General features: G+C 43.0%; 3 protein-coding genes across 3 annotated transcripts; all 3 read left to right on the top strand.

Moving 5' to 3' along the window:
- The first annotated feature begins 7,818 nt into the window (after positions 1–7,818).
- LOC106822533 (olfactory receptor 5P55-like) lies at positions 7,819–8,766 on the top strand. Its single transcript, XM_070487381.1, has 2 exons — positions 7,819–8,386; positions 8,459–8,766. Exons 1-2 carry the CDS (start codon positions 7,819–7,821, stop codon positions 8,764–8,766), a joined length of 876 nt encoding a protein of 291 aa, XP_070343482.1.
- A 15,806-nt stretch (positions 8,767–24,572) lies between these two features.
- Positions 24,573–37,923, top strand: LOC106822532 (olfactory receptor 5J3-like). The gene is made up of 5 exons (XM_070487379.1): positions 24,573–24,601; positions 29,973–30,545; positions 30,627–30,922; positions 36,810–36,920; positions 37,802–37,923. The coding sequence occupies exons 1-5, from the start codon at positions 24,573–24,575 to the stop codon at positions 37,921–37,923; spliced, it is 1,131 nt and encodes a 376-aa protein (XP_070343480.1).
- Positions 37,924–61,383: 23,460 nt separating this feature from the next.
- Positions 61,384–62,616, top strand: LOC106822531 (olfactory receptor 5J3-like). The gene has a single exon (XM_044750454.2). The coding sequence runs from the start codon at positions 61,522–61,524 to the stop codon at positions 62,479–62,481; it is 960 nt and encodes a 319-aa protein (XP_044606389.2). The 5' UTR covers positions 61,384–61,521; the 3' UTR covers positions 62,482–62,616.
- The last annotated feature ends 9,473 nt before the right edge of the window (positions 62,617–72,089 follow it).

Genomic DNA, 72,089 nt, shown 5'->3' with positions numbered 1-72,089 from the left:
ATTAGTGAGCCTTAGTGAGTCTCAGGTTTGTCTTATGAAAAAGAGGAAAAAGATCACCAACAACCCCTTACTGTTAAAGAGGGGGAAAGCTAATTGCCTCAAGCCCCTAGGAAGATGACATTGTGTGAGCACTGCATGATGGGTTTCTGTGCAATTCTCCCTCTCTGGAGTCTCACGCACATTAAACTTAAGTTAGAAGCCCTCAGGGGAGAGACTTGTTAAATGAAGAGCATCAGCCCTGGACCAGCAGCCCCAGAGGTTCCCAGACCTCACACACCAACAGGAGCTCCATCTCCAGGTGTCACTCCCTGTGTATCCTGGACCGCTAATCACTGGCTTCCTGCTCAGCCCCTGGGACCATCTAAACTGAGGCAATTCTCACAGGTCCAGATGGAAGGATAAGAGATCAGCCAGAAGGTTTCCCAGGGAGGAGAGATCCAAAGATCTGCCAAGACTATTTGAGAGCACCCACCCCTAGAGTGGTCCCAGGTAGCCAACATCACAGAGGGGAAAGTCACTCCCAGGGGTCTCTACGAGCTGGCCTCAGAAGGAGATGGTCCCTGCTTCTCCACAGGTCAGTGCACTCACAGATGATCCTCACCTCTTTTCCTTTGCTTCCCTTTTTTCCCCTGTACCCTCAAGCCCCTATTTAGAAATAATAACAAGCATTGAATATTTACTCTCTGCCAAAGACTATGACAAGTACTTCAAATGCATCACCTCATTTAATCCTTACAGCAACACTAAGGATGGGTACTATTATTTCCACTTTGCAGAAGATAAGATGGAGTGAGGTTAAAAAACTTGCCCAAGGTCGCAAAATTGTAAGGGCTGGCACTGGCATTCAGATCCAGATCTGGCCAATAGCAAGGCCCATGCTCTTGACTGCTAGGAAATAATGCTTCCCAGAAACAAGCCACCAGCCCCAGGAGCCAGCAGTAGATGCAAGAAACCCTTCTAAAAGGCAATGAAAGGTTCACCTATTTGGTGGCACATTTGCAATGGCTGGGGGTGGGTGCGGGAAGAGTAGTGTAGAATCTCTCTGTCTCCCAGCTGTTCTAGGCCACTTAGATTGTCGCCATTACTCCATGGAGCTGGATTCTTGATGCCAGACATTCAAAGTCTGCATGTCCTCCTGGGCTCTGGGACTGCGGATCAGTAAGTTGTCCCCTGAAATCCCATCAGTGAGGCTACCCCCAGGCCTGGTTATTTAGTTCAGTACCTCTCTTCCATTCATTTATATAAAAATGCATTTTTCTTTAAAGCTAGTTAGATCAACTACTAATTGCTGTTCTCTGGGTGCACATATGAGCTAGAAAATCCTGTAAAGAAGACCATGAGTTCTTCTCCCATGGCCAGGATTCTCTCTGACGTCCTTGCATCCAGGCTGGAAGAAGAGTGTCTGGTTCTTGGGGGCCTTCCCCTTCAGCAAATCTCCTGCCTTCATGACACTCTCCTCATCCACCCTCCCAAGTCACACTCAGATTCACACGAAATGTGCAGTCACTTTCAGGATCAGCCCGGACACAGAGGTCCCTGTTAGGGACCTTTACAAATAGGGACCGAAAGCCTCCTCCTCTCTGTCCCTCTCCACAGGCATCCAACTGGCACTTGAGCTAAATCCACTCAGGCTGCTAGTCAGCCTGGCTCAGACTCTAAGAGGAATCAGCTGCGGATCTTGTTAAAATGCAAATCCGATTCAGTAGGAGGTCTAGGGTGGAACCAGATTCCACATTTCTAAGGAGCACCCAGTGATGTCTGTGCTGCAGGTATGCAGGTCACACTTTGGTAACCAGGTGCTAAAGATTAGTGACCACAGCTTGTGAGTATCTGTCCCATCCGGCCTGGAGAGAAAAAGAAAAAGAAACAAGAGAAAGCTAGAAAGGGTTCCCCTGTGAACTGCCAATTTTCATCCCCCAAAAAAGGAATATGCTGAAAAGTCCAGCGTGAAAGCCAAGTCAGAGGCTGCTTGTTAATATTCGTTCTGAGGACCTCCACGCTCTAGATTCCAAACTACTTCAACCCGAAGGTGCTTTAAGAAAGGGGCTGTTCTGTTGCTAGGTGCTGTTTTGTTGGTAATGGTAAAAGAGCTGCAACAATTTAAACGTCTCTGCTTACCAGACTGCTAAAATGTAACGTTAGGTGGGCAGCACTTTACTGACGTGGAAAGAGCTCCAAGATATGTTGTTAAATAAAAAAGAAAAACAAGGTGTAGAACAATGTGTATAGTTTGCTACCATTTGTATCTTTTAAAAGAGAGAGGAGAATACATATGTACACGTCTTATTTATAGAAGCAATGACTAACTGGAAAAACACACAAGAAACTGGCAGCTTCTGAGCAAGAGAGCTGAGTGTCTGGGGAATCAGAAGGGGGAAGATGGAGAGGACTTATTTTTGCTGTAGTCCCTTCTGAATTTTGTACCTTAGAAACATATTTCCCATTCAAAAAAACAAAAACTGGAATTGAAAGATAATCCACTTGTTCTTCTTTCTATACCTCCATCCACCCAAAAATTCAATGAAATTGATTCATTCAACAAACATATTCAAGTACCCTCCTGGCTAGTCCCCAGCAGAGTTAGTTCTTGGAGCAAGTATCAGAATAGCATTTTGTGTTGTTGCTGGGGAAACCCCAAAAGGTATGTGCTCAGAGTATGGAGGCTCCGGGGTCCCGATTTCCCTTGGGAGATCCAAGAGACCTGCCTTCGAGGGTAAGAACTGCCAATCTGAGTTCTCTGCAGGAGGAAAAGATTCTGCACACCCGGGTCACCCTCAGAAGATGGGTGAATGGTTAGAGTCTAGGATCCTTCTACAGTTGGATGGCCAAACTAGAATCTGTGACCAGGAACTTCAGATGGGAGAACGACTACTTCCCTTAAAAACTCTTCTTGTAAGGACCTCATGCTGTCCTTGGAACATGTTCCCTTCTCCTGAGTTATTTCTGGTCTAGACATCTGACTTTGGCTAGCTGAATTATGGAGTTTTACTGTTTTCTCTGGTCACCCTATTTCATCTCTTGGTTCTCACTAAGTAATTTCTCTAGCTTGTGTCATGTATTTTCTTTTCTGAGGCAATGATCCCTACCCAGTGAAGAGGGGATTATGCCAACTGCTCTTCATATGGTCATCTAGGTTTAAGTAGCAGTTCACCCGTTTGTGATCTCAAGCAGGTTACTCAGTTCTCAATGAGGTCAGGATGGGGACAGCACCTCACCCAGGGAATAGCACAAAGAAGAGATTCAACAAATATTTGTTTCCTCCATCATAATATTTCTTCCTCACTCCACAACTACCCAGGATTATTATAAATACTTCATTCTTTTCACAGCACCTCTGTTTTTACTGTCTCAGTCCTTCCCTGAGTCCCAGAACCCCAGACAAGAGTCGTCCTCCACAATACACAGATGAGTACGTAGGGCTCAGCTTCCTACAGTGAGTTGCCCAGTGTCACATCCCAAAGCACAGAAGAACCCAGAACCATACCCAGACCTGGCAGCTCTCAGGAGAGTTCCCTGCACCACACCCCACTCCTCAGAAAGTTAAAGTTCTCAGTCCTGTGGCTCCTCCATATTTCTCCACTCTGTACATTCAAATCCACAGCAAGCTCCCACAACATGCCCTGTTACAAGCAACTTTTTTTTAATGTCCAGATCTTTTGTGCATGGAAAGGATTAAATAAAGCCATTTGCTAGTTGATTATAATATTTTAACTTGTAAATTTAGAACTTAGTTTTCCTTAGGCCATTAAATGCAATTTCCAAATATAATATTTAATTATCTATGTAGTAATGTTTGTGTTAACATTTAAAATAATCACATTTGATCTTTGAGTAATGTTCTCTTAGTCCAAAATCTAATGGATTAAATTCCCCCAAATAATTTAAGCACTGTTCACAATCAAATTCTCTAAACAATTCAAAGTCAAGTCACACACAAAAAAAACCATGGAATCAAATTCTCCTAAACATTTAAACTCTATTTATAAACTTGATTAATTAAATGCTCTTAAAATTTTCAAGCTACAGTCACGAATTTAATGTACCTGATTTCCCAAGCCTTTCAAAGAGCTTCATAAGCATTTAAACAATTTCTGAAAATTACTGAATAAAAATGTGTACATTTAATAAATCCAATGTTGTTCAGTATTCTAGCAAAGTCAATCAAACATACATTTAGTTAATTCAGTTTAGCTAATCATCCTCAATCCTGATCATCCTCAAATTAAGCAGATACTCTTAAATGTTTCAAACACCTTAAATAGAATACATACTCAGTATGTGTATATTCAAAGATGTATTGAAATTCATATTGAATAATTGTTACACAAACTTATTGTCTTGTAAATAGATCTTACAGAAAATTATCAATATAGGTAATGGTACATTCATCTGAAAAGAATCATCCTAAGACTTCCACAGAAACTGGAATTACATATTTATGGTTGTCAGAGATTTAAGATGAGTGTTATGGATTCAGGAGTTTGGGTCAAAACCTCAAGATTGGAAGAAGGGAAGTGGGTGCTGTTCCCCAGAGGGTTCAACCCACCTTGCATGTTACCAGCCGAGCCCTCTCCTACAGTCAGGTTCTGCTGCTATGACAACAAGGCCCTACAGGCCCCAGCTTTCAGCTGGGATTGAGTTTCACAACATAGTGAATCATCCTTCAATTCTTGTTATTAGTGCTGTTGAGTCGATTCCAACTCCTAGCAACCCTCTGCACAGCAAAGCAGAATCCTGCCCAGTCTTTCTGTGCCATTCTCTACTTTCTAACTCTATATCAGACAATTTTCCACTGCTATTCATAGGGTTTTTATAGCCAATTTTTTCAGAATTGTGTGGCCAGGTCCTCCTTCCTAGTCTGTCTGGTCTAGAAGCTCCCCTGAAACCATGGGTGACACTGCTGGCATTAGAAATACCAGTGGCATAGCTTTCAGCCTCCCGGCAACATGCAGCCACAACAGTATGACAACCAACAGACAGGTGGTGTTGTTTTCTGACCAGGAAATGACCCTGGGCTGCAGCGGTGAGAGTACTGAATCTTCACCATTAGACCACCAGCTTTCAATCCTACCCTTACCCCATTCTTATCATAATCCTTCTCCAATTTTTATCACCTGATTTGGGTAACCGGAATTCTGCACTCACTCATCTGGGTAGTCACTATCCTCTTGGCAGCCTGATTTGTCCTGAAGCATCTGTATCTTCCTTGTAGCTTTCATTTACCCATTCAACAACTGTTTACTGAGCGCTTACTATGTGCCAGGCACTGGAGATACAGCAATGAACAAAACTGACAAAAATGGCTAGTTTCACGGCTCTTGCATCCTAATATCAAGACAAAGATCATAAACACAATTAATAAGGCATGTGGATATAGCATGTTAGAGAAGAATAAATACTATGAGGAAAAAATTAAATAGAGAAAAGGGTAGTGAGTGCTAGAGTAAGAGAGGGTTTAGTTTTCCTTTTGCTGTTCCTCCCCAAAGTCCCCAGTACATGGTTGTATATTCTAGTTGTAAGTCGTTCTAGTTCTATGTGAGCAGCCACCACAGCACGGCAACTGACAAGCGGTGTGGTTCCGTGACCAAGAAACAAACCCCAGGTCACCAAGGCGGTGAGAGTGCCAAACTTTAACCACAAGACCATCAGGGTTGGCTCAGGATTTAGTTTTAAATAGCACGCTTAGGGAAAGCTTCACGAGAAGGCAACATTTGAGCCTGAATGTAAAGGAGGAGAGGGAAGAGCCATGTGGCTAACTGGATGGAGCAGGAGTGTTCTGAACAGAGAGGACAGTTAGCACACAGGTCCTGAATCACACGTGGCGTGTCCTAAGAGGGTCAAGGAGGCATACTTAGCTAGAGCAGAGTAGACAAGTGTGAGAGGAGGAGAAAAAGAGGACAGAGAGGGAAAGGGAGTTACAGAGAAGTGACCAACCTCGCAGAGGGAGGCTTCGAGGGCCATGGTGGGTTCTGACTTTCTCTTGTGTGTTAACAGAATCATCCGGCTGCTCTTCATGAAGGGAAGCAGGACACCAGTTAAGAAGAATTGCAATAATCCAAGCAAGATATGATGGTATTGTGGGACACTGGAATTGGCCACCCCAAGATATATCTCTTTGGCATGAGGATTATTTTGGGCTGGTTACTTTAAAAATTGCAGACAGGAAAGAAACTCTGAAAAGTAGAATTTACTTACCCTTTGTAAAAGATACTTACATTTGTAAAGGAAATCTCTGTCTGTAAAGGTGTCTCCCTGTCTGTACCAGGAAGAAGGGGGGATGACCTTATCTCTAGAAACTCTTATCAATGCAGGCAAGGACTTAAATCTGCATAATAACCTTACTCTTGTTTACTGTACTTTTCTCGTAATCTCCCATAACTGACTCCCCTGGACCCCCAACATCCTCCTTTGTCTTTAGCACAAAGATGATATTTAAGGTGGTGGCTTCAGCCATTTTGGTGAGTTGCTCAGTTTGCCTGAGCCTCTCCCATGTACACGTGTTATAAATCTTTTTTAATTTTCTCCTGTTATTCTGTCTCATGTGAATTTAATTTGTTTTCCTCCCAGAAGGACCCAGAGCAGGTAGAGGAAATGTCTTCCTCCCCTACAGTGTCTTGCAAAGAAAGGGTAGGAAGTTGGCGTATATTTTGAAGGTAGAGCCAATATGACTTGCTGAGGGATTCAATCAGGGGTGGGAGAAAAAAGGGTCAAAAATGGCTAAAAGGTTTAGGCCAAAACAACTGAAAGGATCAAGTTATCATTACCTGATGAGGAAGATTTTCTTGTCTAACTGATAATTAATATTCATTCATTGACAGCAGGCATGGTAATAGGTAGCCAGCCCTGGTGGTCTGGTGGTTAAGATTTTGTGCTCTCACCACTGTGGCCTGGGTTCATTTCCCAGTCAGGGAATCACACCACCTGTCATCAGCTGTCATACTGTGGCAGCTGCATGTTGCTGTGATGCTGAAAGCTACGCCACGGGTATTTCAAATGCCAGCAGGGTCACCCGTGTGAACAGGTTTCAGCAGAGCTTCCAGACTAAGACAGACCAGGAAGAAGGACCTGGCCACCCACTTGCAAAAATACTGGCCATGAAAACCCTGTGAATAGCAGCAGAGCATTGTCTGATATAACATAGGAAGCTGAGAGGATGGTGCACAAAGATCGGTCAGGGTTTTTTGCTCTGCTGTACACAGGGGCACCAGAAGCTAGAATCAACTTGACAGCACTAATGACAAACTGTGATAGATATCAGAGAACAGATTGTTTGAGATATTGAGCAACTCTCCTCCTATCAGGAGTAAGAAAACCCAATAGGAAAGATGCATGGACATTTTTTATCATTAAATAGTGCCATTGATTCAACTACAGGAACATCTATGAAATTCAAGGGAGAGAGGAAGGGGACAGACCTCTAAGCTGGGTTTGGAGAGACCAAAGGACATTCCAAGATGAAAATACAGAATATGGAAAGGCAACGACATTTGCAACAACGTGATGTGTTTGCAGAAATAAATTGTTCAGAATTGCTGAGGGTAAAGTGAGAGCAGGGTAGCCTGGAGGTGTTTCATAGAGGACATCTGGCAGGCTAAAGAACTTAGACATTATCTTGGGGAGACAGGGGTAAACTTTAACATTTTAGCATGAGTGTGACATGATGGGATTGATGTGGGATTTGGAGAGCAGTCTGCCACTCAGAGACAGATGCAGGTTTTCAGCTTTAGAAGATGAGAAAGGCTAGCTCTTTGATGAGAATGTTAACGTTCTTGTTTCTCCTCCTCTTGTTCACTGTCATGTGGGAAACACACCAGTGAGATGGCATTGGGGCAGAATCACACCACAGTGACGAGATTCATCCTGCTGGGCCTCACAGACCAGGCAGACGAAAAACAACTCCTCTTTGCCATCTTCTTGCTGATCTACTCCATGACTCTGGTGGGCAACCTCGGCATGATAGACGTGATCCGTGCCAGCTCCACACTGCACACCCCCATGTACTTCCTCCTCAGTGTGCTTTCCTTCCTTGACATCTGTAATTCCTCTGTGTTTACTCCCAGGTTGCTGATCAGCTTCCTCACCACTGACCAGTCCATCTCCTTTGCAGGCTGTGTGGCCCAGATGGCCCTCATGATCCTCCACGGCACAGGGGAGTGTCTGCTCCTGGCCATCATGGCATATGACCGATTTGTGGCCATCTGCCACCCTCTCCTCTACCACACCATCATGTCCAAGCGCTTGTGTGTCCAGCTAGTGGTGGTCACCTATGCTATGGGGGTGTTTATTTCAGCTCTGCAGACAGGGAATGCCTTCATCTTGCCCTATTGTGGTCCCAATGTCATTGATCACTACTTCTGTGACATCCCCCCCGTGCTCCAACTGGCCTGCTCAGACACCACGGTGGCCAATATCATCCTGCTCTTCTTTTCTGCCTTGGTCACTGTCCCCACAGTCTCAGTGATCTTGGTCTCTTATGCCTACATCCTGGTCACAATCTATAAGATGAGGTCCTTGGAGGCCCAGCGCAAGGCCTTCTCCACCTGTGCCTCCCACCTCACTGCCCTCTCCCTCTTCTATGGGTCTGTGTTCCTTGTATATGTCCAACCCAACCCTGAAAGTGCTTCAGCCTATAACAAGATCTTGTCTGTGTTCTACACCATTGTGATTCCCATGCTGAACCCCCTGGTCTACAGTCTAAGGAATAAAGATGTCAAGGCTGCTGTTCAAATTAGGGTTCTTAACCTGAGCAGAAAAAGAATTTGTTAGAAAGGTGTCTGGCAGCCAATAAAATACAAGACTAGAGAACCAGCCAGGACAGGAACCAAGAGAGGCAAGCCACAGCTAAGAGCCTGCCACAACAATGGTCTGTACAGGCTGCCACCATAGGGGGCATCACCTGTGGGCATTTTCCATTGCTATGGCTGGCGCTGCTGCCCCTGAGCATTCACCACTGCTCAGCTTTTGGACAAAGCCACCTACATTAGCTACTACACCACCCTCTATTGTATCCAACCACGTATCATCTCTAACAGATCCTAAACCTTTTCATCATTCCCTGAAGTTCAAGTCCCAGGCAGGAGCATCCATCTGTTTGGTAGCACAAATATTCTACGTCCGTTAGCATACTACATCCAGCATGGATATCCTACAAACACTGATATCCTACATCCACACTTCTTTCAGAGCCCTGGGAGGTGGAAATGGGACCTCCTTTCACTTCAGAAATGGGAGCTAGATTCTACCTTCCTTCTATCTTGAGAATTCCAAGATATAGAAAGGACCATTGAGCCAACAGACACATGAAAAGATGTTCAGTATCACTAAGTATTAGGGAAATGCAAATCAAAACTACAACGAGATATCACCTCACACCCATCAGCATGGCTATTATTAAAAAGGCAAGAAATAACGAGTGTTGGAGAGGATGTGGAGAAAAAGGAACATCATACACTGCTGGTGGGAATGCAAACTGGTGCAGCCCCTATGGAAAACAGTACGGAGATGTCGCAGAAAATTAAAAATAGAAATACCATATGATCCAGCTATTCCATTTCTGGGTATTTATCCAAAGAATATGAAAACACTAATTCAAAAATACATATAAACCTGTATATTCATCACAGCTTTATTCACAATAGCCAAGTCTTGGAAGCAACCTAAGTGCCAGTCACTGGGTGAAATGATAAAGATGTGGCATATATATACAATGGAATCCTACTGAGCCATAAAAAAGATGAAATCATACCATTTGCAACAACATGGATGGACCATGAGGGTATTATGCTAAGCAAAATAAGTCAGAGAAAAACAAATACTGTATGATTTCACTCATATGTGAAAGATAAACAAACAAAAAAATACATAGATAAGGAGTACAGATGGGTGGTTACCAGAGGGGAAGGGTGTGGGGGAGGGTAAAAGGGGTGAAGGGGCACATACATATGGTGACAGATGGAAGCTAGACTTTTGGTGGTGAACACAATGCAGTCTACATAGAAGGCAAAATATAATGATGTACACGTGAAATTTACATAATGTCATAAACCAATGTGACCTCAATAAAATAATAAAAGAAAGAGTTATTGAATACCAAACAGTGAAAATGATACATTTCAACCAGAGCAACCTTCCCTGAAAGGTTCCATAGGGAATGTTGCCCTTCTGAATACATGATTTTGGAGAAACGGTCCATATGGTGTTTGAGTATAGGAGAGAAATAGTAGCCACTTGACAGTGGGAGAGAATGCAGCCCCAGTACAGAGACCTCCACTGTAATCAGCTGGGGACCAGAATGTGCTCTACAGCAATAGTGAGCTATCATTTCTATAAAAATGGCCAATTTAAACAAAATTAAAAGCTGACAGACCATACAATTTTTTTGAGTCAAAATCAAATTACCTTTATGTCTTTAGACAAAATGCTCCCTTATTGTAACAGAAATCATCCTTACTAATTTAAGAGGGGAAAAAGGAGGTGGAATTTATTACGAAGCCCAGATGTCAATTACTTTCTATATCTTTTTTTTAATATTTTTTTATTTTAAGATTTTATTTTTTTTCCTTTTTCTCCCCAAAGCCCCCCAGTATATAGTTATATATTCTTAGTTGTGGGTCCTTCTAGTTGTGGCGTGTGGGACACTGCCTCAGCGTGGCTTGATGAGCAGTGCCATGTCCGTGCCCAGGATTCAAACCAACAAAACACTGGGCCGCCTGCAGCGGAGCACGCGAGCTTAACCACTCGGCCACAGGGGCAGCCCCTCTTTTTTTTTTTTTTTTTTAAGATTTTTTTTTTTTCCTATATCTTTTTGAGATTCAAATAAAATTGGCTTGAGCCCTGTTCCATGTGTGGTAGAATCCTCACATCCCTACCAAATTGTCTGGGGAATCTGAGGTACAGGGTGTGGAGCTAAATGGCTTCTCTTTTACCTGATCACTTCTAGCTTTGAGTTCCTAAATCCACTGAATTACTCCAGCTTACAAATTGCCAGGGGAGGGGAGAAAGCACAGGGCTAGGAATGCGGGTTGTATAAATGGGGAAGAGAGAAAAATAAAACCTATCATAGGTCCTGTTGGGGAGGAAAAAAGAAAAAGTTTAGGCAGACTGGGTTGAGCCATCACAACTGGACTTGAGCCCAGTGAAGAAGAGAAGAAGACAATTGCATCTCTACCAGATAAAACCTCCGTGTTCACCTGGAACTCCACAGATGTCAGAGTAATAACACTTTCTCAGAAAATTAAATAATCCATGGTGAACCTGTTGATCAACACTTAATGATGATATCAGAATCACTCCTGGTTTTGTTTATGGTTTGGGGGTAGTTTATCTTAACATACTGTATTGTCAGTATTCGCCAGAGAAACAGAAGCAATGGGATATAGAGAGAGAGATAATACATGAGGAGATTCACTATAGGAATTGGCCCATGCATTTATGGAGGCCAACAAGCCCCACAATCTGCCATCTGCAAGCTAGAGAACCAGCAAAGTCAGTGATGTAATTCAGCCTGAATCCAAAGGTCTGAAAACTGGAGGGCCAATCGTGTAAATCTTGGTCGGGATCTGAAGGCCTGAGAACCAGAAGCACTGATGTCCAAAGGCAGGAGACAATGGATGCCTCAGCCAAAGCAAAATGAGCAAATTTACCCTTCCTCTGCCTTTTTTGTCCTATTCAGGCCCTCAGTAGATTGGATGGTGCCTGCCCACACTGGTGAAGATGATCTCCTTTACTCAGTCTACTGATTCAAACACTAATATCTCTGGAAACGTCTCATAGGCTCACCCACAAATAAGGTTTTACTAGCTATCTGGGCATCCTTTAGCTCAGTCTAACTGACACATAAAATTCACCAATACACACTAAGAATATAGCAGGCTCCAGCCAGTGCCCTACCACCATCACTACCCCCACACCCTATTCTAGATTCAGAAGTTTAGGGACTGCAATCTTTTCATGAAAATAAGCCATATGCAAAACAGAAAGCTTTCCTTTGAAAAATAATTTCCTTTAGGACCAACAAGACACAGAGAACCGGGGAACAGAGAAAGGAATGCCAACTCCTCCTTCATCGCCCTGGTAAACTCAGTCTCTGCTTCCTAACTTCACCAATTCCTGAGCACGTGTTGCCCCAGAACCCCAGGCAACCTAGTCACAGACTAAGAAGTAAATAAGCCTCCCACAAATTGACTAGTGAGTGACCTAAGAGGAATGGAGGGAAGACAAGGCAGATGAGTGAGTGCAGAAGCAGCTGACGACATGGCAAAGTTTGCCCAAAGAGACAAGGCATTCAGCTCTGTTGGCCACCCCACAACACTGCCCTCTTCAGATGGAGCCCAGTCCTTTCCTTCTGTCTCCCTTCATCTAAAACCACATGGCATAGAATCTGATAGAAGTCCTTGGGATGTTGGTTGGAAATTAACTCAAAGTGTTACCTCTCTCAAGAGCACTTGAATTAAATTTTTATTTGCGCTATATCTTAAGACCACTCAGATCCCACCCAATGCCTGAAGATCTGGAACTTTCTATTGAGTGAAAGTGAAGCCGAAGGTAAGGTAGAGGGGCAGATCCAGGCACAGGCGGGGTCCACAACTTTGTGGTCCTTGTCAGGCCACCAAAGCACTGGGCTACAACAGACCGCCATCCTAGTGAACAGTCAATGTTGAATGAACGAATATTGTTACCAGTGACAGGCTCCATCATCTGAGAAAAGTTAGTTAGCCTTGCTGGGCCTCAATTCTGTCCTATGTGGAATAAAGATGTGGTCCTTAAAATCTCCTGTTTACAAATGGAAAGGAGGGTAAATCACTTTGAATCTCCTGGATGTGAGCCTTGTTTTCAAGAGTCTCAAACTCATTTAAATTAATCCTAAAGGTCCTCTGCGGAGGGACATTGTAATGAAGTGGGGAGTCAGCCCTTGGCATTGGGATCTTTAGTGGAAAACTCAAGCTCTCCAGCAGCTGACAGCTTCACTCACCAAGCAGGATGTCTTTTCAGGCAGCATTTCAACAGACAGTTTGGGCCAGATGGAAGAAGCAAAATGTAGGTCAAATTGGGGCCTTCCATTGGAAAAAGAATACAAGACAGTCTACACACATTTCTAGCTAGAGCTGGTCAAAGGCAAGAGTATCACAGGGAGGGGCAGATGGGCAGATACCCTCCAGAATAGGATCCTGGATCCTGCTTGGGAGTAATCCTGCCTTCTCCACAGGTCAGGATACCAAACACTGTTTCCCCTCTCCACAGTGTCATAGGCCCAGTTTCATCCCTACCCTCTCCAGGACCTCAGAGACACTGGCCACCAGCCCCAAGAAGCTGAGTTAGACAGCAAGCAAGCCTGGCTCACAGGCATTATGTGGATAGGCTGTGGACAGATGGATTTGCTCAATGGAGGGGTACCAGTTGATCTCAGAGCCCCGTTCTTCTACTCTAAGATGTTTATAAAGATGATCTTTGTCATCATTCTGAGAAACTGGAGTTTCAAGGCCAGCCCTCCAGAGTCATTATCACCTGGAAAACTCTATGCCCACAAATCTGTGAAGTGCTGCCTGATGAACAAGGTGTCTGAAGTAGCCCTTCAGGGTCTGAGGAGTGTGGCTTCCCTTGGGTGTTATTATTGCATTCAACAGTGCAGCTTGTTGTTCTATTCATTTGTGCTTTTAAGGTCAAAACTGCAATTCTTTATATAAATGACCCAATCACTCAATTTACAAAGTACCAGTAAACGAGTGATGTGAGCAAGACTAGAGGGCTCTCAAATTGTGCCCTAGGAAGACCAAAGCAGGAAGCAAGACCAGAGAAGAACTCTAGGATCTGTGGGCAGGATGAGATCCTTCCAATTTTCTTAGGGGTTCCCATATGACATCTCTGCCTTCATGACTCTCCCTCTTCTGACTTCCCCAGTCACAAGAGCTCTGCTCAGACATTCTTCCCACATGTGGGTCCCTGCCCTGGCAGCCCCGGCAGCCCCAGCAGTGAAGTCCCCATGGGGACCGGCTCCTTGGAGAAGCCATCTCCCAGCGCCTATTTCTGGCAACCAGAGTTTTCAATCTGTGTGACCATTACAACCCATGATTAAATACATCTCACCTACTAGCTAAATGCTCTCAATCTACCAGAGATCAGTGTCTCCAGCTCCCAGATTGCCCATCCGCCATGGGGCTGACAGCTGCTCACACATGTGGAGAAAGCAAAAGAAGCCATTTCAGGGATGCAGTCGAGCTGCTTTCTCATTCTTTCTCACTGCTTTCTCATTCTTTCTCACTGCTCAAGCTGTTTCTGCATTTCAAGAAGCCTGACAGTGTCTTCATTTTACAAGAGGCACAGGCTGGAAGGATCTGGCTAGCATTTTTCCTAAAAGCCCTTATTTCTCCACTGTAACTTCTTCAACCCAATATGGGCTTCATGGTAAACTCTACAATTTCTCCTTTGTGTTTCTTCCTGAGGGCCCATCCTCTGTGTTCCACAAAGCTCAGATTATAGGGTCCCAGCATGATTAAAACCCCGGAGGGCCGGCCCTGTGGCTGGGTGGTTAGGTTCGTGCACTCCGCTGCGGTGGCCCAGGGTTTCGCCGGTTTGAATCCTGGGCACGGACATGGCACTGCTCATCAGGCCATGCTGAGGCGGCGTCCCACATGCCACAACTAGAAGGACCCACAACTAAAAATACACAACTATGTACTGGGGGGCTTTAGGAGAAAAAGGAAAAATAAAATCTTAAAAAAAAAAATACCTTGGGAGAGTAATAAAGCTGCAATATTCTGTTATTTGAGGGGATTTTCTAACGTGTCCATGTCAAACATGTGTGTGTTGGCTTGTTTCCAGAGAAAGCTTCAGGAAAGTACCAGGTACAACTGGCCTTTCTGCCAATACAAAGGGAGTGTTAGACATGGTGCTCACCTTAGATGTGATCCTCTGAGGGACCCCAAAGACTGGAAGTAGTGGGCTCTTTGCCCTTTACTCTCTGATGAGGTAGGACTGGAACGTTGGCCAAATCTTCACTTGAAATCCTGCCTTAACATTAGCTAACATTTATCAAACACCTACTAGATCTCAGACACTTTATTTTCATCTCCCAAAAAATCCTCCTAACTACCCCCATGAAGCACAAACTACTAATAGTCCCCTTTTTAAGATAAGGAACTGAGTCACAGAGAGTCAAGTAACTTGCCTGAGATTACATAATTAACAAGCGGCAGAACCAGGATTGAAACCCAGACTCTGGAGTGCACAGGCTAACCACCATGCTATATTGTCTCCACTATTTAGGAAGTATTTCACGGACCCCTGAGATAGTCTCCAAGGATGGCCACCATTAAATCCTTCCTTTTCTGAATGCACATGCCACTCTTCCCATCAAGGTGGTAAGGGAGGGAGTCTGTTTCCCCTTCCTGCGAATCTAGACTGGTCTTGTGACTAGGGTTGCCAGATTTAGCAGATAAAAACACAGGATGCCCAGTTAAAATTGAATTTCAGATAAACAATGGATAATTTTTAGCATAAGTATGTCCCAATAGTACACGTGATGTACTTATACCAAAAACTATTCATTGTTTATCTGAAATTCAAATTTAACTGGGCACCACAAGTTTTATCTGGCAACTCTACTTGTGACTTGCTTTGACCAATAGCATACAACAGAAGTGACAATGTGCCAGTTCCAGGCCTAGCCTTGAACAGGACTGTTGGCTTCCACTTCCTCCGTCTTGGAACCATCATGAGACCACCATACTGGGAGGAAGCACAGCCTGCCATGTGGAAAGGCCGCATAGAAAAGCACTAAGCACCAGCTATCGAGTAAAGCCTTGTTTGCCTTCCAGGACAGCCCAATTGTGAGCTGCATGCAGCTGACTGAATGACCCTTGTCTACACCATGTAGAGGAGAAGAAAAATTTACCTCCAGCTCTGCCCAAACTCCTAACCTACAGAATTGTGAGAAACAACAAATGGTTGTAGTTTTAACACACTTCATGTTAGGGAGTTTTCTTATGTAGCAACGGATAACTGAAATAACCCCTAATGGATCGTCCCTGAATTATTCTGAATTTAGTCCCCAAACCTTGTGGGCTCCTCTGTGATGGCCCCATCAAGCCTGGTTTCTGTGCCTGTGCAGTCCTATCCAGTCTCACTATTATTTTTCCTTAGTGAGGCAGTACTTCCTTGAAGTTCAGAGCATGGGCTTTGGATCCAGTCAGACCTAGGACTGGATTCCAGATCTGTCACACAAAGCTGTATGACCTTGCTCTCTTTCTCTGAAAAATGAGTATGTCAATATTAATGACCTCATAAGGTGGTTTGTGAGGATTAGAAGAGATTTAATGTCTGTAAAGCTCTCAGAACAGCTCCACGTTCTTAATTAGCGTTCAGCACATATTAGCTGTAGTTATTAGTTGTCCTTATACTGACTAATTTCTCTAACCTATATCAGTCTATTATTTTATCTCTCTTGTTATTTCTACCCAGCAGAGAAAGTGTAGTAAGCCACAAACCATATACCAATGAGGGTGGCAGGGTCTACCATCAAAGAACCATAGTTCTCCATGAGGAGAGACTCCCAGGCCTGGAGAAACATGGTGAGATGTGTGGCCTTTCTAAGTCCCTCATTATTCTGTGCTAGTCCCTCATTTCCTTTTCCCCAGGCCTAGTAGTCACTGAGAAATCACATGCCCCTATATGCAGCCAAGACTTGTTAGGTAATGAAGCTACCTCCTGGACCACCCAACCATGCCCCCAAATTTCCTTATTTTTCTTTCTCCATGAACCAGAAATGCCGGGGCAGAAAGATGTAGAGTCATGAGAACATATGAGGAAACAGAAGTTACATGGGTTATGGAATCAGACAGGACTGACTTTTAAATCTGGTTTTGCAACATATAGTCTGGCGTAATTTATAAACAAGAAAATTGTGTGAAGATTATATACCTTTATGGCAAAAAGCCTAGCATATAGCATGGCTCAGAGTAGATGCTCATTTGATACCAGTTTCCCCACCTCCTCTATTATGATCCATCTGGGCATTGGCTGCTGGTATCAGTGATGCAGTCACGCAGAATGACATCATTTTGCCCTTCTGTGGCCCCAGCATCATTAATCACTACTTCTGCGACCTCTGACCCTCTGCCCAAGCTCCAACTCACCTGTGCTGACATTGCCAAGGCTGAGGCCATCCTCTCCCTTTATTCTAATTACCTTCTTCCCCATCACTGTCATCCTGGTCACCTTTTGAAGGATGCATTCCCTGAAAGCCCAAAGCAAAGCTTTCTCCATCTATGCCTTTCATCCGCCAATCATCTCCCTCTTCTGCGGCACCATCATGTTCATATATGCTCAGCCAAGCACTCACAGTGTCAAGGTGATGGGCTAAACTCTGCAGTCCTATAGGAGGGCAGAGCTAGGACAAGTTATCAGATCCTGGAGAGCAGACTGATGACTCTAAACCAAGGATGAGCCAAGGGCCAAAGACTAGAAGAAGAAGGATAAGCTTTCGAAACCCAGGTCAAGATAAGGAAAGCATTATATTTTGACTTCTGTATAGACTGCACCATGTTCACCGCCAAAAGTCTAGTTTCCATCCATCACCATACATATAATGATGTATACCTAAAATGTACACAGTGTTATAAACAAACGTAACCTCAATAAAATTTTAAAATGTAAATAAATAAGAAAAGCAGCATCACAAAGAAGTCAGGGTCAGACATGAAGCTAGACCACAGGTGGTGCCCTTAGGGGCAAGACAAATATTGGATTCTTGTCCTTGAGGCCATTGGAAGTCAAAACTGGCTCATGAAGAGCCAGACTCAGAGTAAAGGGGTATTTCCGGATCCCTCCAGACTCCTGCTTATACGCAAGCTTGTTTGGAGTTAAGCTTCTATGAAGACTCCTCCTCTCATATCCTGGTACCTGACATTGACCTCTCTTTGACATTTCTTTTGCCCCAGATAAGAGCCAATGGCCAAACACAGCACTTTGGACGCTGCTGTGAAGTAATCTCTTTTCCACCACCTGTTTCCTCACCAGTGCTTGTTTTTTCATGAGCTCTCTACTACCGAACAGCATACAGACACAAGCACATTTGTCGCTGGGACAGTTCTGAATTATTCCTACAGAGTTACATTCCTGCAGACTCTGCTCACCATTGTATCTGGCTGTGTATCTTGCCTCTCCAAATAAACTGTAGGCTGGAGGCGGGAACCAAACCTCATTCATTTCATTCCCCACTGAATCTAGCACAGAGCTGGGTACTTAATCAGAGGATAAGCCATATTTATTTTTACATATTTCACCTCTTCCTCTTAGGATTTTAGCCAGCACATGATAAAAAGAACATCAGTTGTCATTACTCTACAAGTCTCAGGACTTTAATCAAACACTACTGCTCCCTGAAGAAGGTGTTTTCCCAGTTATGATAATTAGCAACTAATATTATTCAACATATATTATGTGCTGGGCATTCTGGGAAGCATGTTGTATACACTATTTCATTTAACTCTCACAACAATTCTATGAGTAGGTTATGCCTATTCCGCATATGAGGAAACTGAGAGTCCAAGGCCATCTACAGTGCATAACTGATAGAGCCAGGTCCAGCTCATTCCAAAGCCTATGCTCTACTCTAGTGCCTAAAACCACTTGGGTTTTTGCACAAAATTATGCAACGAGTTTATATTTCTACTATTTCCCAAAAATCTGAAGAGCTGTTCCCATAATTTCCACCAGGGCCCACCTTTCTATTAATCCCATAGAGTCTTGAACCCAACCAGGAGTTTTCAGTTTCTTCAGAGCACCTGAAGAGCAGCTTGGAACAGGAAAAATAAAATGGGATAGACGGGGCAGAAAGAATTAGGAAATGAAAAGCTCCTGGTGCCCCTGCCTTGGTACCTCCCCCCTCCCCGATCTTGCCACAAGAGAAAGACCCCAATTCCCTAAGCCAATTACCTCTTCCTCTATCCCTTCCTGCATTGCATGTTAATGCTAACATGGAGTTTTCTTTGTGAGTCACAACAAATAATTAAGCCACTTTTTCTTCTAAGGCAAGTCCAGGCTGGTTTCGAGAGTGGACAAGCAGTGATTCATTGATTGAATCAAAAATTGGGGACTTGGAAAAGAAGTGATGTTGCTTAAAGTAGCCAACTTTATTTATTTATTTATTTATTTTTGAGGAAGATTAGCCCTGAGCTAACTACTGCCAATCCTCCTCTTTTAGCTGAGGAAGTCTGGCCCTGAGCTAACATCCATACCCACCTTCCTCTACTTTATACATGGGACGCCTACCACAGCATGGCTTTTGCCAAGCAGTGCCCATGTCCACACCCTGAATCCAAACCAGTGAACGCCTGGCGGAGAAGTGGAACGTGTGAAGTTAACCGCTGCGCCACTGGGCCAGCCCCTAAAGTAGCCAACTTTAGCATCTCTCCCTAAAGTCAAAGAAGGGTCGATTGTCCCAGAACCTCAATTTTTCCTTGTGAAAAAGGAAGTATTTAGAAAAGATGGCCTATGTAAGATGTCTTCCAGTCCTGACATTCACATGAAATCTGAACCCTCTTGGCAGCACCATTGAGCTTATATACTGATAGAAGATATACTGATGAGGCAAACTCCATTAGAGTTACAATACAGGCAATATAACTCCGCTTTTCTTTTTGATGATCATCATTAGAGAAATAAAAATGGCCAAAACAAAAAGCAAAATGTCCTTAAAAAAAACAGGAAGCAAAATGCCCTCAAATAACCCTGGGTATAGAATAGATTGTCAACTGATAACTCTTCAAAAGACTACCAGAAAACCTGTTCATCAACCCAAGCTAAGTTTACTAGACCTACTGTAGTAGCGCAATAAGAGAAAATACAGAATCTTAGTACTGTCTAAAAAGGAGGAAACCAGTGGAAGATATTTACAGGGTTTGGGAGTCTGGACTCAAGTAGTTTTAGGTGGATCTTTCAAGCCAGGGAGCAGATCAGGATTGGACAAAGTTTGGGTCATTATGGTTTGGGATTGGCAGATGCAGAGAGAGAAGGGCCTGAAAATAAATCTTGATAAATAACCTATTGCTTGTTGAGAAAATTGTTTGCCCAGGTGAATAATCTATTGTCTTGATAGGACAGCTGTTTGCCTAAAGGAGCAAACTATTTGTTCCGATAAATTGGCTTGCAGGAATTTCATGAAGCAAACAGTGAAGTTATTTATTGATTTAGAGTCATATCTTCCTAGGCCTGAATTTCCTGGAACAATTAGTGAAGTCATGTTGCCACAGGAAGTCTCAGTTCTCGGTCCCAATGGTTAAGCTATGTGGCTATAGATGCTTGCCATTGTCAAGTTCAACTTATTATTTTAAAGTACCACTATGAGATGCTATTCTGTTCCCATGTAAACAGAACTTCACCTCACTTCCTCCCTCTGATGACGTTATGTTACCGCCCAAGGGGGGTTGCCTGCTCACCACAAGACATGCCAATAGTCAGGAGGCAAGGTGGTAGGAGAGAAAGGACTTTATTACAGCTTGCTAGCAAGAGGGAAGATGGCCAACTCATGTCAGAAAGAACTATCTCACAGAACAAAGACTACAGGCCAGTTATATACAGAGCTGGTCTCCAGGTGTCGGAGGTGGCTGGTTTCTGGGGGGCGGGGGCGGGGGGAAGATATCTGGTCCCAGTTCCTGGTAGTCTTTTGTTTTATGGATATGCATCAGAGAATGGAGCAATGGCTTATACCCAGATCTTTCAGTTGTCACTGATGACGGCTATCACCATAGGCTCTCTGCCCGGGGGTCATCACATTCCTAGAGAATTCAAAAGAACAAATTTATCACCTTAAAGCAGCTGGGAGGGGCCACAAAGTCTACAGAGCATATCTGGACTCAGAGGTCAATTCAAGTAACAGTATGGTTTCTTTTCTACAATATGGCTTCTCTTATGTCAACCTTGTGTTGAGGGGGTATCAATTATACTTGGGCTATGATGCTGTGCATTTCTCCCACCCTGCCACAGAGTGGGCAGAGACAGTTAACAGGAAAATAATTTCAGCTGGAGAGGAGCTCATTGCCATGTGTAAATAGTCTATCTGTCCCCCGGATGGTTAATGAATCATCAGCTTTCATCCAAAAGGATCCAGGTCATCCAGTGGAACTGGGAACAGCAGTCCAGTACTACGGCAGTGCTGGGTAATTTTAGGAAATATTTTCTATTTAGAAAGACCAGGTCTCCAGCCCCAGATTTCACTGTATATAATTTTTGGCCAAGCACCTTCCCTCTCTAGGCCTCTTTTCCCACTCCCAAACGTTTTAAACTAGATGTTCCACAAGAATCCTTTCAACTCCAGCTTTCTGGGTTTCTTTCACTTGGCCCTATTAACATATAGCCACCTTTGATCAAAAAGAGATGTGAAGACAATAAAGGACATCCATTTGGCTGCTTATGTAGCCTTTATGTAGGTTTCACTGTCAGGATATTCTTCAAAAGCATATCATCCAAGACCATGGACATATAATACTCAGAATAAAACCATCACAATACCATATACAAGCAAGTACTGAAGGCTCACAGCAGATTCTTGTCTTTCCCATTTACTAGGAAGTAAGAGGAAAGCACAGGGGCTGGCCCAGTGGTGCAGCAGTGGAGTTCGCACTTTCCACTTTGGCAGCCCAGGGTTTGCTGGTTCAGATCCCAGGTGCAGACCTCTGCACCACTTGTCAAGCCATGCTATGGCAGGCATCCCACATATAAAGTAGAGGAAGATGGACACAGACGTTAGCTCAGGGCCAGTCTTCCTCAGCAAAAAGAGGAAGATTGGCAGCAGATGTTAACTCAGGGCTAATCTTCCTAAAAAAGAAAGAAAGCATAGATTTTTGGTTCTGCATCTCTCTAGGTCCTGGAGGATCCTGCCAGCTGATTTAACTGGTATATAAGAATATCAATATTTCAGTTCTGACTGAGCTTTTCCTGAAAGATTTGCTGGTCAGTGTACCTGAGGAGAGAGAAAGAGACTGCTGCTGAATAACAGCGGGTTTATTGACTGCTGTGCTCGCTTACTAACAACTTAGTTTGGCAGAATTTTTAAGTTTGGAAGAATTTGGTTCCAGACTTTCTTTCATTGCAACACATCACCTGTGAATCAGGTTTGCAAGAAGAGGGTCATATAGAACCTGCCACTAGCAACAAGAACCTTCTCATATTAAAAAGCAAAAATGAATGGCCTTGGGCCAATTAGCTAGAGGCAGGCTCAGTAAGTGAAGAAGCAGCAGGAGCCGCCCCTCAGAGGAGACAGGAAGGAACCCTATCTGAGAGGCATGGACGATCTGAGTTATAATAGATGAGATAGTGCTGGGGCCATATCCAAGAAAAGACGTTTGCCCTTAAAGAATATATCGGCAGCTAAGGCTGTTATATTAACAAACACCACGCAAATCTCATTGTTTTACAAGAGCAAAAAGTTTATTTCTCACTCATGTTCACATCCCATCGTGAGTCAGTGATGAGTCTGCTCCTTTTCAGTCCAAGACTCAGGCTGATATAAGAGAAAGCCCTGTATCTTGGACATGAGGTGACACAGCAGGGGGGAATGAGGGGAGGTAGGGGACCATGGGATGGCTTCTAAGTTTTCTATGCTCAGAAGGGCACAAACCACTTCCATTCGTACTCTCAGGGCCAAACCCAGTCGTGTGGCCAAGCTTAATTTAAATGAGAAAAGAGAATAGATAAGAATTCTTATCTGAGAGTCCATGGAGGAGCATTGACTCTTAGGCATCATAATAAAATCTACCCCAAAGAGGCTGAAGGGGGCTACTGCATGCTCATAAGTAGGGAATTGACACAATGAAGGGGGCAGTTGTGAGAAGGACATGTCAGACAACTTGTGCAGGTTGGAACGCAGTGGGGAAGGTCAGAGGACACAGCCTTGTTTCGCTTCCGTCAGGTCTCTCCCAAGTGAATAAACCCCCTCTCACCTGCAGGAAACCTGGGCAATCCAGTCTCTCATCAGCTGAGGCCCTCCCCCTGATCAGTAGTCTAGGGACTGCATTTCTTTTACACAAACAAGTCATCTGCCTCACAAGGCCCTTTACTTTGCACAGTGATTTCCCCCAAGACTATGGGACTCCGGGGTGTCAGGCTCCCCAAGGAAAGAGCCAATTTCTTCCTTCCTGGCCTGGGGAAAGCAGTCTCTCTACACTCTGTTCTCGCTGGACTTGGTCCTCAGTCCCATGCCTTGGGATGTCTGTTAGAGAGTTATTTATAACAGTGAAAATTTAGAAAAACCTCATTGTCAACCAATGGGGACCAATTAAGTAGATAAAGGCACACACACACAACAAAATAATATGCAGCCATTAAATACAATGATGTAGGCTGCTATTTATTGATTGATGTGGGAAAATGTCCATGACATCTTGCTGAGTAAGAAAGTAAATGACAGCTTGTATAGTATGCTTCTCTTTATGGAAAATTACAGAACGCTCACCAACTCCCATTTTCCGTGGTGGTAGGATTTCAGATGACATTTTACTTTCTTAGAGGTTCTTTTCTGTGTTGCTTAAATATTTTACAACTAGGATGTGTTATTTTTTCAAAGACAATAAAGCTATTTTGGAGGGGGGAAAGAATTACAGTTTTTTGAAGCAGAGAGATGTGTTTTCAATATTGTTAAGTGAATAAAGCAGTTATGGTATAATCCCACTAGTGTGTGTGTGTGTGTGTGTGTGTATATATATATATATATATATATATATATATATATATATAAGAATACCATCGAGCATCTTTCTCAGGAACATTCTGAGGATTAAAGGAAATAACAATTGAGGAAGCCACGTCTAGACCCTTAAAGACCACACATTTGCTGATAACATTAGCACTTTCAGCCACTTCTTAGGAGACCTGAGGAGTATCTTGACATGTACTCTTGTGTGCATCTTGGCCTTGAGAGCCTTTTAAGTCTCAATAACCTGAAAAGAAGAACCACAAGGGACAAACACTGTAAATAGAGAGGGTCTGTCCTGGCATTTGATGGAGACTCCCTGCTCCTCAGGGGACCCCAGACAACCCTCACCAAGGTCTCTCCAGCATCCCTTAAAGACAACCTCGGGTTCCAGGTCCGCTCCTGGGAAAATTAGTCACAAATTCCCACTGGCACGTTTCTGAACTCTAGGAGTCAGGATGAAAAGAGCCAGGTGAATCTTAACACAGGAGCCTTCCCAGCAATAAGGAATCTCAAAGTTTTGTTAGACTATCTGAGAAGGTCTCCTTTTTTTTTTTTTTTTTTTTTTAAAGATTGGCACCTGAGCTAACATCTGTGGCCAATCTTTTTCTTCTTCTCCCCAAAGCCCCCCAGTACACAGTTGTATATTCTAGCTGTGGGTCCTTCTAGTTGTGGCATGTGGGATGCTGCCTCAGCATGGCCTGATGAGCAGTGCCATGTTGGCGCCCAGGATCCGAACCAGTGAAACCCTAGGCCACTGAAGCGGAGCGCGTGAACTTAACCACTTGGCCACACGGCTGCTCCACAGAAGTTCTCTTGAGAAAGCTGCTGGGAGGCAATCAAGGTAAAGGGGAGAGAAACACACAGGAGGTCTCCAAGAACAACGCTCATGGATGGATGGTCTCTGCTCAACCACAGGTAAGTGGGTTAAGGTGTGGAATCCTCTTACCAGTAAAGGTTTAGACTCCTTTATCTTCCCTTTGTCAGGGAAGTGGGAGAATCCCCCCACCCCCTTTTCCTTAAGGTTCTTATGGCTGGTCAAATAATTAAAAAGGCAGGTTAGCAGGAGAAAATCAAACAAAGCTTAATAGCATGTATACATGGAAGAAACTCAGGAGAAACTGAGTAACTCAGCCAACTGGCCGAGGCTGCCTGTTTAAGTATCTTCAGCTATAGACAAGGAGGACATTTTGGATAGTGATTTGGGCCTTCAAAGGGCAGGAAGGCAACTCACACGGAAATAGGAAAGCCAACGTTTGGTAAGTAGAACTTTGATAAGAGTGGATTTAGCAAGTATCCTCCCAGTCTACTGGATACCCAGAGTTATCTGCGGTGATGGCCTGTCCTGGGGACAGGCCTTTACTTTAAATTTCTTTTAGGCAGTTAGGGGAAAATGTGGACTGTTCTTCCTGAGTCTGAGTCTTTATTGTCTTCAGCTCAAAATAATCCGCATACCAGAGTGGCGCATCTTGGGGCAGCCTGTCCTGAACCCCATCATCTTCCTCATAAACCATGCTCAAACTTTTCACATCTGATCATCAGCCCCAGCACCTAGGTGAATGGGAAAAAAATCAGAGCTCTGAAGCAGTGTCCAGTAGATTTGAAGTTAATTTCCTTAGGGTTCTACCCTGGGGCCTCTTGTCCAGCCAGCTTTATTTTGTATGCCAGAGACCTTGGAGTTCACCCTGATAACTGCTCTCCTCTTCACACTGGCATCTTCAGTCCATCGCCAAACCCTGACATTTACAGTCAGACATCTCTAAATCCATTTACCTCTATCTGTCTCCACTACCCCGTCTCATGAATCCCTTCTGGATGACTTCAATATCCTCCCAACAAATCTCCCCCATCCATTGACCCTCCTCCAATCATTTCTCCACAACTGCATTCAGAGTGATCTTATCAAAAAGCAAATATGACTACTTCATCCTCCTGGCAAAAATTCTTTAATGGCATCCTACAGAAAACAAATTGCTTAACATGGTGTAGAGTACCGGATAATCATGTAGGCTCTAGATCCTGACCACCTGAATTCACCACCAGCTCTACCACTTACTGAGTCTTTGGGCAAGTTCCTTAACTTCTTTGTGCCTCAGTTTCCTCTTATGTAAAATGGTCTCAGTAGCACATCTCATAACGTTGTTGAGAGGATCAAATGCAATTAAAGGTGTTTTGAACTATGCCTGACACACAGCAAGCACTCAGTAAATGTTACGAACACTGCCTGCCTGCCTCTCTCAATTTACACCACTCTCTCTCTTTGTCGTCTACCCACACTGGCCTTTACTCAGCTCCTCTTCCTCACTAGGCTTTCTCAGACCTCAGGGCCTTTGTATAGGCTGTTCCACTCTTCTCTTCTATTGAAATCTCTTCTTAGGGAAAATCTTCCTTGACCTCCCTGAGTCAAAGATTTAGGCTCATAGCATTGAGTATCTCCAATTCAGAGCTATTTTTCCCATTGCAGCTTTTCAATAACTTGTATGATTATTTCATTAATCTACCCCTTGTCTACCCCTCTCAACTCTAAATTCCACAAGAATGAGCACCATTCTTGTTTTCTCCTTACCGTTGTATCCTCACTTCCTACACTGCCTGGCACACAGTAGATGCACAATAAACATATTCTGAGTGGCTGAATACATCCAATGATTCTCAAACTTCCATCTTCTACACGGAACTCTCTCCTAAGCTTCAAAACAACATACCCATCTGTCTCCCAGACCTGTGTATTTTGCTCTCCCAAGCTCACTCTACTGAAAATGGAACTCACCACATCTTTCCTCAAACCTGTTACCTGTTAGAGAGAATGACACCACTATTCACCCTGTTACCCAAACCAGGCACCTGGATGTCATCCCTGACCCTCCTCCAGCCTACACATCCAATTAATGAGAAAGTACAGAAAAATCCATCTCCTAAATATTTCCCTAATCTTTCCAGTTCTTAAACTCTCTGAGGGCGAAGATCTTGTCTACCTCAGTCACCATTGTGTCTCCAGTATTAATAATGGGACTTCACTATTCGTGAGTCGATAAAATAACACTACCCTAGCCAAGACTGCTATGGTCAATTGCCTAATGTAGTTCCCGCCTCCTCTCTAACTTCTCTTGACTACAACTTAGTCTGACCCTGTCACCATCCGCCTTAAAATTCTTCAACAGCTCGCCACTTATAGGACTCTGCTGTCAAGGCCATCCTCCAGAAGGTGGGCAGCGTGCCTTCTGGTTAACAATGATGAGTAGTGGTTAATAAAGGTTAATTTCTTAAAAGCCACAAAGAAATAGCGCCTGGGCTACCCTGGTGGTCTGAAAACTCTAGTTTTTTTAACCATTCATTAAAACTCTTTCTATAAAAATGGCAATTATTTATGAAAACAGCTGAGACTACAAATTACTGATCACTGTACTTTACACCCGAATATCAAGAAATAAAACTTATTGCCTAAAATGGCAAATTCCCTTCCTGTGCCCAGGAAAGAGCAGAGCTGTCAGAGAGAGCAGGAACCCATCTGTGGCTTTGTAAGATATCCATGGGAATAGGAGATGTTCAGAAATTCTCAGGGAATCTCCCATCTTGAGATGGCCTCCCCCTTCATAAGCCTCCCCTCTTCCGAACTTCATAAGCCTCCTCTCTTCTGTCATGTCAGGACACTTCAACACTCTGCCCAAATGCATTCTCATTGCCATGGCAGCCCCTTACCAACGTCTCAGCAGGGGCAATGGAGGAAGCTCTCCTCTTGTTCTCTCAACCAGGAATCATTAGTGAGAATCTAGGATCTTCCAAGCTTCCATCACACCCAGTGTTATTACCAAATCCCCCTTAACTCAACCATATCAGTTTGCTAGAGACCTGGAGCTCATCTTGTGGAATTATTGATGAGACAGACCAAGCAAACTGCCCCTACTAGGTTCATTCTTGTTTTCTCTCTGCTGAGGTCTTTAAGAACCAAAATGAAGAGCATCCCTCTTCTCCATGCAAATTCTGAACGAATTAAGAAAGAAGAGGTAGAAGCAAAGCAGATAGAACGCAAAATACCACCTGCATCACTGATAAAACTGGGTACGGCAGAGCATTGTTTACGCTTGTAGGTAAATCATCTTCTTAAAATTGAACCCAAGAAATAGAAGATTTAATGACCTAGTTTTAAGATCTAGATTAGGGAGGAGCACAGCAGAGCCTGTGCTTCCAACAGGCAAAGAAGAGGGCAGAGCGTAACTACACACACGCAATGCTTTATCCCAAACTCACTGATCACAGAAGGCATCCCTCCTCCAGGAGAAGAGGGGACAGGAGTGTTACTCAATGGATGTCCCTTCATAGGGAAGGAAACATCACAAGTAGAGAAGAAGCGTCCCCACTGGTACTCTCCATAGGTAAAATCTGCGTGTATTATTCACATTTTAAGAGACCCAGAGTTGTCAATAGACGCTGATAGCGCAAAGCCATATTACTGGCTTTGATTAGAGACCACCTATTTCTAGCACCGTGGCATGCCCAAAGAGGCCCTGAATTATTCCTCCTTTGTTCCAAACATCATTCAGATGATACAGAATTCCAAACATTTAACAACCAGTATGCCATGGGCACCAACCAATCAGAACAGGCACCCAAACAATCAGAACCAACACTCAACCAACCAAAACAGACATCCAACCTATCAGAGCAGACCCTGGCCAGTATCCCACAAAAGAGCTTCCACTCAGAATAGCAGCCTTGGTTGTTTGAAAACCTAGATAGGTGGATCCCAAGAGGAAAACTGGGGGGAGCATGACAACAGTGAAGAGAATTTGTACAAACATGACAGCCCCCTCTAGGGAGCTTAAGGTGGTAGGTGTGTGTACTCTCTGCCCTGTGCTCCTTGATTAGAGATCTCACCTCCAATTCTGCCTTAAAAACTGTGCCCTGCTTATTCTGGACCGCAATGCCACAAACCTGGCATGTCCTACTGCTCTTAGTTGTTTCTAGCTAAAACACAAGACCTTTGCTCCTTGGCCATGGTTTTGTTGAGCTGGAGTTTTCATATTTACTGTAGCTGCCTGTTCTCCCTGACAAAATTTTTTGTAGTTATTAGTGAATAACTAGTAACTAATGTAGTTACTAGTGAACCCAGACTTTGTTTTAATTTATTTTTTAAATTTTCTCTCCCTGAATTATTAGCTCTGTCAATAGAGAGAGATCAGGAAAGCCCAATCTCCTGACAAATCAGGAGGCCTCCATGAAAGCACAGCAGCCTCAACAGCCAGGAGTAACCCCAGCTGGGTGGATTAGTGTCCTCAGGCTGCTGTAACAAAGTTCAACAAACTGGGTGGCTTTAAATAAGAGAAACTTATTCCCTCATGGTTATGGAGGCTAGAAGCCCCAAATCAAGGTATTGGCAGGGCCACGCTCTCTATAAGTCCTCTTGGGGAAGATCCTTCCTTGCTTCTTCTAGATCTGGAAGCCCCAGACATTCCTTGGTTTGTGGCAGCATGACTCCCATCTCTGCCTCTGTCTTCACATGGCTGCCTTCCCTCTGAGTCTATATCTTCATATGGCATCTCCTCCCTGTGTCTTCATCCTCTCTTCTTATAGGGACTCCAGTCATATTGGATGAAGGGCCCACCCTAGTAGAGTATGACTGCCTCTTAACTTGATTACTTCTGCAAAGATGGTTTCTGAATAAGGTCCCATGCACAGCTGTCAGAGATTAGGACTTCAATACATCTTTTGGGGAGATACAGTTCAACTCACAACACTGGGAGAAATGACTGCTGTACTGAGTCACCTTAGATTCTGATGACATTAGGCCTGATTCCCTGTGTCCCTGGCCTCAGGCACCGGCACTGTTGGATCCTTTGTGCCAAAGATGGTCCAAATTGATCTTTTCATTTATTTGCTCTCCGAGCCAACACACCAGGCCTCCAACACCCACTAATGATGCCAGTTCCCCACAACACAGGAAATTTGGAGACAGAAAATGATTATAGCTATAAAATAAGCATATGATAATTAGAATGGACTGAGTTCTAATCCCACTTTCCTTATGTACTAACTCTCTTACTTTGGGCAAGTTGATAATCTCTCTCAATATAAAGAGGCACGATATTTAAATGGCAAGATATGTATGAAGTTTCAATAGCTGTTTAAGAAATGAGTTAACCCATGACTCACAGTAGGTATTCAACAAATGCCAGTGTCCCCTCCCCAGTCCCCCCAGCACTGCCCATTCTGGGGCTATTAAAAGGGCTTCAGGCACTGAGCCTGGGTCTGCCTCGAGGACACAAGCACGTCTTACTTGGTCTCTTTGCAGTGACGTGTGCAGCTTGGTGGAGAACTGCACCCAAGTCACCCGGTTCCTCCTGCTGGGACTCACAGAGCCGGAAGGGCCCAAGGGCACCTTCTTTGTCCTCTTCCTGTTCATCTATGCAGTCACCCTCATGGGAAACCTGGGCATGATCATCCTGATCCACACAGACCCACAGCTCCACACACCCATGTACTTCTTCCTGAGCGTCCTTGCCTTCGTAGACTCCTATTTCTCCACGACAAACACCCCCCAGTTGCTAGAGAGCTTCCTCACCTCAGGCCAGTCCATCTCCTTCACAGGCTGTGTGGTCCAGATGGCCCTCATGACTCTCCATGGTACTGCTGAGTCTCTACTCCTGGCCGTAATGGCCTACGACCGATTCACTGCCATCTGCCACCCTCTCCTCTACCACACCATTATGTGTCAACGTCTGTGTGTCCAGCTGATAGTGGCCACCTATATAGCTTCTGTTGCCAATTCAGCTTTGCTAACTGGGTACATCTTTAAGCTGCCCTATTGTGGCCCCAATGTCATTAATCACTATTTCTGTGATGTCCCTCCTGTGCTCCAACTTGCCTGTGTGGACACTTCTGCGGTTGAGGCCATCATCTTCTCATCTTCTGCCCTGATTATCCTCTTTACCATAACCATTATCCTGATCTCCTATGCCTACATCTTGGTGACTATCTGCAGGATACGTTCCCTGGAGGCTCAGAGCAAAGCGCTCTCCACCTGTGCCTCCCACCTCACCATCATCTGCCTCTTCTATGGCACCATCACCTTCATGCATGCTCAGCCAAGCTCCCGCACTTCCATGGAGCAGAACAAGGTCGTGTCTGTCTTCTACACTGTGGTCGTCCCCATGCTGAACCCTCTGATTTACAGCCTAAGGAATAAAGATGTGAAGGCTGCTTTAAAGAGGAGATGCCTTGGCAAGCTGTCTTCCCAACCAAGTGTGGAGCACTCTATCTGAAGCCATAGCATGGTAGCCACAACATAAAACATGGATGATATTAGCACTTAAATAGAGCAAAATATGTGCCAGCACTATTTTAAATGCTTTACACTATCAACTCATTTAAGCTTCACAACAACCATATGAAATGGGTACTATTATTATCCCTCAGGAATATGAGGCACAGAGAGGCTGTATAACTGGCCCAAGGTCACATAGCTAATAAGAGATAGAGCCCGAATTTGAATCCAGGCAGTCTGGCTCCAGAGACCATATTCTCAACCAATACACTATATTGCCTCTTTCCGATGACTGCATCTCACAAGCAGACAATGGGCACTGTTTTTCTTGAGTTCCATACATCATAAGGAAGGACTAGATCAGGGAATTATAAAGCGGTATGAGAGGGTCCATGGGCTTTGGAGCCAGCACACCTGGGTTCACGCTGCCTCTGAATGACTCCCTCTCTTGGCATCTACGTGATCAAGTCAAGGTACACAACCCCCTGGCTTGGTTTTCCTGAGTGAAAACAGGGCAGTCACACCCATCTTAACTGGCTATTGTAAGGTTCCCAGGAGAGTAAAGGGGCTCACACAGGGTCTGGCACAATTATTCACAGGCTATTGGTTTTTCCTCTTCTATGGGGAAACTTCTCTGTAGAACTAAATATTCTTATACGTCAATGTTTTTAAGAGTGAGACTGTATCATGTAGCTATGATGTTAAATAGCATTTAACTGAATCACAAGAAAGTTCTTCCTTTTCCTTTTCTCTTTTTTTAGCTCTTCTGATTAGTCAAGGTTGAAGTCTGCACTTGGTACTAGTTTAACTTTCAACTTTCACTAATCCAGTCTCCCTCTTTAACAGAGAGAACAAGCCTCAGCACTTACCAGTAACTGGCTACCATTTAATAACGTTATATTGCTTTTATTTTTGTTACTTATTATGTCACTTTTTATTATGATTCTGATTAAAAGTGTTTTTTAATAAACAATTGTTTAGAACAGTCCAATTTTTCCAAAACTCACAATGCAGGTGATACACAAGGCAAAATATCACAAAGGAGGTAAACAAATGACTTTAGAAACACTGGTATAGATAATTCATATTTTTTAAAACATTTTCACATTTGTTCTTTTATTTAATCTTCACCAAACACTGTAAGACAGGTAAGCCAGGTGTTATTACAGATAAACCAAAGTAATAATAATAACAATAATAAATCTGAGAGGTTGAACTGACTAGCTCTAAGTCTCACTGGACAGCCATAAAATAGCTTACAGCAGAGAACTCAGGGGTGCTGTATCTTGATGGAACCCCCTGAACACATTTCTCAATTTCATTTAAGAAAGTTCTCGATCTTCTTGGCTATAGGAGTTGTCCTCCCTTGGCTTTCCCATTTAGCTTCTTCTGATAACAGCTCGCTTGACATTCTATTATAATGTCCCTCCTCCGCCTCAAACCCCTGGAAAACACACACCGGGCTGAATCCCTCCTCTTCCAGGAAGCCTCGTGAATCTGCTAGGCATCGTCTTCCACTGCCAGCAACAGAGAACGGACTACGACAGTTTGAACTAATGTCTCTTATGATCAATTCTGCCTGGAGAAGTCAGAGAAGTTTCCCAGAAGAGGTTACATTTAAGCTGGGACTAGAATGATAACAAAGAGATTTTTCAGGCTGACAAAGGGAGAAGTCACCCCCGTGCGTCCTGAATGGTGGTGCAGTCACATAAAAAAAAAAGGCTAGAAATAGTTCAGACTTGTATGGAGGTTACATGAAGGCAATGGAGATCCAGGCACCTTCTGTCTTTCTGCTCCAGCATCTTTAGTGCATAACTTCTGTTATGGGCTAAATTGTGTGTGACTGTATTTGGAGACAGGGCCCTTACGGAGATGATTAAATTAAAACGAGGCTGTTAGGGTGAGCCCTAATACAATCTGACCGATGCCTTTGTAAGAGGAATTTGGATACACAAAGAGATACCGGGGATGTGCTGATACAGAGAAAAGAGCAGGTGAGGACAGAGGAAGAAGGTGGTCATCATCAAAGGAGAGAGGCCTCAGAAGAAACCAAACCTGCCAGCACATTGATTTTGGACTTCAAGCCTGTTTAAGACACTCAATCTGTGTTATTTTGTCATGGCAGCCCAAGCAGACTAATAAAGCTTCTATATTCAAGGCTGCCTCTTAGCCCAATATGGCTGCTAAAGCTCTAGCCATCAGTTCAATGTTTGAAGAACAAAACCGGAGGAATGGGGAAAAGTTGCCAACTGTCCAACCCCTTTTTTGTAGCCTTTCCTATAACAGCCAGTCACAGCCATTTGCCTCTCATTGGCCAGAACTTAGTCACATGGGAGTCATATGTCAGCAAGGGAGGCTGGAAAATATGGTCATTAGCAGGGCATGTTGCCACCTTGACTATCTTGGGATTCCACATTTAAGGAGGAAGGGGAGAATGAATACTGAATAGGCATCTGGCAGTCTTGGCCACACCTCCCTTACTGCCTACTGCCTAGAGCAGAGGATGGCAGAGAACTGATGGCTCACCCCCAGCCCTGGGGCACCCAGACAGCAGGTTGTTTGTGGACAGCATGGTAAGTTTACATTTTTTAGCCAACATAAACAAATTGATGGATTACATTTTAAAACTCCATATTCCCAGTTTCTCTGGGAAGAAAAATTGAAATAGATCACTCCACCAGCCTTATTCCCAGCACAGCCATAATCATCTGGAGCTGAGTCAAAGATGCCCTTTTAAACAGGACACAGATTCTCCAATTCTTCCCACCCCCATTTTTCCCCACCACTCTTTTTAGAGTGTCTGTTGCCCTTTTATCATGCTCTGAGTTTCTCCTATTAGCAGAGAAAATTTATTGTATTCTCATCTTTAGCAAAAGTGAGAAAGGAAACGTGGACCTACATGTTTCAAGACAAATAGCCAGTGCCTAGAACAATGCCTGGCACACAGAGGATGCTCAATCAGTACTCTTTGAATGAATGAAGATGATACTTACTTTTTGGATGTGAAGAATATCACTATAGGTGTAAAATGAGCTCTCGCAAAAAAAGGAAAAAAGCGTGTCCATGCAGAAAGAATAAAACCTACCTTCTTCATTTATTTAACGTGTCTGAGTAGCCCTTTGAGGCATTTGAGTTTGCAACCCTTGGCCCATGAGGAGAATTCTTGACTCCTTAGTAGTATCTTACAAGCCTGTCCCAACCTAACTTTTCAGGGAGCTCCCGACAGTTCCCACCAAACACCTAGCCTGTGGCCGCACCCAATGACCTGGCCTGGCCTGAACAGGTCATGTATTTGCACACAGCTCTTGCTTTGCTCCCCAGTGCCTGGAACGTGCTTCCCCATCCCTTTGTCAGCCTGACAAATCTCTTTGTCATCATCCTAGTCCCAGCCTAAATGTAACCTCTTCTGGGGATTTCTCTGACTCCTACAGATAGAATTCATCATTCCTTCTCTGTGCTCTGGTTTGCCTTTGTTGCGGAAAAAAATTTAAAACTATCAGAATCCAAAGATTGAGTGCTGAGTGAAAAAAAAGAAAAATTTACCTTCAAGCAGGAAGCCCAATCCAGCACAGTCTGGGAAAACTTCGGATCTGAAGATGTGGGAGGAGAAATGGGGTAGTTTTCTAAAGCCAGAAGACCATGAACTGTCCCTTTCCCATGTTAGGAAAGCAAAGTCCCTCAGTATTACCGACTGGCTGCTGACATTTGGGGTTTTTGTTTTTTTTTTTTTTTTTTTGAGGAAGATTAGCCCTGAGCTAACATCAGTGGCCAATCCTCCTCTTTTTGCTGAGGAAGATTGGCCCTAGGGCCGGCCCCATGGCCAAGTGGTTATGCTTGTGTGCCCCGCTGTGGGGGCCCAGGGTTTCGCTGATTCGGATCCTGGGCATGGATGTGGCATCGCTCATCAGGCCATGCTTAGGCAGCGTCCCACATGCCACAACTAGAGGCACCCACAACTAAAATATACAACTATGTACTAGGGGGATTTGGGGAGAAAAAACAGAAGAAAAATAAAAAAGATTGGCCCTGAGCTAACATCTGTGCCCATCTTCCTCTGTTTTATATGTGGGACGCCTGCCACAGTATGGCTTAATGAGCGGTGCCTAGGTCCACGCCTGCGATCCAAACTGGCGAACCCTGGGCCACTGAAGCGGAGTGCAGGTGATAAGGATTTTTAGGCTGCTTAATTTTAAAACGGTTTATGATGAGGACTTTTAGGCTGGTTACTTTTAATACTACAGGTGAGAAGCAGGCTCCAAGGAGTGGAATTTGCTTGCTTGTCCCTTTGTTGGGAAAGATTTACATTTCTAAGGGAAACTTCTATCTGTAAAGATGCCTCCCTCTCTGTGCCAGGAAGAAGGGGGATGGCCTTATCTCTAGAAACTCTTAATGCCAGAGGCAAGAACTTAAGTTGGTTGCTGTCTGGCAATCTCATGTAACTGATTTAGGGTGGTGGCTTCTAACCTTTCTAACCTTTACTTAATCCAATTTGATTCTTGTCTAAAAGTCATGGGATCACCCAATGACCAGACCCCACCTGCACTGATACCATTTTAACTTTTTTCATGTTCTTTCCTTTGTCTTCGTAAAGAGATGACTCACATACCTATGCCTTAAATTTAGCCCTTACCCTCAACTCGGGGCAGCAGCAGGAGCTCTGACTGCCCGTGGGTCCTGTCCCCATGCCAGCAGGGGCAGCAGCGGCAGCAGCAGGAGCTCTGACTGCCCATGGGTCCTGTCCCCATGCTATTCTATACTATTCTCTAAATAAAAGAGCACTACTGCCAGATCTTGAGAGTCCAAGAAATCTTTCTTTCGACTCCTCAGCTCACCAACCCCGCATCACAGGGACTTAACCACTATGCCACCAGGCCAGCCTCCAGACATTTAGGTTTTTAATTGGAGAAGATCTGCCTTGGCTGCAGGTGGTCATCTGGGAACACGTGGTACCTGGTCCAGGTCTGGTTGTGGTGTCCAGCTGCCTCTGCACGTGCATGAGCTTCCTGAATCAGGAGGAATCACCCAGGTAGCAGTGTACTCATCGGCAGGCTAGGAGAACAAGTCAAGGCTGGTTCCTTACCTTCACACCAGCACTCGCACACTGCACTAGAAATGTCGGTTTGTCTTTCTTCTCCATTAGACATGAGTGCCTGGAATATATTGTCTTTTTTTAATCTTATGTCCCAGTCACCCAGCCCCTGGCCCAGAGAGAATGTTCAATTATTGCTTGTTGTTAGAGTCAAATGAGATAATGCAGCAAGGTGCCTAGCATAGTATCCGACACATAGTAGATGCTCAGCAAATTACAGCTCATGTCAGAGGGACACATGAGGCCGAATGATGGGCAGAATCTTTCTCCAAGAACTGGGAGAGATGCCTCTAGCTAAAGCTCAATATAACCCCTGCCGAGTTACAGGGCTGCATCTTCCCTGTAAGGAGTTGCTACCCTTCTCCTCCAAATCAGCAAGCTGCACAGTGAGCCATTTCCCACGGAGACAGCAACGTGGAAACACCCAGCAGTTCTCCTTGAGATGGGCTCTACCCAACTGTGTGGGAAGAGTGGGAACAGGGGGCAGTTCAGAGTCTCATTTTGCCCTAGGTTTTATTGTTGCCTTCATTTTGTGGAGACGGTCACCATGCAGGTGGGGAACTGTTGGGTCAGCCTGTGGCTCTTTCCTCAGCTCTGGGCAACCTCGTCATCACTCGGAACTCTGGCTCTCTGCTCCTTTAAAGCCTCTGCTATCACAAGTCCTCTTTAAAGTCATTTATAATAATTTTAAGTGTGCAGGCATTGTGTTCCCAGCTAGACCGTGAACTCCCTGAGGGTGGGCAGTGTGCCTAACAGAGCTGGGGGTTTGGAATCAGGGCTCAATGAAATCTGGTTGGAAAGTTACAGAATAGACCTGTCCAAACCCCAACAGCTCTGCTCCCCAGCTGCAGACCCTGGAGACCGGGGTTCCTGCAAGAAATTCAGAGGTAAGTTCACAGTTTTATGCCCTCTGAGAAACCCTATCAGCTCTGCCAGCTTCTTCCTCAGGGGCTGACCTCTGCTCCACAATTCTGGTAGAGTCAGGTCTGACAAGGAGCTTCTGGAGCTCTAGGGCAGCTGCAGAGGGAGTTGGAAACGGGAAAAAAAATAGATAGACAAGGTAAGGGGAAGAGAGTGGGTAACTAGCCATGGCCCTTCTGGACCAATCCCCTCTCTAGACCTCTCTCCTAGAGGGCTTGTCTCCAGCAGGCAGAGGTCTCCACCCAGGGCATGGAGCCTGTGAGTCACACCTGCAAAGGAGAGCTCCTTCTGTCTCCACCAAGATGAGTTCAGGCAGGTTCAGGACTGCAGGGGAAGGGCCATGAGTCACCGATGATCAAGGAAAGAGCTGGGGAATGGGAGAGGGTGGAGCAGACACCTCTGCTGTGTCAGTGTGCACAGGCTCTCTCCTGACCTATGTCCAAGGCCCTTCCTAAGCTCAGGCCAGGGTCTCTCAACCTTGACACTGTTAACACTTGGGACTGGAGAATTCTTTGTTTTGGGGAGGTGGGGGAACTGTCTTGTGCATTATAGAATGTTTAGCAGCATTCCTGGCCTTACCTAAGATGCCAGTAACATCACCTCTCTCCCGGTTGCGACAACTAAAGATGTCTCCAGACATTGCCAAATGTCCCCTGGCGGGAGGGAGGAATCTACCTAGTTGAGAGCACAGGGCTTGGAGGGCTTGCTGGCTCTGCATCTCTTCTTTATGCAGAACGTAGGGTGGTATCTCAACCTTCCTAATCTCCTCTCCTGCAGCTGCCTCTTCCTAGCAATTCCTGAAGATTATCCCTCAAGCCCTAATCCCATTTACTGCTTCTTCTTTCAGGGAAGTGGGTGAAAAAGAGTAAAGACCTTGCAGAATTAATCAAGTTTCCAGAGTTTAGAGCAGGAAAGAAGAGGCAGGAAGGGACCCGGGACTCCCCATCCTGCAGTAACCGAAAGTCCTGATGGACTGAGGCAGCACTCGCTGCCCAACAGAAACATAAAGCAAAACACAAATACAGACCACAAGTGTCATCTACATTTTCTAGTAGTTAGTTACATTTTTAAAAAACTGAAAGAAATGGGTGAAATTAATTTCAATAACATATTTTATTTAACCTAATATATCAAAAATATATTCACTTCAACACAATCAATATTTAAAAATTAATAATAAGATATTTTACATTCTTTTTGTACCAAGTCTTCAACATACAAAGTGTATCATCCGCTTACAACACATCTCACTTTGGACCAGCCACATTGCAAGCGCTCAATAGCCACATGTGTCTGGAGGTTACCATATTGGACAGTGCAGAACTAAGGGTGAAGTTCATCCCTGCCCTTCTCCCAGCACCCTCTTGGGCTTCCGGAGGCCAAGATCTTAGCTACACAGTGAGGCAATCTAGTCTCCAAGTGGGTATTTGTAACTCACAGAACAAGATACACATTTCAAGTGGCCCCTGCCTCATCCAAAATAATGCTCCCTCCTGGGCAGATAACAAAGCCTGCAGGTTGTCTCCCTGGTCCTTTTTAGAGACTTGGACCTCAACCGTTCCACTCCACACTCCTTGTCAGGAAGAAAGTTATAAATCCTCAGGGTGTAAATTAGCCTAACCCCACCCTATATACAGACTTTCTCCCAGGAGTCAGGTACCTCCACCCAGCCCTTAACACACCCTGCTAGTTCCCCAAAAGCTCAATTTACTCACGGCTTGTCTAAGCCAGACATCAGATCCACAGGCCCTATGGACCCTGCCTTGTGTGCCATTATCAATTCATTAACCTTTCACCTAGATCTGCTTCCTAGTAGACAGATAATGTGCTCAGTTGAGCTGAGCACCACTCTTCCACTGATAAATTCCCAAGCCCTGTGGACAAATAAAAATTCCTGGTTAAGGCACCAGACCAAGGATCAGGGCCCTTGATGGAGATTTATGGCCTCTCATTATGGGTGGGATCCTTCCCATTCTATTTTGCCAGGACGTGCTTCCTGAAATCAGCTCATCCTGGCTCAAAGACCTTGCAGGGGCTTAGATGGAAAAAGACAGAAAAATGCTGAGGTTGAGAAAGCTAAGGGGAAGAAATTCCAAAATTTTCCAAATTTTTTCTCACTGGATATGTTCCCAGATAATCATTCAGCAGCCTAAAAAAATATATCTGTTGGATGCTGGCACCGTGGCCAAGTGGTTACAGTTCCCCAGGCTCTGCTTCAGCAGTGTGGGTTTGTGGGTTAGGATCCCAGGTGTGGACCTACTCCACTCATGGGCCATCCTGTGGAGGCATCCCACATGCAAAGTAGAGAAACATTGGCATGGATGTTAGCTCAGGGCTGGTCTTCCTCAAGCAAAAAAAGAGGAAGATTGGCAATGGATGTTAGCTCAGGGCAAAACTTCCTCGTCAAAAAAAAAAAAAGAATCTCTTTATCTCTAGTACATGAGACCTGGCATATAGCGGGATCTCAACAAATACACCTATGATTTGTTGCAAGTAGGAAACACAGCCCAGACTCTGGAGGGAAAGGGGTCTCTGAGAGGTCTCTGTGTTTGAAGCTCAGAAAAGAATGACCCCTCATCTGCACGGTTTTCCAATGTCCTAACCCTTTATCCACAGAGGCCTGGGTGGACGGCCAGATTTATGGCTCCCAGAGTCAGTTCCAGCACTCTGCCTGCACCAAGACTGCAGTCCAGACTTCCCTCCCTTTGTAGCCATTAAAGCCCCAGGCCCCAACTATATGAGAACTTTACCCAGTCCCCTGCCCATTGGGCCATTGTTCAAGTTCCACTCACTTTTCTGGCTTTTAGGAGCCTCTTGAGTTCTGGCTATTGGGGATTGTGTTTCCTTAGATTTGAGCTCAATCATATCTTTCAAATTATTTTGTTATTAATTTTTTTTCTGCATTTCTATGTTTGAGTGGGAAGGAGCTCCACTCTCTGCTGTTGAAGTAACTACATTAGGCCCAAGATGGAGTCACTCATGCTAAGCCCCATGTCAGCAAAGTAAAATTTAACTAAGTTTCCGTGCTTTGCTCTCCCAGAAAAGGAAAGTCTAGGTCAACCAATGAAGGCTTGCCTGACAAGTTACCTGACCTGGCTCCACGATTACCCTATGTTCCATATAAGGAAATTAATCCTGCTTTAACCAATCAGAAAATGCTCAGTATAACTGACTTGTTCCTGCTCACTTTGGTCTATAAAAATCTCTCTCCTTGTCCAGGTCTTCAGAGCTCCTTTCTATCTGCTGGATTGGATGCTGCCTGATTCATGACTCCCCGAATGAAAGCCTACCAGATCACAAAATTGTCTGTGGAAAATTTTCTTTTAACACTGCTAAGTCTCCCACACTGATGGAAAGGGCTGGGTTGATTACTAATGCAAATTGGATCATCTGAATTCCCTGCTCCAAACCCTGTATCGACTCGGCATTTCCATCAGGTTTGAGTTCCAAGAGCCTAGCATGGCATGCAAGGCCCCTCATGATGTGACCTGTGTTGTTTCCTGAGCTGCCTCTCAGGCAGCCCATCCTCACACCCTTCACTTTAACATCACTAAAACATTTGCTGTGGCCCCAAGTCAGCCATGGTCTCTCACACTTCCTCCATTTACATATACTACCTATCTGCCTGGGACATTCTTCCCCCCTCACTTCCACTCAACCTTTATAATTCACCCAAGACATCGTTTTCCACAACACGCTTTCCCTGACGTCTACTCTGCAAGACTGAGTCGATCCCCCACTTCCACATTTGTGCTCTCTTCGTCTGCCCACATCACTTCTCACAGTATATTGTAATTATCTATCGTCACAGAATTTTTTCATTTTCTCAGGGAACACCCACCTCGTCCACCAGGCTAAGTCCCCAGCAACCATTCTGTACTACAAGATCCTGCTGAGAGGCAATTTTTCCATGAAGGGGACAAACCAAGACTTCAGGGATCCTCACTTGCCCGGATTCTTCCAAGGCCCTGGGAAGGACATAGCTATGTGTTCACAGGGGCAGATGTTTGTCGTAAAATCCTTAAAAGAAGGTATTTTAGCCACAATTGGTTAAAACCACTGTATCTTCCCACCTAGATTCCGCCCCCCCCCCATCACGCTTTCCTTCCAGCAGCTTTAGAGTGGCTGCAGACAATGTGAGGTCCATCTAAGGGGTGGTTGAGGTGGAAATACACTGTGGTTGGGTTGACTGCATATATTTATATGATTTGTAAATAGTTTCATATTTAGTTAAGTTACTGGTAGTCATCCCAGTGGAGAATGCTTCCAGGAGCACTGCTATCACCCACTGCGTCAACTCACCCAGCATCGTGCATGAAAGTGCAGAGCCAGAATTCACATCTCTGTACTCATGTGGCCTACAGCATCTGGATGCACTTGGGTTTGCAATGTACAGAGCCAGAAGATACCCTATGGAAACCTCTTCCAACCTTCAGAGTTAACTAACAAAAATATCATGGAATTTTTTTATTTCGTAATGTTTTGGTATTTGTTAGCTTTAGAACATTTCTAATTTGTTGGGATTTATTTCATTCCAAGTGATCATTTTTTTTCCTTCTCCCCAAAGCCCCCCAGTACATAGTTGTATATTCTAGTTGTAAGTCCTTCTGGTTGTGCTGTGTGGGCTGCCACCTCATCATGACCTGATGAGCGGTGCCATGTCCTCACCCAGGATCCTAACCAGTGAAACCCTGGGCCGCCGAAGCAGAGTGCGTGAACTTAACCACTAGGCCATGGGGCCGGTCCCCCCAAGTAATTTTTTGTATGTGATCTTTTTCTCAATGAGCACCCCCACAAATCATATAATCTTCAAGCCCCACAAAACTTGGATTTGTCCCTAAACATATCCCCTGCCACAACTAAGCCAAGTTGGACCCCACATTGCCTCACTCAAAAATTCAGAATTGGGATTTCTATGTCACTGGAACTGTAGCATGTAAACACAGGAGCCACGGGGTAACCATGTTGCTGTTGATGATTGAAGTACTGGAGAAAGCCAGTAGGCAGAGCAGCCAGAGGCAGAGTTCTGCCTACTTTCCAGACTCCAGTTCCTGCCTTCTCTCTTTCTGTGCAATCTGTTTTAATTATCTATTGCTGCATGACAAATTATCCCAAAGTTAACAGCTTTAAACAACAAACATTCATTATCTCACAGTTTCTGCAGGTCAGGAATTCCAGAGCCGCTGGGCTGAGTGGTTCTGCTCGTGGTTTCTCATGAGGTTACAGTCAAGATGTCAGCCAGAACCCTGGGCACTATAGGTGGGAATGTAAACTGGTACAGCTATCATGGAAAGCAGTATGGAGGTTCCTCAAAAAATTAAAAATAGAATTATCAGAAGATCCAGCAATCTCACTTGTGGTATATAACCAAAGGAAACAAAATCAGGACCTCAAAGAGTTATCTGCACTCCCATGTTCACTGCAGCATTATTTACAATAGCTAGGATATGGAAACAACCAAAATGCTGTCAGCAGATGAACAGAAAAAGAAAATGTGGTATATACAATGGAATATTATTCAGCCTTGAAAAAGAAGGGAATCCTGCCATTTACAACAACATGGATGAAACTGGAGGACATGTTGCTAAGTGAAATAAGCCAGACAGAGAAAGACAAATACTGCATAGTCTCACTTATACTTGTAATCTAAAAAGTCAAACTCATAAAAGCAGAGAGTAGAATTACTCTCCACCAAGGGCTGGGGGAGGGGGAAATGAGAGATGTTGATCAAGGGGCACAAAGCTTCCATTATGGAAGATGACTGACTAAGTTCTGGGGATCTAATGTACAACACTGTGATTATAGTTAACAATCCTGTGCTGTATACTTGAAATATGCTAAGAGGATAAATCTTAAGTGTTCTCACACACACACAAAATATATATATATGTATATATGTACATATATGGTAACGATGTGAGGTGATGATGATGTTAATTAGCTTGATTGTGGGGATTATTTCACAGTGTATAAGTATATCAAATCATCAAAGTATACACCATAACTATATACAATTTTTTATTGCAATTGTACCTCAATGAAGCTCGGGGGAAAAGATGTCAGCGAGAGCTGCAGTCATCTCAAGGCTTGACTGGGGCTGGAAGAGCTGTTTTCAAAGTGGCTCATTCACTGGTTGTTTACAGGAGGCCCCAGTTCCCTGTCAAGTAGACTTGCATAAGTCCTCCTGAGTGTTCTTACAACATGGCAGCTAGATTCCCCCAGACCCAATGATCCAAGAGAGTGAGCAGGGAGGAAGCCACATGCCTTTTCTGATTGCTATGGGTTGACTTGTGTCCTCCTCAAAATTCACGTGTTGAAGTCCTAACCCTCAGTACCTCAGAATGTGACCTAATTTGGAGACAAGTCTTTACAGAGGGAATCATGTTAAAATGAGGTCATTAGGGCGGGGCTTAATCCAATGCAACTGATGTCCCTGTGAAAAGGAGAACTTTGGAGACAAAGACAGATGTGCACGCAGGGAAAACGCTGTGTGACAATGAAGGTAGAGATCAGAGCGAACACCAAAAGACTGCCAGCAAACCACCAGAAGCTGAGCAAGAGGCGTGGAACGGGTTCTCTCGCAGGCCTCGGAAGAAACAACCCTGCTTTGATCTCAGACTTCTAGCCTCCAGAACTATGAGACAATAAATGTCTGTTTTTTAAGTCACCCAGTTCGTGGCGCTTTGTTACAGCAGCTCTAGAAAACTAATGCAATGGCCAAGTCTCAGAAGTCGTACATTATCACTTCATCCACACTCCATTTGTTAGGAGTACGTCACTCAGTCCAGCCCATGCTCTGGGGGAGGGAATTAAGCTGCACTTCTTGAAAGGAGGACTATCAGAGAATTTTTGGACATGTTTCAAAACCACCACCACGTCCATGAGGTACTTCTGTAAGCTATGATAAATTCCCCTCTTTTGTTTAAACTGACTCAAATTGGATTCCTCAGTTATGCATTCACATGTCTTTATTAAGAATTTATTTATGTGTCATTCCTCTCTAATGAGTTCTTGAGGATAAATTTTGTTACTCGGCCTCCCAGGAACCTAATCTAAGGTTGGGAATATTTGTTCCAAAAATTGATTAATCCATTAATTATGTCAAAAATATAACACATGACTCTTGTATAGCAGTTAGGACTTCACATGGCACTTTCCCAATAAACACGTATGTCAGAAACCTACAGTAGAGATCAAATAAGAGAATGGCTGTGACATTTCCAAAAGCATGAGATGTTATTATTTTCTCTAGAGGCGATTCATTCAGTAGATAACTAACTGATATTTGTCTTTTATACCCTTATATAAGGACGTAAAGCTTTTTCATATAACTTCATACATTCATGCATTCAACAAATATATATGGTCTACTAGGTACTTCATGCTGGACTAAGTGCTGGAGATGGTGTGATGAATAAGAAAGTCATTGCCCTCAAGGAATATACAGTCTGGTATTAAAATCATTGTCAGACCATGTGTCCCAACTGTCTCTGGGTGGCTCTGCCTGTAACCATCAGCCTCTCCAACCTGGGCCTTACTTACTGAGCATCCCCCTTTTCTGGGCTCTGGATGCAACATTGAGGCCAAGATCTCCTGCCTTTGAGAAGTGGCTGTTCTAGAAGGAACCAGATGGTCAGAGAAACACAGTTGTCTGAAGCTTAATTTTAATGTTCTGCGAATACTTTTTCCCCTTGCGTGCTGCAGAAGATCTGGGCCAAAGACTGTGAGTGGGTGAAGAGGAATAGAGAAATGAAAAACTAAAAATGACAAATAAGGGAAGCAATGATACATTTTCACTCGAGAAATAACTGAGAAGAGATCACAGGGATTGATGTGGGTGTATGCAAATGATATGTAAATGTGACATCCTTGTCAGCTCAAATTTTACAGTCCTTTTATTTTACATACTTGAGTGTTGGTCACTGGGAGTATTCTGGGATCTGCGGTTTGGAATTTTTGACAGTTAATCTCACCCGTCCTCACCATCTATTTGATCAGGTGATCAGGAGTGAACGTTTTTCTTTTCTGGCCCTTAGTATCTCCTTTTCCATGACAGAGTTGTATACACAATCTTTAAGGTTTCTTCCATCTTTTACATATGTTCTTAGGACAGAGAGTCATAGTTTCCTTTGCCCTCAGTATTTCCAAGGAAACTATCCCAAGATTTGAATGCTCTTAGAGAGCCTAAATTATGCTGAATATATGAAGGAAAAAAAAGAGAGGATAGGAAAAGAAAATTGTTGGAAAGAAAGAACCATAGAGGGAAGGATAGAAAAAGGTAGGAAAAAAAAGAGATGAACCTAGCAAAATGTTGTAGGAAACTCCCCACACTCCATACGAGCCACAGAAATGCAGAGCTGTAGGTCACCTGTTCCTTCCCAGCAGGAGCACATGCCACAATGTTAGGTTTATATTAGGTACTCAGATTTTTTAATTGTTGAACTGAGCCAAATTGAATTCCATTCCATCAAATAAAGTCCCAGTACTAGAGGTGTCTGGGCAGAGTTTTGATGCCCACATGGATAGGATGTTGAAAAGGAGACTCACACATCAGCCAATGCCTTTTGAAGTGACCCCTGATGTCCCTTCCCACTCTGTGACTCTACATTTCTATGACAATTTAATCAGATTAGGTTGAACCGAATTCCCTGAACCTCAAATTTTAGGCCTAGACACACCTGAATCTGTATTTGCAAATCCTGTTGTAGCCTGCTCTGCCCCAGCTCTAACCACTTCCTCCCATGTCCAATCCCCAATCATCCTTTTGTGCCTAATCATGAAGGAAAGTAACAACCTATGAGATTCTCTGGTCCTGTTCCCTTCCTGAGATGCTATTGGTCAATTTTCAATTCACTTTTCTGTGCCTTTCATTTCCCCAAAAGTCATTCCCTTCTGTTATTCAACCAGTAAATATTTATTGAGCACCACTGTGTATCCTGCTATATGTTTGGAGCTATATGGAATACAGACCATGCAAACCCTTTGGTCCCTGCCCTCCAAAATGCCCATAGTTTCGCTAGAGAGGCAAAACTGTCACAAATTTAGTAATTTTCAAAATGTGCTTAAGGCAGTTTATAACCAAGGATGAAGTGGCATGTCCAAGGTGAAAATACTGTAGGATTTCAGATGAAAGGAATATTCCTTTCAGTTAGGGTGGTCGGGAAGAGGGGAAGTTTAAACTGGACATTCAAGCATGGGAAAGACAAATCTTGATAGGGGAAGAAAGAAAACCATCATAAGCTTGAAGAACAACAAGAAGATGGGAATTAGAGAGGGCATTACATGCAAAGGTCAGACTGGATGGACCTCTGGGGCAGTCCATGCTGAGAGACATGGGAGATAAAGGTGAACAGTTTAGCACAGAATAAGAGGCAGCTATAACCATGTTTCTGAAACCTGTCATCCTCAGCATCTTCTGTCCTTGAGGCTATAATCCAGCCACATTAACACTGGAGGCTATTTATGACTTAAGGATAAAGTGTTTTGTAGCCATCAACCCTCAAAGGCTCATTCCAGCTACTTCCCCCAAGAGCACCATGCTAGGAATGCAGTAAATGCTGGGAGTAGCGAGCATTATTTACAGGAAGGTCAGCAATCAGACAGCTGGAAGAGAAGATGGAGTGGGATGTGGAGGCACGAGTGAGAAAGGTAGATATGGGTGAAAGGTTGAGGTGACAGACTGTAAGAAAGGTGGAGGGGTTGGCCCCGTGGCCAAGTGGTTAACTTCGCGCGCTCCACTGCAGGCGGCCCAGTGTTTCGTTGGTTCGAATCCTGGGCGTGGACATGGCATTGCTCATCAAACCACACTGAGGCGGCCTCCCACATGCCACAAATAGAAGGACCCACAACGAGGAATATACAACTATGTACTGGGGGGCTTTGGGGAGAAAAAAAGGAAAAAAATAAAATCTTTAAAAAAAAAAAAGAAAGAAAGGTGGAGAAGAGGAGGCGTACCTGAGATACGATCGTTAGGAAGCAGAGACATGTTTGGACAAAATTACTTACAACTTGCTGTCTGCGGCACTGCATCGTTTCAGCACCCTTGTGACTGAACAGCATTTCCTCCAGGCTTGCTCTTCCTATTGGTCACTCAGAGTGTGTATGCGATATCCTGTTCCAATTCTACCTGAGACTCACCTTTTTCTTCTTCATTCCAGTCACCACTTACCAATCACAGCCATTCACCAATCTTCAGCGAGCTGCTCACTGGATTTCTGACACTTTCTTAGAGATGCCTGCGTTTTCACCCCAAGGAAAATCTATTCTACTAGGATAGAGTCAAATAGTTTACTCTTTTTGTCTTTGTTTCCAGGAAGACAAAGCTATATTTGGCAATTAGTTAATCTAAATTGCAATCCATAGTCAATATAAGCTATTATTAACTGGAAGCTTACTATGCACCACACACTACACAAATCTACACACTGTGTGTGCTGTATCTCATTTGGTTCTCTCAACATTCCTTGATAGGAATTTTCAACCCCATTTCACAGATGAGGAACTTGGGAGTTATAGACATTATGTAATTCATCTTAGGCTACACCTCTAGTAAATATCAGAACTGGGATTTAAACCTGGTTTAAGTGATTTCCAAGGCCATGTTAGAGTGGACAACAGGATTTGAGGTAAAACACAAGTTAACAAATTTACTTTATGAGTTATATATTTATTTTAATATGCACTAAAAATACAATTGACATTAAATCCATGGATTTTAGGAATTTCTTTTCTTAAGGTAGGGCTGGGTTCAGTTTGTTTTTAAGTGAGTTTTAACAGTAAGCAAATATTACAAGTCGCATGTAATTTTAGCAAAAACTATGATTGACTTTTAGAGAACACTGGTTAGACTTTCTCTATTATTGAGTGACATTTCTGAAAACTTATCCGATCCCCAATCCGGGAAATTTCACTGTAGCATATAATTTCCTTATAAAATGCATATTCAACAAAGGCACACTGAGATGCAAATACTGGGAGCTGAGCTAAATTCACTTACGAGGAGAGTGAGTCACTGCAAACACCAGCAGGACAGTGCAGGTGGTTTGAATTCATATCTCAGCAAAATTGCAAGTTTTATCTCTGATGAATCTTCAGGATTATGAAACTACACATGTTAATTTGGTGAGTTCCTAAATTTGGTGAGTCTGCATTCAGCTCCTACCAGGTACCTGCTTCCTTTGGACATCTAAGACAAAAGACTTACCTAAGACAAAGGAACCATGCACAGCTCTTTGCACATGGTAGGTATAAAATTGATACTATTAAGTGAATTAATAAATAGATGAATGCCTATACATATGCATGAATGAGTGAACAGTAGGTATTTACCTGAAAGTAGGATTTGAATATGTAATGAAGAGAGAGGATATTCAAGATGGGATAAGAGAAAATTTCCATTTTTTTTCTTCATAGAGAAAGCAGTTTAAATATAGACACCAAATCCATCCAGGTCACGTTTTTTGACCCTCCACTAATATAAGCGCATTAAGTAGTCATTCCTGTCTCCCCTAACAATCTAAGCCCAGTGTTGCAGACCCAACAACCATTCCTCTTCCTTCTGCCTTGCCTGCCTCAAACTCCAGAGGCTTAATAAGCCAGTACTCTCTTTCCCAGTCACCTTTGTGGTTAGAGGTGATAGTGTGATCTACTTCTGGCCAATGAGCTTCCAGGAGAAATTAGCTACCTGACTTCTGAGTAAGATATTTGTTCACTGATTAAAACAAGTCTACCATGGGGCCAGCCCGGTGGTGCAGTGATTAAGTTTGCACGTTCTGCTTCAGTGACCTGTGGTTCGCTGGTTCGGATCCCGGGTGTGGACCTACACACCGCTTATCAAGCCATGCTGTGGCAGGTGTCCCACATATAAAATAGAGGTAGATGGGCACGGATGTTAGCTCAGGGCTAATGTTCCTCAGCAAAAAGAGGAGGACTGACAGCAGATGTTGCCTCGGGCCTAATCGTCCTGAAAAAAAAATAAATAAATAAAACAAGTCTACCATCAAATTTATTATTAAAGAATAAATGTCTTTATCACTTAAGGCACCTTGTTTGAGTTTTCTGTTACCTTTAGCTAGGCAAATGTAATATAGCAATCTAATAATTACACTTAATTCAGCAGATTTTGTTTTTAAGCCCCTACTAAGAACTAGGCCCTCTTCTCTTCTCACTTTCCACTAAGTTTGCCCTCCCTCACAGGTCCTTACTCTTTCTGTTATCTTTACCCCTTGGGAAATATTGGTCTCCCCTCTATTTTACATTCTGTGGGACTGTAAGAAAACATCTGCTTGATTAACTCTACTTCAAAATAGAGAAAGGAAGCAATTAGAGTTTATGCATGCGTTGCAAACATTGTCTCATGTGAACCTTTACAATTACGCTTTGGAGTGGGTACTTCCCCCAGTTTGCAAAGGGAAACCCTCAGGTTAAGTGATTTAATTAAGATCATACAATTTGTAAAAGTGATGAAGCCAGATTGTCTTAACCTGTTTAATTGCAAAAGCCATGCTCTTTCTACTTCATTCTCTCCCACCTGCTCTCACTTCCCTGTAAATTGGTTCCTTTGGGCTTGTGCTGTTTGAACAGTCTACACAATCCAGGTATGCACCTCCATTTCTATATCTGCATGTGTATCATTTACAGTCAGCACTTGGTCATCAGTGTCCGTGGGGAGAGAGCAGTTGCACAGACATTCCAAACATAACTCATATTTGTCTCAGAAACCCACAAGGTAATTTATTTCTATAGCAGATTTTCCTTCTAATCATGTTTTCCTCAGGCTAACACTGAGATAAATTCGAGCTTTCTAAATACTCACCCAGTGATGGCAGGGTGAGAAAGCCCAAGCAGAGAAGGGCAACCACCTGGTAGGGTTGGAGATGACAGTTGAAAAGTAATGCCTGTGTGGATAGTGGAAAGTTGGCCACAACTATCGTGTCCCCAGTCTCTGTATTAGACTACGAGGGCCGCCATAACAAAATGCCACAGACGGAGTGGCTTAAACAATAGAAATTTATTTTCAGCTGTTCTGGGAGGTATATGTCTGGGATCTAGGTGTCAGCAGGGCTGGTTTCTGGTGAAGCCTCTCTTCCTAGCCTGAAGACAGCCACCTTCCTGCTGTGTCCTCACATGGCCCCTTCTCTCTCTGCACAAGGAAAGAGAGAGAGAGAGCTCTCTGGTGTCTCTTCCTCTTCTTATAAGAACACTATTCCTATCAGATTAGGTGTCCACCTTTGTGACTTCTTTTTTTCTTTTTTTTTTTTTCTGCCGAGGAAGATTCACCCTGAGCTAACATCTGTGCCAGTCTTCCTCTATTTTTTAGTCTGTGGGCCACCAGCATAGCATGGCTGCTAACAGAGTGGTGTAGGTCCATGTCCAGGAACTGAACCTGGGCCACCAAAGCAGAGCATGCTGAACTTAACCACTAGGCCACTAGGGCTGGCCCCTTTGTGACTTCTTTTAACCTTAATTAATTACCTCTCTAAAGACACTATCTCCAAAAAGAGTCACATTGGGGGTTCAGACTTCAATATATGATTTGCAAGGGGGTGGGGGGGGCACACTTCAGTCGATACAGACCCTGAACTCTGAAATTAACACAAGTCAGAAGAAGACAAAGAAGATGATCAAGGAAATGAAGAAACAAGTAGCAGCTATAATTTACTGAGCATCTACTATATGCAGCAGGAGGTGCTTTTACAAATAATATGTTATTTAACTCTCATAGCAAGCCTGGAAGTCAGATACCGTTACCCTTCTCTTTCCTCTTTTTTTATTACAGTAAAATATACATACCATAAAATTTATCATTTCAACCATTTTTAAGTGTACAAATCAGTGGCATTAAGTACATTCAGAATGCTGTGCAACCATCACCACCTGTCCATTTCTAGAACTTTTTCATCATCCCAAGCAGAAACTCTGTATTTTTTAAATAATAACTCTCATTCCTCCCTCTCCCAAGCCCACAGTAACTTCTATCCTACTTTCTCTACCTATGAATTTGCCTATTCTAGGTATTGCATATAAGTAGAATCATACAATATTTGTCTTTTTGTGTCTAGCTTATTTCACTTGGCATAAAGTTTTCAAGGTTCATTCATATTGTAGCATGTACCAGAATTTCATTCCTTTTTCTGGCTGAATAATATTATATGCTATGTATATACCACATTTTGTTTATCCACTTATCTGTTGGTGGACATTTGTGTTGTTTCCATCTTTTGGTTATTGTGAATAAGACTACAAGGAACATTGGTGTACAAGTATCTAAGTCCATGTGTTATAGGATGAATTAGGTCCCCCTCAAAACTCTTATGTTGAACTTCTAACCTCCAGTACCTCAGAATGTTACCGTATTTGGAGATAGGGTCATTAAAGCAGTAATTAAGGTAAAATGAGGTCATATGGGTGGGTTCTAATCCAATATGACTGGTCTCCTTATAAGAAAAGAAGATTAGGATACAGACACACACAGAAGAAAGACCACATGAAATCACAGAGAGAAGATGGCCATCTACAAGCCAAGGAGACAGACTTCAGAAGAAACCGACCCCATCAACACCTTGATCTTGGACTCCTAGCCTCCAGAACTGTGAGAAAATAAATGTCTGTTGCTTAAGCCACACAGTCTGTAGTAATTTGTTATGGCAGCCCTAGCAAACTAATAGACCCTTCTTTCAATTCATTAGGATATGTACCTAGAAGTTCAATTGTTAGGTCATATGGTAATTCTATGTTTAACTTTTTAAGGAACCACCATAGCGTTTTCCATAGCTGGTGAACCACTTTACATTCTCACTAGCAATGCACCAAGGTTCCAAATTCTGCACACCCTCACCAACACTTGTTATTTTCTGGGGTCTTTTTTAACAGTCATCCTAACAGGTGCGAAGGAGTCCCTTTCTTCTTAAAAAGTCAAATAAGTTATTACTCCTCACTCAGACTCAGGATGCAGATGCCTGCTTCTGGCTCTGCATCTGTAGTCTCTGTCACTCTTCTCTCTCTTTGAAAAAAGGGAAAGGCTCCTGCCTTCTGTAAGCTACATCTGTGCCCATCTTGGAGTCTGTTAGAGGTTGTGGAAAGATCACTTAATGACCCATCTGCTCCTTCCAAAGTAAAGGAGAGCAATTTCATTTTGAGGTAATTAACCTAGAAAGACCCTCACATGCAAGCACGAGGACACATAGCCAAGGATATTCATGGCACACTGGAATTCTGAAAACAACTTATATGTTCACCAACGAGAAACAGGTAAATTAACTGTTGTATACTAACACCTTGGAACACTATAAGGTAAAATTGTAGTCAAAGTGAATGAGCTATACCTACATTATCATCCTGGAGAGTTCTCTAAAATATGATATTGAGGGCAAAACAGGGCAAAATTGCAAAATCCTGGTGTACAGGATGACACCAGACAGCCCGGGATTGAATCATAGTTCTGCCACCTTCAAGTTTATAACCTCAGGGAACTTACTTAACTTCTGTGCCTCAGTTTTCTCATCTGTAAAATGAGAATAATAATAGTACCTAATGTTGGTATTGAGGGACTAAATGGAATTAATACACGTAAACGCTTAAAACAGTGCTTGGGCATTATTCACAATAGCTGAGATGTGGAAGCAACCCAAGTGACCACCAACAGATGAATGGATAAAGAAGATGTGGTATATACATACAATGGAATACTAATCAGCTATTAAAACAAGACAAAATTGGGGCTGGCCCCGTGGCCGAGCGGTTAAATTCGCGCGCTCCGCTGCAGGCGGCCCAGTGTTTTGTTGGTTCGAATCCTGGGCGCGGACATGACACTGCTCATCAAACCACGCTGAGGCGGCGTCCCACATGCCACAACTAGAAGGACCCTCAACAAAGAATATACAACTGTGTACTGGGGGGCTTTGGGGAGAAAAAGGAAAAAATAAAATCTTAAAAAAAAAAAAAAAAAACAAGACAAAATTGTGCCATTTGAGACAACATGGATGGACCCTGAGGGCATTATGCTAAGAGAAATAAGTCAGACAGAGAAGAGAAATACCACATGATTTCAGACCCAGGAAGACAAGTACTGTATGATCTCACTCATATGTGGAAGACAAACAAACTAACACATAGATAAGGAGAATAGATTAGTGGTTACCAGAGGAGAAGGGAGTCGGGGGGAGGGCAAAGGGGGTAAAGGGGCACATATGTACGGTGACAGATAAAAACTGGACTTAGGTGGTGAAAACACGAAGTCTATACAGAAACTGAAATATAGTGATGCACACCTGAAGTTTACACAATGTTGTAAGCCAATATGACTGCAATAAAATAACCTTTTTAAAAACAGACTTAAAAAAACTGTGCTGAGCACAAATAAAAATTCAACAAATAGGAGTTACTATTACTATTTATCGATTCGTATATGTAGTAAAATATAGAAATACAGACTTGCTAAGAAAAATTATCCAAAACTTGGAAACAACGGGAAAAGGTGAGTGGTATGTCCTTTCAATGTCAATACTAGGCATTGTTTAACAGGCCAGCCCAAGGATTTACTTAGGAAAATGGACCTGATTTGACTCACTGTTTACCATTGATTAAAAGTTCCAGACTTAATGAACTTTCATGTTAACTTACAGACTTTTGTCTAGTAGAAATGCAAATAATATCTGTCTTATAGAGAAAATAGCCCCAAAGTTGACAGTCTATTGCCATCTAGCACAAGAACCACTTGGGTATTTAGCCCAGCAGTCTTCCTCTGACTTTCTTTTAAGTTAATTAAGTTTCTTTCATTCATTCTTTACATTTATAGCTTATAAATACCCATTCATTCAAATGCTCTTTGAACCAGCCTTAACATCTTATGGTTTTCATCATTGATAAATTGAATAAACTCTTTGATATGTGTTTCTTTTATATTTACATGAGAATCACAGTTCTAAATTCCTGGCTCCCCTCCACCCCGCCACCCCCACCCCCACCTCCCCCCCACCCCCCACCGCCCCCGCCACCCCCAGGAAGATCAGCCCTGAGCTAACAGCTGCCAATCCTCCTCTTTTTGCTGAGAAAGACTGGCCCTGAGCTAACATCTGTGCCCATCTTCCTCTGCTTTATATGTGGGACACCTGCCACAGCATGGCTTGCCAAGCGGTGCCACGTCCCCACCTGGCATCCCAACCAGCAAACCCTGGGCCGCCGAAACAGAACATGCGCCCTTAACAGCTGTGCCACCCGGCCGGCCCCTAATCTTTTTGAAAATTATGCTTTCATAGACTAAAGGATACAAGTCAAATTTATGATAATGGTTGTCTCTAGGGAGGGAGAGGCATGGGACTGGGATAAAATACATGAAGATTTCAATGACCTTTAAAGTGTTATTTTTCTGATTGAAAAAAGATCTGAAGCATATATAGCAAAAACATTTACATCTATTAAGTCAAAGTGGTGGATGTTTATTATATTAATCTCTAAATTTTCAATTTTAAAAAATTTCCAAAAAGTGAAGCCAGAAAGTACTGAAGCGTCTTTTTAGGGCAAGATAGAAAGTTCTATGCACTTATTAATCCCAAATTACTGACCAAACACCTTTTAAGAGGATGAAGGCATTGTGTAAAGATTTGTAGACTGGGACCCATGAGACATGGGTTGAAGTTTTGGGTCTAGAACTAATCAGCTGCATGACCCTGGGTAAGCAATTTCCTTTCTTTGAACATCAGTTTTGTCTCCTGTAAGATAACTGAAAAATTACGGTGCGGACCACTCTACTTATGAATTTTACACTGTAAACTAAGTGAAAGGAATTGCAAAAAGTTTTTACATTTCTGTAATGCTTTAATGTTTTCAAAAATTATTATTAATATGCACTCACAGGTTTATTGCAGCACTATTCACAATAGCCAAGACATGGAATAAACCTAAGTGCTTATCACCGGATGAATGGATAAAGAAGATAGAAGATGTCTATATACAATGGAATGTTGTTGAGCCATGAGAAAGAAGGACATCCTGCATTTGCAACAACATAGGTGGACCCTGGGGACATTATGCTAAGTGACAAAGAGAGTCAGACAGAGAAAGACAAATACTCTTTGAGATCACTTATATGTGGAATCTAAAAAAGCCTAACTTGTAAAACAGTGGTTGCCAGGGGGTGGGGAGTTGGGGGATAGGAGAGGTGTTGATTAAAGCTACAAACTTGCATCAAGTAGTAAATAAGTCCTAGAGATCTAATGCACAGGATACTGAAGGATAGTGAATATAGGCAACAATATTGTATTATAACATTCAAACTTGCTAAGAGGCTAGATCCTAATTACTCCAACCAGTAAAAAGAACTGATAATATGTGACATTATAAAGGTGCTAATTATTGCTACAATGGCAATCATACTACAATATAAAATTGTTCAAATCAACATGTTTTACACTTTAAATTTACACAACATTACATGTCAAATATATTTCAATAAAAAAATAAAACTATTATTAAGGGGTTCAAATATGTACAAAACAGCATGATAAATTAACTCCCATGACCCTATCATTCAGCTTCAACAATTACCAACTTATAGCAGTTCTTGCTTCATCTCAACCATCACCACTACTCTCACCCTGATTTTTTTTACCTTTTTATTTTGATGTAATTAGATATATTTCATATTTATAAAGTATTTTAATAGAATTTTTAAATTTGCAGGAATACTATAGGAACTCTATATACTCTTTATCCAGAATCACCAATTCTTTTCATTTTACCCCATTTTATATATATGTATATAATATATACACAGAATATTCATATATATACAAATTCTTTTCCAAACCATTTATCACTAAACACTTCAGTGAGTAGTTCCTAAGAATAGGTCATTCTCTTACACAGCCAGTACGGCTACCAAAACTGGGACATTTCCCAGCGATAGAGTACGATTATTTAACCCTCAGTTCACATTCAGATCTTGTCAATTGTCTCCAAAGATCCTTCATATTTTTCCCCATGCACCCACCTAGATTATTTTAAAGCAAATCCTAATGTCCTATCATTTCCTAGTACTTTTTTTTAGTGTCCATATATATCCTCTTTTTAATGTTGATCCCTCTACTTTGCTGGTGCCTGAGCATGCTCCTGGTCTTCCCACTGGGTGAGCCAGTCCTGACTCAGAAGCACTGCTGCACCATCACATCTCAGTTGAGAGCCCGCTGGGTTAGATGCTTTGTAATTCCCTTCAGCTCAAACAATCTGTGATTCACAGAAACATAACCACCACCTGATCCAGTAGCCTCAGCTGAGCCCCACATGATGCAGTCTCAGGACGGCAGTGTCAGCTGACAAATGGATAGGGAGGAAGCTACCCCCACCCTACCTGCCCACAAAGCACAGTCAGAGACAGGAAAAGGAGGGAAAGAGCCACAACTGGGAGATGATCAGTTTGCATTTTTGCTTCTGGTTAACAATTCCCTTGGCTTCTCCATACGCCCATTGGCATTTGCTGCGCTTAGAAGTTCGTTTCATTTCTGAAAATATAATTTTTTAAGTTGCTAATATAAATAAACTACTTATTCCATTAACAAGGTCCCCAGTTTCTCCTCAGATGATTCCCTGGAGGCCGAAGCCAGGAGAGCTTCCTAGAGAGGGTCAGGCGGCAGAACCCCTGCCCCATGTGCCCCCAACTCCCCTTGGTGCTCTACTGCTGCTGAGACACAGAAAGCACAAGAAAAGGAATCTAGCCTCACCCCTACCTAGCGCTCGACCCACACTCCGTGGAACTCGGTGTCACCAACTTGTTTGACCAGTATTAGGGCCCAGGCCCTCAATGTCCAGCAGAGATGGACCCTTGGGTCATTCAGTCAGAATAGCTGGGCAAACTGTCCCCCAGGTTCCTGCAAACTCCGGAGGGGCAAGATGGCTTTTCTTCATCCAGACTTCAGAATCCAGGGAGGAGACAGGAATTCTGCTGGCAAGAATGGAACCATAAGTGCCAATTCCTCAAGGAGACCCTCACCTCCCTCTGCCTCAAGACCAAAGCAAGTGACTATAATCTACAGGGGATAATTTCTTCTTCCCTGAGGCCTGAACAGGACCGCAGGAGAGGACACAGGGGTAGGTGTGTTTCTAGGACCTCCCCAGAGCTCTGAGCCTCCAAAGCCACCTGCAATCAAGAGGAGATGGAGCTAGCTTTATAAACTCTGATGGGACTGGGATGTACCCACAGCTTCAGTCCCGAGCACCACATTCTGTTTGCTTGAGCTGTGTGCCTTATCACCAGGTCTGGATGTGTGGCCACCCCAGAAACAGATATAAGGAGGAGAACCTGAAAGACACAGACTGGAGTGCAAATGAGTCCCAGAATCATCCCAAGTGGCTGGGCTAAGAGGATCTTGCATCCCCACTGGAGGTGTGCGAGGCCAGAGAACACCGTCTGCTAGGGTTGGTATTTGTCTATTGGAAATTCTACTGAGTTCTACCAGAGCTGATTCACAAATCTGAATTTACCTGTTCTCTTCTCCTTCTTTTCCCCTCAAATCCGCACTCACTCCATCCCCTAGTCTGTCAGCCTTTAAGCATTTCCTGAGATCCCACTGCATTCAGGGGTCCCAAGCAATCTCTTCCTATCCATTATGTGTACATAATCTCACTTGTGGTGGGATGGAAGCTAGTGTATATCAAGTGCCTACCCTGTTTCCAGAAGTGTGCAAAGGACATTGACACATATTGTTTTTCAGTCCCCACAGAGGACTCAAAGAGGCTCAAAGAGATTGAGTAACTCTACCAGGTTTCCTGACTCTTTTCAATGCACCTTTTGCCTAGTAAATATTTACTAAGGAGATTAATTTCCACATCCAGGCTGTTGCACTTCCCCATCTCCTCTACCTAGCCCCACCTTCCTCGTTCTTCATGGCCCAGCCTGTGCCTCCTCTTGCTGAAGCCTTCCCAGATGACTCCAGTGCGTTCCTACTGCCGAGCAGGTACCACTCAACTTCACTCTTGTTTCATGGGGGTAAGTTTGTCTCTGAACAAAATTTCAGACCCTAAATGGCCAAAGACATGTCTCACGATATTTTGAACAGTAGTTGTTTAAACACTTTAAACAACTGTAATTGTTTAAGTACTTTGAATAACCTCAATTGTTCAAATACTTTTGGATAACAGTAGCTGTTCAAGTATTTGCTGTTCACTTGATACAAAACAAGGCTCTGCTTTCAGAAGTTAAAATGTGATAAGGAAGCAAAACAATCCAATGGAGGGAAAGAAAGACTGGAAACAATGACAGAGCCCTGTTAAACAATTCTAAATACATCTGTGTGAGTAAAATTCAACTGCCAGATTACAACAGCATACAAAATGAGAATTCAGTTGGGTAAGGAAGGCTGACTAGGAGGGCTGAGGGATGGCTTTGCGGGATTTAAGGAGGAAATATGGAGGTCCTTTGCAAACTGAGAGGCTCAGAGTACATCTGTAAGTCTGTAAGTCAATGTCACCACAATCAAGAATTATTGAATGTCGTGCCTCTGAAGGAACTGACTGGCCATTCGGGAGTTGGGATGGAAGTAGTAGAGGATTAGGACGGAATGCAGTCTGGACAATGGGAAGCTGGTGAGAGAGGGAGAGTTGGGAGGAGGACAAGAAACCTCATTTATTGGAGAGCAGGATCCAGGAGCTCAGGCTGAGTGGAGAAGCTGGAGTCAGGGCACAAAGTTGACTTTGCTAGTTAAACTTTACGACTGAATCATGTGATAGGATTCTGTCCTGACCACTAGGACCCTGACTTTTGGGGTTGCATATTCTGACCTTTACTACAAACAGAAGGTCTGTGAAAGGCATGAGTGTTCCAGTGGATTCTCCTACAGTCCCATAATCTGAAGCCCAGCTCAGAGAAAAAGGAGAGGCAGCAGGACAGAAGGCAACATCCTGGAGCAGACTAGTTCTTCTAAGGCCACAGTCTTCAAACTAGGATTGTATACTCCTGAGGGTGACGTGAAGAGTTTTCAAGGGATTTACAGGCAAAACTATTTTAAAGGGACCCAATTTCCAGTACCTCAATGTGTGTATCTACTCTTTCATAAAACCAACGGCCTTGAAAATGCTTCTGTGATGGAAGTACTGTACTCCTTTTTCATCTCCATCTTCACAATTGCCATTCTCCCATTTTTGAAAAGAAATACATGATTCTAACCCATTCTGAATCTTAGCATGAGGCATTTCACCAGCATACAAAACTTCCAGGATACCACACAAAGAGGTAATTTCATAAATAGGTAGGTGTTGAAAAAGTAAATGACTTTAATGACTGCCTATAAAATTCTTTTTAAGTCAGATGGAAATGTTTCAACAAAATGGAGGGAGGATCTTTTCAAATTGACAAATGATGGAGCATTAAACATAATTTTTGATGAAACATCACCATGTGATTCTTGGGATTAACTAAGAAGGAGGTCAATGAATAGAACGGCTTTACTAAAACAAAACTGCTTGTATTCCCATCCATTCATCTGTGTTAACAAGGTTGCTCAGAACTTCCTACTTCATGTACAAAATATTTGCCAGGGATCACTGCTATGAGTGGCCAAAGTACTTAAATAGATTCTTGTGAGCTGGGTTGACCCTCCTAAAACTGTCTGTTACCATCAGGTATAGAACGTCGTTTTTCTGGACAAATTCACATGGATTCTTTTTGTGTTGCCCAGGACTACGCTGGCACAAAGATCCATACCCAGACAGGAAGTGTGGGGAAGATGCATTCACTCACTGTCAGATTGTCAGGACCAGGCAAGACCTCAGAGATCTTACAAAGCAGATCTTGACTTTGTCATTGAGGAGTCAGAGGCCCGGAGAGAGGAGAACTGCCCAAAGTAACAGAGCTAATAGGCAACAGAGTCAGAACTAGAAAGCAGGTCTCCATTCGGTCAGTCTAGTGCTCTTTCTGCCATACCTTGTGTCTGGTGCAATGGGTGTGCACGAAAGTGAGGCTGTTCTATGTTCTTCTGCAATGTGGCACCACATTTCCTCTTTGTCCTCTACATAAACTGTTTGGATGAAGAGGTTGGTGAGGTTGTCCTACAACTGATTTTCAGGATGTAGCCCAGATGCTCAAAGAGGAGGGAGATAAGGGGCAGAAGAGAGAGGGAAGTGTGGACAGAAAGGAAAGGACTCTGGGCATTTCCAGTCCTCCTATGGATAAACATCTTGGAGAACAGTCAAGCAAGCACTCGAACACCATTTCCAAGCTGATGGTCTCTTAGTGACATTCAATTCAATTGATTCTCAGAGGACAATACGGTTACGATACAGAGGAGAGGATGCCCTGAAAGATACTTAAATACAAGACAGAATAAATACTGATATATGCTACAACATGGATGAGGCTGAAAGCATTAAGTGAAAGAAGCCAGACACAAAAGGCCATATATTATATGAATCCATTTATATGAAATGTCCAGAACAGGGAAATCCACAGAGACGGAAAGTAGATTAATGGTTGCCAGGGGCTGGGGGAAGGGGAGAATGGGGAGTGACTACTAATGGGTATGGGGTTTTCTTTTTTGGGTGATGAAACTGTTCTGCAATTGAATAGTGGGAATGGTTGCACAACCTTGTGAGCATACTAATAACCACTGAATTGTACACTTTAAAATGGTGAATTTTATGGTATGTAAATTCAATCTTGATTTTTAAAAAGACGCAATGAAATAGTTGTCAAATAGAGTCATGAGCATATTTATAGATACAGGTGCAAGAGATTGGGGAAGAGGTTTCACATTGATCACCTACAGTGTCGCAGACATGCAGATATTTTACATTCATTTTTTTTATTTAAGCCACTGAGCAACCTTGAGAAGTAGGTGTATTTTCTTCATTTCACAGATGAGAAAACTAAGGCTCATAGATATAGCTTACCAAGGATACATAACTTGTTGTACCATAGTCAGAATTAAGACTCGGATCTGGGGCTGACCCCGGGGCCAAGTGGTTAAGTCCACACGCTGCGCTTTGGTGGTCCAGGGTTTCGCCGGTTCGGATCCTGGGCAGGGACATGGCACTGCTCATCAGGCCATGCTGAGGCAGCGTCCTACATAGCACAACCAGAAGGACCTACAACTAGAATATACAACTATGTACTGGGGGGTTTTGGGGAGAAGAAGAAGAAGAAAAAAAAGATTGGCACCTGAGCTAACATCTGCCACCAATCCTCCTCTTTTTGCTGAGGAAGACTGGCCCTGAGCTAACATCCATGCCCATCTTTCTCTATTTTATGTGGGATGCCTGCCACAGCATGGCTTGCTCAGCAGTGCCATGTCCGCACCTGGGATCCAAACCAGCAAACCCCAGGCTGCGGAAGGGAAACGTGCAGATTTAACCACTGCACCACCGGGCTGGCCCCTCAGGTGCCAATCTTTAAAAAAAAAAGAGACTAGGATCTGCCTGGCTTCACAGCCCATGTCCTACCACTATGGCACGATACTTCCCATTAGATTCTTCTAGAAGAAGCCTTATACTCGTTTGGTGTTCTCCCTCACCACACCTCGCACGGTGGTGGGCATGCTCAAGTAATACTGTTTGAGTGATTTTCAATTGTCTCCTCTGCAGATGACACCTGGAGAACTAGCCCTTGCTAGTAGCAACCACACCCCAGTTACCCAGTTCATCTTGTTGGGATTCTCCAATTATGCAGACCTCCAGGAGCTTCTTTTTGGAGTCTTCCTGCTCATCTATACCGTGACAGTGGTGGGCAATCTGGGAATGATGGTACTCATCTTCACGGACTCCCGTCTCCATAGCCCCATGTATTTCTTCCTCAGTGTCCTCTCTTTTCTTGATATCTGTTACTCTCCTGTGGTTACACCCAAGCTGTTAATCAACTTTCTGGCATCTGACAAGTCCATCTCTTTTGAGGGCTGTGTGGTCCAGCTGACTTTCTTTGTGGTTCATGTGACAGCTGAGAGCTTCCTGCTGGCCTCCATGGCCTATGATCGCTTCATGGCCATCTGCCGAACCCTCCATTACGGTTCTGTCATGACCAAAGGGATGTGTCTCCAGCTTGTGGCTGCTTCCTATGCATTTGGTGGCATTAACTCCTCTATCCAGACTGGGAATGTCTTCGCCTTGCCTTTCTGTGGGCCCAACCAGGTAACACACTACTTCTGTGACATCCCACCCCTTCTCCACCTGGTTTGTGGCAACAAAGCCGCAGCAGGAGTGGTCCTCTATCTCTTCTCTGCTCTGGTTACCCTTCTGCCTGCTGCAGTCATCCTCACCTCCTACAGCTTGGTCTTGGTGGCCATTGGGAGGATGCGCTCAGCAGCTGGGAGGGAGAAGGCCCTCTCCACATGTGCCTCCCACTTCCTGGCCATTACCATTTTCTATGGTACCGTGGTTTTCACCTATGTCCAGCCTCATGGACCCACTGATGATACCAGTGGCCAAGTAGTGTCTGTCTTCTACACCATCATAATTCCCATGCTCAACCCCTTCATCTATAGCCTCCGCAACAAGGAGGTGAAGGGCACCCTGCAGAGGAAGCTCCAGGTCAACATCTTTCCCTGCTGAGCCCTGCAAGCTTGTTTGTTGGAATGAGAAAGGCATAGCATCTCCCAAACCACATTATGAATTGACCTGACTAAGAACAGCCCTGGTTTCAGAGGAAGTGGTAGATATAGGGAATAAACAGCAAATATCATCCTTTGTACAGAGCACTGCAGTTTTTAAAGCATCTTCTTATCCACTATCACATTGAATTCTTGTCACTATATTCTATGGCAGCCATTCTTATGATGATCTGATTTTACAAATGAAGGGTACCTGACTCAGCAAAAATTAGTTAATTATCTAAAGTCATACAGTTAGTGAGAGAGTGAGCATTCAACATCAGGACTTCCACACCAAACCCAGGGATCTTTCAATTACACCACAGCCACAAGTTATTGGCAGCTCATCATAACTTCCAAAAATATCAGACCAGGGGCAGTACAATCATTCCTGTTTTGCCACTGATTTAGTGAAGTGGGGGTGGGCTACAAGTGGCTCAGTTCTTTCTTCCCGTTCCAAAAAGAAAGATGACCAGGTGAAAGTGTCTTTACTTTTTATTGCTACTGCATTTTGCTGAGCTGTCCCGTCAAATAAAACCTCAGATTCAAGAGAGACTTTTCCTCATACATCTGTTTTCTTCTAGCCAGATGTTTGTACACGTCTCATAATTCTCAAGAGGGTGTGTGTGCGTGTGATTTGGGCAGTTATAGCACTATATAAGATACTGTGCTTAATGAGATTGATTCAAAAAGAATTTATATTTGGCCTGAGCATCTTTAAAAATTCATGCAATACAGTGAGTATATATGTTTTAGAGAATCACACAAATGAAGAAGCTGAACTTGACCTCATTCAGGGTTGCACACTGGAGAGGAAGACATGCTGTTAAACTAATGCAAAGTCCTAACCTGGACTCAGTCAGCGTCACTCTGAGATTTTGGATCACTAAAAAGGGTTTTTTCAGATCTATCTTAAGGAAACAAGTCTAAATATAGAAAACCTTACTATACAAACAGGTTTATCACAGCATCATTTTTGAAAACAAAAAATTGGAAACAACCTAAATGTTCAAAGGAGGAATAGGATTAAATGGTTTATTCCCTAGAAGGGTTATGATGTAACCAACAAAACCTATATTTCTGTGATTGCAACAATGTAACAAAAATGATGGCAAAAATACTGGGAAGAACATAAAAATGTGACCATCGTATTAGAGTGATAGCACAATGGGAAAAATGTTTTTCTATTTTTCTCAAAAATTTTCCAAAACTTTTTTAATGATCATGTTTAGTTTTGATACTTTATTCTAAAAATCAGTAATTGAATGAGGTCCCCCATGTGGCCATGGGACTAGGTCTAGCCAAAGGAAGGTGATCAGAGGAAGATTTCATGTCTTTTTTTTTTTTTAAAAGATTTTATTTTTCCTTTTTCTCCCAAAGCCCTCCAGTACATAGTTGTGTATTTTTAGTTGTAGGTCCCTCTAGTTGTGGCATGTGGGATGCTGCCTCAGCATGGCTTGATGAGCGGTGCCATGTCTGCACCCAGGATCCGAACTGGCGAAACCCTGGGCCCCTGAAGCAGAGCGCATGAACTTAACCTCTCACCATGGGGCCGGCCCAGGGAGATTTCATTTCAAGGCATAGACTTTAAGAAGTGGGTGGGTGTTAGGCTCTCTTGACTCTCTATTTCCTCTGCTGATACGTGGAAGCAGGGGACTCCATGGTCCTAGGGCACAGTAGAGCCATGAGGAAGGAGCCCGGTTTCCTAAAAAGACGGAGAAAAGCCGCCTCCTAACTGGGAAGACAAGACTAAGAAATAAACGCTATTTTGTTAAGCCCCTGAAATTTGGGATTTGCTTATTGAAGCTGTTAGAGTTACCTTAACTAGAACAATGAACTTCCTTTAGGGTTTTAGTTTGGGGTTTTTTGGTATTTTTTACCAGCTGATACAGCCCTCTGCTTTCTCCCAGGCTGCCTGTCTGAATGCTCCCATCATCTCTCCATCGATCACTGCATCATTTGGAGATGCAGCCCCCAGTGGCCTGTCCCCAACAGCAATACTGGTCCAAGCGATATCTAAAAGTAAGCAAAGTCAATGTCATTTTGACAGTGGCAAGTCTTTCCCTCTAAAGGTCAATATCTTGTGAGGTGTATGCTGTAGTCCTCCTTTTACAGATGAAGAAAATAATATCCAAGTTAAGCAACTCATCCAAGTTCTCAGAGCTAAAAAGAAGACATGCAGGACTTGGTTTTCCAATAAACATTTGAAAACCTCATTGGCAATTAGAGAAATGAAAACTAAAATCCCAAGAGGCACTTTACACCCTCCAAAATAGCAAAAATTAAAAATCAGACAATCTAAATGCTAGTGATGGCTGTGTGTAAAATTGGACTAACCATTTTTGACAACAATTTGGCATCAAATTAAAAAGTTGAACATGCATATACACTCTGATCTAGCAGTTCTATGAGTAGGCATATAATCTAGAGAAATTCTTGCACATTTGCTTTATGAAACATATACCGGAAATACTTACAGCAGCATTGTCATCACAAAAAAAGTGGAAGCAACACAAATGTTTGTCAACAGTAGGAATGGATCGATAAAATTGAGCACATTCATACTATAGAAACTAAACAGCAGCAAAAATAAATGAACTACACATCTGCTCATCAGCACGAATGTGTCTCTAAAACATAAGGTTAAGTAAGTAAGGAAGTAACAGAAGAATGCACACAATATTATTCCACTCTTATAAAGTTTACAAACAGGCAAAACCAAACAATTTTAATATTTAGAAAAGCATTCACAGATGGTAAAGCTATTTAAAATAAGGCAAGGAGTGATTGATGCAAAATTTGGGATAATGCTTACCTCTTGTGGGGGAGAAAGAGATGAAATTAGGGAGAGGCATGCAGGAGCCTTCTTAGAGCATGCTACTCAATGCATGATCTCCGGATCACCAACCTCTGTGTCACCTGGGAGCTGGTAAGAAATCCAGAATCTCAGACTCTTACCGAAACCTACTGAATCACAATCTGCATTTTAACATGATCCCCAGTTGGGTTATAAGCACATTAAAGATACTTGGAAAGTTCTATTTGTAAGGTAAATGGTGCAGACATAGGTGTTTATTTTAGCAATATTCTTTAAATAATATAGGTTTTATTCACTTTTGCATGTATATTTTGCAATTTAATAACATTTTCAAATACATGGTTTTAATAAAGTTTTTAAATGTTTTCAAATATATCTAGAGACAAAGATGAAGACCACAGAGATGACAAAGAACCAAAACCAAACCTAGATATTTACACTCACAATCCAGTGCTATTTCCACAATACCATGCCTTTGCCCCAAGGCAGTAGATGAACTGACTCCAAGAAATTTATCCATTTCTAATTCGTGCTCCAGCTGGGTAGGCCAAAGGCCACCATAAAAATAGATAAAGTATTGGAAGCTCCAGTGGCTTGATCATTTTTATTTAGATATTCTAGCATCGGGAGTGGGTAGGAAAGTTATTTTCCTGTCCAGAAAATCCCTTCCTCTCCTGGAAATGCTTTCCTGGAAAATGTTTTGGAAAGTAGAATGCCTAAAATTTGAACTTTATAGTTACATGTTTTATTTATTTGGACATAAAAGAGGAAGGGATGGGATAAAATTCGGAGACATAGAAAGAATTATAAAGTCTCAAATATGATATAAATGCTTAATTTGGTTTTATATCTGAATGTTATATACTGTATACATGAATATTTATACAAATACTGACAATCAGATTTAAGTTTCTGGTGTAACTTGGCAACTCAAAAATCTTTGTTCATTCAATTTATTTAAAATGATATTTTGAAAAGAGAAAATTAATTTCAGTGTTGGATATAAAGATCTGCTATTGGTAATTATGTAAATAATAGAGGAGATTGTGTAAGTGTGAAACTCTTTTCAATGCTCTTTAAAAATTTGTAAAGAGAAAATTTAAACAGTGATCATCTTTCTCCCTTGATAAAGGAGCCTGCAACAAGCTATATCACTGTCAACAGCTTGGTGGACTGTGAACTTCCCTCTGTGAAGTGTTAGCTGATGCTGATTCACAACCTATTTAGAACAAGTGCTTATCTGAGGCCCCAAACTCGCCTGTACAAGAAGTGTGACTTTTTTTTTCTCAGTAAGTTCTCTTTTGAACTCCTCATCTGCCAGATGGCAAAAACATTCCCTCTGGGGCCAGCCCCGTGGCCAAGTGGTTAAGTTCGCCACTCTGCTCCAGCAGCCCAGGACTTCGCCAGTTTGGATCCTGGGCGCTGACATGGCACCACTCGTTAGGCCATGTTGAGGCAGTGTCCCACATACCAAAACTAGAAGGACCTACAACTAAAATATACAACTATATACTGGGGGGATTTGGGGAGAAAAAGCAGGAAAAAAAAGTCTATCAATTCAAGACAATCTCAGTGAATTTAACAGTCACTCCCAACACCCACACACACAAACCTGCTCCTTCCCTTTCTAAGGGCTTAGAGAGTACCCAGGAATAAGGATGGGAAGATAGAGATACTGCCTGACCCTTTGTCATGCTCTGTCCATGCTGGCATTTACTGCAACATCCTATTCCCATCTGGTCTCCAATTGCCAGACCATGAAATCATCGCCATGATTCCATGTCCCAAAAGGAAAGCCTCTCAGCTACTCCTAGAGTGTTGGACACATGCACCCACTCTTCCATGCCCTCTGGGTCTGCGGGAAGGTTGCCTCAGGCTCTCTCTGCCTGGGCCTGCCACACAGCCATTTCTTCTCGATTGCTCCTACACCTCAAGAGGTGTGGAAGCTCTAGAGATCGGGCCACAGAATTCCTTCCTAGGGATTCACCAGCCTCTAAACTCACTTCTGCTCTGACTTTCTCCACCTTGCAAGCCTAGGGAATTTTTACCTAGTCTTTGAAAGAAAAGCAGTGGAAAAACTGGCTTTGACTGATCACATATTTATACGTTTGTGGTTAAGGCATGAGTTTATGCCCTGGGTTGTTGATGGTTCCAGCTTTTGAAGTTCAAAAGCTTTTTATCACAGAAGTTTTATCTCTGCCTTGAGTTTCCAAAACATATTTCAAACCTCAAAGGCCAGGGATTGACTTTTTTTTGGTATTTGCATTATGTTGCAACAACCCTTCCCCAAGGCATGGCTGCCAAGAACTCTAGTTTGAAGGGGGAAGGATCATTGGGTAAAAAAAATTATCAGGAAGAAAAAATCAGTGTATCAAAATAAGATGCTGTTACACCTAATTATAAAGATCCATACATTTGCTCCACCACTCCAGTTTACCTTTTAGCCACAAACTTTGGCAACATGGTTACAGCATTTTGCACATGTGTTTTAAATTTTGTTGTTTTCCATTATAATTGAACACAGTTGTCAGACTCACTTCAATTCAATAAGCATCAAATTTACTGGTTTTGGCATACCAAATGATACCTTCCTTTGTCTCAGTTATAAAATCATTAACATCAGCACTTTATTTTTTCATTTTTCTCTAAACTTTTATAAATAAGGGCAAATATGCAATAAAATGTTCAAGTAATTACACACACATTGCCATATTTAGATGGCAACAGGGCCAAAATGAAACTATTCGCTGGCAGACAGCAGTACCATGAGGTAGCTTAAAATAGTTATTTGTCTACTGGAATAGAAAAGTCAAATTTGGTATATGAAGGAAGTTTCGAGGTGTGGAGGTATAATATGAAAGGACCAGTTATGCAAAAGTTTACAATTACCTGAATTTTGATTAATTTTTTGTTCACCCTCACCTGTCTTCACACCTCCTAGTATAAAAAATTATAACAATTTTATTTGTGACAGGTTTATTGAGATTTATAATTCACATACCCTACAATTCATCTAAGTATGGGAAAAAAACACACCTCTCCTGTTCTTGTGTCTTTCTCCTTTACTTTCACACTACTACCACACTCACAAAACTTTCAACACCAGATGTGGGAGAGTGTTTTCCCACACCAAGCAATTCTCGACAATACCAGCTGGGTGTCCTACAATTCAATTCAATTCTGATACCAACCAAGTTAGCACAGACCCCACAGGTAAGGGCTCAGTCCCACGAGACTGCCTCCCACTTCAGATGCCAATTACAAGTAGTAATTCCACTGGTCATCCACAACCTCTGCCCAACTTGGCTACAAATCAGAGGTTCCCATGACCCCACTCCTACCCTTGGATTTGATTATTTGCTAGAACAGCTCACAGAACTGGGGAAAACACGTACTTACATTGACTAGTTTATTACAAAATAAAGGATGTGATGTGACAAAGGATACAAATGAACAGCCAGATGAAGAGATGCACAGGGCAAGGTCTGGCAGGGTCCCAACTGCAGGAGCTTCTGTCCCCGTCAAGCTGGGGTGCACACCCTTCCAGCATGTAGATGTGTTCACCAATGCAGAAGCTCTCCAAACTCCACACTATTGAGACTTTTGTGGAGGCTTTCTCACGTGGGCAAAATAGGTTATTAATTGCATTTCCAGCTCCTCTTCCCTCTCTGGAGAATGGGCAATGAGGCTGAAAACTCCAAGCTTCTGAGTACGGCTTGGTCTTTCTGATGAACATCCCCCATCCAGTAGCCCACCAAGAGTAACCTCATTAGAACAAAAGACAGTCCTATAACCCAGGAAATTCCAAGAGATTTAGCAGCTCTGTGTGATGAACAAGGGTCAAAGGTCAAATATCAGAACAAAAGATGCTCCTAGCATTCTCATCACTTGGGAAATTATAAGGGTCTCAAGTTCCTGTTCCAGGAACCAGAGGAAGTGACCAATATATATTTTCTATTATTTCACATCACACATTTAAAGTATCCAATTCAGTCATTTTTAGTATATTCAGAGTTGTGCAACCATCACCACAATTAATTTTAGAACATTTTCATCACCCCCAAAAGAAATGCTGTGCCATTTAGCCATCATCCTCCAATCCCTCTACACTCTTCAGCCCTTGGCAATCACGAGTCTTTCTGTCTCAATAGATTTGCCTGGACATTTCATGTAAATGGAATCACAAGATACATGGTCTTTTATGACTGGCTTCTTTCACTTAGCATAATGTTTTCAAGGTTCATCAGTACTTCATCCCTTTTTATGGCTGAATAATGTTCCATTGTATGGATTCCACTGTATCGTAATGGCTATTTACTTATCCATTCATCAGCTGATAGATATTTGGATTTTTTCCACCTTTTAGCTGTTATGAGTAATGCTGCTATGAACATTCATGTACAAGTTTTTGTATGAACATATATTTTCAGTTCTCTTAGGAGTGGAAATGCTGGGTCATACAGAAACTCTATGTTTACCCTTATGAAGAATTGCCAGACTGTTTTCCAAAGTGACTGCATCATTTTACATTTCCACCAGTAGTATATGAGGATTCCAGTTTCCTCACATCCTCATCAACCCTTGTTATTATCTGTCTTTTATTGTTTTTTCCCCCCTGAGGAAGATTAGCCCTGAGCTAATATCTGTTGCCAATCTTCCTTTGTTTTTGCTTGAGGAAGATCAGCCTTGAGCTAACATCTGTGCCAATCTTCCTCTACTCTATATGTGGGTCTCTGCCACAGCATGGCTGACGAGTTGTGTAAGACCCCACCTGGGACCCAAACCTATGAACCCAGACCACTGAAGCAGAGCGCACTGAACTTCACCATTACACCACGAGGCCAGCCGCTATCTTTTATTGTTATAAACATCCAAGTGGGTGTGAAGTGGCATCTAATTGTGGTTTTGATTTACATTTTCCTGATGACTAAAAATGTCAAGCATCTTCTTATGTGTTTACTGGATATTTGTACCTCTTCTTTGGAGGAAATGTATATTCAGATCGAGTGCCCATTATTAATTGGGTTATTTTTGTTTTTATTATTGAGTTATAAGTGTTCTTTATATATTCTAGATACAAGTCCTTTAACAGATAATATGATTTGCAAATAATTCTCCCATTCAATAAGTTGTCTTTTCATTCTTTTGATAATGTTCTTTGATGCACAAAAGTTTTTAATTTTGATGAAGTCCAATTTATCTATTGATATGGACTGACTTGTGTCTCCCCACCTATCCCAACCCACAAAATTCATATGTTGAAGTCCTAATCCCTAATATGATAGTATTGGGAGATGAAGACTTTGGGAGATAATTAGATCTAGATGAGGTCATGAGGGAAGGACCCTCATGATAGGATTAGTGTCCTAATAAGAAACATCAGAGAGCTTGCTCTCTCTTTCTCTTTACCATGTGAAGACACAGTGAGAAGGTGGCCATCTGTAAGCCAGAAAGAGGGCCCTCACCAGAACTTGACCATGCTGCACTCTGACCTCAGACTTCCAGCTTCCAGAACAATGAGAAATAGATTTTCAACTGTTTAAGACACACAGTCTATAGTATTTTGTTATGGCAGCCTGAGCTGACTAAGAAATTTATTTTTCCAGGGCTGGCCCAGTGGCACAGCAGTTAAGTGTGCATGTTCTGCTTCGGCGATCTGGGGTTCGCTGGTTTGGATCCTGGGTGCGGACATGGCATCACTTGGCACGCCATGCTGTGGTAGGCGTCCCACATGTAAAGTAGAGGAAGATGGGCATGGATGTTAGCTCAGGGCCACTCTTCCTCAGCAAAAAGAGGAGGATTGGCCGCAGTTAGCTCAGGGCTAATCTTCCTCAAAAAAAAAAAAAAAGAAATTTATTTTTCCTTTTTTTGCTCGTTTTTGGTGTCATATCTAAGAATCCATTGCCAAATCCAAGGTGATGAAGGTTTACCCCTATGTTTTCTTCTAACAGTTTTATGGCTTTAGCTCTTACATTTAGGCCTTTGATCCTAGCCCTAATTTTGAATTTTTTTTTCCTGAGGAAGACTAGCTCTGAGCTAACATCTGTTGCCAATTTTCCTCTACTTTATATGTGGGTTGTCACCACAGCATGGCTGACAAGTGGTGTAGGTCTGCGCCTGGGATCCAAACCTAAGGACTCCAGCTGCCAAAGTGGAACACACCAAACTTAACCACTATGCCACAGGGCTGGCCCCAGAGTTCATTTTTGTATATGGTGTGAGGTAGGGATCCAACTTCATTCTTTTGCATGTGGATATTCAATTGTCTCAGCACCATTTGTTGAAGAGACTATTCTCTCTCTATTAACTGATCTTGGCACTCTTGTCAAAAATCAATTAGCCATAAATGTATGGGTTGATTTTTGACTCTCAATTTTATTCCATTGATATATATGCCTATTTTTATACCACTTCTCACACTTTTTTGATTACTATAGTTTTGTATTAAGTTTTGAAATTGGGAAGCATTAGTCATCCAACTTTTATTCTTTTGCAAAATTGTTTTGGCTATTCTAGGTCCCTTTGATATCCATATGAATTTTTTTTTCTTTTTCTTTTTTTTTTTTTTTAAGGAAGATTAGCCCTGAGCTAACATCTGTTGCCAATCCTCCTCTTTTTGCTGAGGAAGACTGGCCCTCAGCTAACATCCATGCCCATCTTCCTCTACTTTATATATGGGATGCCTACAACCACACACTTGCCAAGTGGTGCCATGTCTGCACTCGGGATCCAAACTGGCAAACCCCAGGATG

Source organism: Equus asinus, chromosome 17 (assembly GCF_041296235.1).
Source record: "Equus asinus isolate D_3611 breed Donkey chromosome 17, EquAss-T2T_v2, whole genome shotgun sequence".
Classification (NCBI taxonomy): Eukaryota; Metazoa; Chordata; class Mammalia; order Perissodactyla; family Equidae; genus Equus; species Equus asinus.
The sequence above is the reverse complement of the archived record's forward strand: the minus strand, read 5'-3'. Positions and strand labels throughout refer to the sequence as shown.

What these genes read in the sequence shown, in the direction of transcription:
- LOC106822533 (XM_070487381.1), top strand. Translation starts at nt 7,819, where the DNA reads ATGGCATTGGGGCAGAATCACACCACAGTGACGAGATTCATCCTGCTG. An exon ending in CCCCGTGCTCCAACTGGCCT is followed by an intron (nt 8,387 to 8,458) that starts GCTCAGACACCA and finishes CCACAGTCTCAG; the next exon opens with TGATCTTGGTCTCTTATGCC.
- LOC106822532 (XM_070487379.1), top strand. Translation starts at nt 24,573, where the DNA reads ATGGATGGATGGTCTCTGCTCAACCACAG. An exon ending in TGGTCTCTGCTCAACCACAG is followed by an intron (nt 24,602 to 29,972) that starts GTAAGTGGGTTA and finishes GTCTCTTTGCAG; the next exon opens with TGACGTGTGCAGCTTGGTGG. An exon ending in CAAGCTGTCTTCCCAACCAA is followed by an intron (nt 30,923 to 36,809) that starts GTGTGGAGCACT and finishes GTTTGGAATCAG; the next exon opens with GGCTCAATGAAATCTGGTTG.
- LOC106822531 (XM_044750454.2), top strand. Translation starts at nt 61,522, where the DNA reads ATGACACCTGGAGAACTAGCCCTTGCTAGTAGCAACCACACCCCAGTT.